Consider the following 62,644-nt stretch of genomic DNA (forward strand, 5'->3'; position numbering starts at 1 on the left):
TTAAAATTTTATCGATAATGCTTGTCTCAGCTTTGTATTCCTTCCTTATTTCACTATTCGAACATCTATCATACATCGTTTAGTCGCACATTCTTCTGAGAGATCGCATTTCGACTGCATTCAGTCTACTTTCATCCTTCTTTTGCCAACTCCATGTTTCACTTCCATACATTAGAGTCTGCATTCAGTCTGCAAAAATCATTATTTTGCCAACTCCATGTTTCATTTCCATACTTTAGGGTTGGAACTGTTGTTTACTGCAAATTTAGATTTCGCTGATAGGTTTATAGTATATAGGAAAATAGCAGCAATGCCTAGGGTACTCAAGGTCGCATACACGCACCCAAATTATTCACTCCTACTGTGTACGAGTTCCCAGAGGTCATTTAGTAAGATTTTTATAATGATTAACATGTTTGATGGCATTGTTTCACGTTCTTCGATAGTTGGTGCATTCGTATGGCATACAAATTACTCGATTTCATTTGATCTTCATAGGGTATTGAACACGTAACGTCAGGAAATACGTGCGACCTCTGTCTCGATTGTTTTTGATTGTGTGTTTTTTTTTAATTTTATTTTTTAATTTATTATATATTTTCTTTTAAATTTACGTTAATTTGTTCGCCTCCGTAGTGTAATGGTCAGCACGCTCGGCTACCGTTCTGGAGGTCCCGGGTTTGATTCCCAAAGGGGGTAAAATAAATATAAGTGATTTTTTCACTGTCATATTTATTCAATATTACCCTGGACTGGTACCTGAAGCGGAAGGCTGATCACCCTTCCTTCATGTGTAAACGATCAAGATAACACTACGTTTATATGACGCAGTGCCCTATGCACCATTGGGGTGCGGATAAGGGTTTTTTTAAATGATATTATTATGTATAATTACTTTTTTTTTAATACAATTTCTATATATTTCTACTTTAAATAATCTTAACTAACTATCACGCCGCTTACCCGCAGGAGTAGGCAGAGACAATCGAACGCCACACCACTCTGTCTTTGACAAACATTCTACGCCTCTTCTACATTCATGCATCTCCTCATACATACATACCCGACGATTATTGCGACTCCTGACCCGGCCGCTTTCAAGTATTTGATATACCTGATTGTGCCATGTTTTCCTCGGTCTTCCTTCGCTTCTTTTTCCAACTACATTTGCCTCATAAATTTGTTTAACCGTTCATTTCTTCACTCATACGCTCCACATGTCCAAACCATCTCAACACACCCTTCTTAATTTTATCGATAGTGCTTATATGCCTTGCATTCATTCCTTATTTCATCATTCGAACATCTTTCAAACATCGTTTTGCCACACATTCGTCTGAGGGATCGCATTACGACTGCATTCAGTCTGCCGGGGAAGCGGCGTCATAGTTAGTTAGTTAGTTTTTTTTTGTAAATATTATTTAAAGAAAATCAATTCGCTCGTTATATGAGCGTATTTTTCATTGATTTATTATTAGATTAAAACCAATATTTTTAGCTTTTCCACTTTTTTATTTGACCAGCGACCGGGTTCCGTCGTTACCGACATCATCAGACTGGTGAGAGGTTATACAAATTGTTATGTTATATATAAAAGAAGGCAGGAGTTGATAACCATGATTTGATATAATTTTATGAGAAATATCAAATCATGGTTATCAACTCCTGCCTTCTTTTATATATAACATAACAATTTGTATAGCCTCTCACCAGTCTGATGATGTCGGTAACGACGAAACCCGGTCGCTGGTCAAATAAAAAAGTGGAAAAGCTAAAAATATTGGTTTTAATCTAATAATATATTAAAAATGCAATTCCATCACCAAGTGTCAGTGGATAATATAAATCTATATTCTTCATTGAGTATGTGAAGACAATTATCGCTGCGACTCCACGCTACTGATGTACTAATTAAACAGAGAAAGTTATCAAGGAAGTCTTTGTGACGTCATGTGTGATGACAGTAGGTAGGTACTGATTATTATCATACGCGCACAACATTTTCGTTGTGTCCAAATCCTTGTTTACTCAAATACTTGGAAGTTCTATATATACGAACCACTTTAGAAACATTGTTCTTGAATCAGTAGAACTTCACTAGAGACATCTGTTGGTGAGGTAAAAGGAAGCTATTTATTGAGCAGAAACTCTTTTTTTTAGTAGGTGAGGTCCGAATCCTGGATTATAATCACACACATGAGAAACGCCAGAAAATACCATTTTCATTTTTATTATTTTAGCTTATAATTTGACCAGTTAATTTAGTTACAACATTTTGAGTGTGTCCAAATACTTGTTCACAAATCTGGATAATCTCCATCTATCTGAAAATGATATTTTCTGGCGTTTCTCATGTGTGTGATTATAATCCAGGATTCGGATCTCACATACTTATATAAGAGTTTCTAATTCATAAAAAGCTTCTTTTCATCTCACCAATAGATGTCTCTAGTGAAGTTCTAGTGATGCAAGAACAGTGTTTTGAAATTGGTTCACATATATAGAACTTCCGAGAATTTGACTGATGTGGTTGAAGTAATGAATTGGTAAATGTTACACGTGTGTAAAGTGATCACTTATACCAGCTTTTGACGGTCGTCAGCCCCGTAAATGCCCTGACCTCCATATTCTTCTTCTACTAGTTCTTTGTCTAGTCAAGTTATAAAGATGTTTCACCAGTCAAGATGTAATTATATTTGTCCAGTCAAGTGATAATAATGTTTGTTTAGTCAAGTTATGACGATATTTGTTTAGTCTAGTTTTAATTATGTTTTTCTTTTTCTTCTGTGTTGAGATGTCAAAAAATAAATTAACTTTTCTGTTCACATTATTTTCCTTTCTTTTCTATTTTCATTATTTTTTTTGTTAGTAAATTTTCTTCTTCTAACCCTTATCCGCACCCGGTGGTGCATAGGGCACTGCATCGTATTGACGCAGTTTTATCTCGATCAATACTTAAAAATAATATAATCTGGGTTTGCGTTATATATATATATATATATATATATATATATATATATATATATATATATATATATATATGTATATATATTTAAAACGCAAACCCAGATTAAATTATATATATATATATATATATATATATATATATATATATATATATATATATATATATATATATATATATATATACTTATTTATATCTAATGCCTTTATGTACTCCCTAGAAGGTTCATCTAGTACTCACTGGGTACGGTACTATCGTGAGATCAGTCGAACAAGAACGTTTCAATACAGTATTGTGATGAATTACATATCATTTCTTTGCGTGCTAGTACGATGAAGTTCGTTATATAATTCTACTTGCACTTTATATGCAGTATATGCAATGCAATCCACTTTTTTGCACTCTCATCTTTTTATAATCAGTATAATTACTAAGCTAATTATGTATTCCTGTATATTGTTCAATTATTAGGTAACAAAAAAGATGTATGAATTTCAGCACACTCGAAGCGTCTCGAGGGAATATAGTGCATTCACAGATGTTGTAAATAAATTAAAAATAAATAATAATAAAACCCTTATCCGCACCCCAATGGTGCATAGGGCACTGCGTATTACACTAGTATTGGTCTGTATGTTCCCGATAGATACCTAAAACAGCGTCGGCAAAGATTGTTTCACATTCCTATACACAGGACCAACCTGCCGATGGTTATGCCTGTAGGAAGAGCTACCGCTATGTTGAACAATATCTCATTGGATATTGGTCTGTTCCATGTGTCTGAAGTAGTTTTCCGAAGCGGGATTCTTCTACACCTTAAGCAATAGTATTCTTGCATATTTTCGATTTTAATGTATCTTAATGTATAAAATAAAACCCTTATCCGCACCCCAATGATGCATTGGCACTGTGTCATATAAACGCAGTGTTATCTTGATCGTTTACACATGAAGGAATGGTGATCAGCCCTCAGCTTCAGGTACCAGTCCAGGGTAATATTGAATAAATATTACAGTGCAAAAATCACTAATATTTATTTGACCCCCTGGGAATCGAACCCGGGACCTCCAGAACGGTAGCCGAGCGTGCTGACCATTACACTACGGAGGCGGAAATTAGCTCGTTAAATTAATTAAATAAGCACTAAGTGTTTCAGCACAAACATGCGTTACGAGCCGAGGTTAAACATGCACTAGTGCATGTTGGTCTTCGGGTCGACCAAAAATCGCGTGTGCTAAACATTTTGTGTAGTTTTAAGTGTGTAAATGGTGCTATGGTGGTGAAGGGTGGTATTGTTTGCATGCTGTGGTAGTGATTGTCCTGACGAAGAGACGGGTACGTCTCGAAACCGGTAGACACAAAAATCTCGGTGAGTTGTTATATACCAATGTTATTAACATTTTTGTAAAAAAAATATTTAAAATGACTAACCACAAAGCAAATGCTTTAAATATTAATAATATTGATAATATAGAAATTTCTGTTTTATTTGAGTTTACCACCAATACTATAAAATAAAAGAAATACTAAAATCGGTCAATATATGAGAAAAGTATCCTTGATTTTGTACACACCCAATAAAAAGGACCGTTTTCGCAATAAAATTAACATACATATCGCTCACTCCTTTCAAGAACGTCATAAATCAAAAATCGTCAGTTTTCAGTTGTGCATGTTTTTGGAATGCCCAGAAAATGTACTATATCCCAGCAAAAGCGGCATATTTTTGACTTAATATTTACCCGCTTCAGGGCAGAAAGTATTGTTTTTGCATTTTTAAGAAAAGGCATTGTTCAATAATTTTTTTAAATATACCAAGTTTTTTTCAAATGGAGAAAAAACATTCAGGTTTTACCTTAAAAGGTCTGTTGCACAGTAAAAAGTTCAATAAGCGGCTTGATATTTATTTTTAATACATTGTATTATATTTTTCATTAAAAACGTTCTCCTGAAAACTCGAGTTTTTTGATTTATGACGTTCTTGAAAGGAGTGAGCGATATAAGAACCATTCTTAGAATAATCTGTTTATGTAAATAAGACCGGGAAAAACATTATTTGACAAGAATTTCCTTATGGAATTCAATCGTTTACTGGACAATATATTATGATGTTCAAAAAAAGTACTGTAACTCTTTGATAGTGTGTTTTAACAAGTATTTTTATTACATTTTGTATATAAATATTATAATTTATTAGCCAGTAAACCAAAGTTCAACGTATTTCTGAAAAATTAAGGAAAAATCGTTCGCTGAGTATAATTTTCCCAGTCAATTTTATATATTTTATTTGAAAACGAAACCATTTTGGAATACAAAGATCGATGTTCAAAATATATGTACTTCTTTATATATGTATATATTTAAATATAAATCGTCTTCTTGGGGTGGAATGCTCATCCACCAATGGTTAGAAAAAGTGAGATCTTTTTCATCTTCATTCTTTAGGACTAAGTCCTGTCACTCTCCGGTCCGCTCCTGGGAGGTGGAAGACCAGCTATCTCTCCAACGTTCAGGTGGTCTTCCTGGGGGTCTGATCCCGCCTGTGCTGCTGTCCGCAGCCACCCTCACCTCTCGATCCGAACTCGCTCTTCTCACATGATCTCTCCAGAAACGCCTTCTTTCTCTTCCCCATCGCACAACATCTTCAACCTCGCAGATTTTTCTTATATCTGAGTTTCTAACTCTGTCGCAAAGTGTTAGGCCTGCAATGGGTCGTAAAGTCTTCATTTCCGATGTCCTAAGAAGGATTTTGTTCTCGCGGTGTCGGCTCTTGTTTCCGTGCCGTATGTCAAGATCGGTCTGACGCAGGTCTTATAGATCCTCGCCTTACTCTCTTTCAACATGTATTTATTTCTCCATACAAAATTTTAAATAATCACTCAATAAAATCAATCAATCAATAAAAAATCACTGAGAGTGAGATGATCTTTAGAAAAAAAAATAAAACCCATTTGTTTGCTAAATCATTTCCACCATTATGTTTTCCCAAATTCATTCATAGTGAAGCGCCCTTGAGGTCATATTTTACAAAAATGAATCTTTTAAAATTATTTAAATTTATTAATATTATTATCCGAAATATATCGTCTTTGTAGACTGTTGCGGTCAGCTCTCCTCGTCCTCAGGTTGTAGGTCCTTCTGTCATGGACAACGTCACCTAGGCCATGCCTTCGTATCACGTTATCTTTCTGCAGCATCCATGAATTCCTTGGTCTTCCCCTACACTGATGTTTTTAGAGGAAGATCAATGACAATCGCCTGGTTCACCATATGTTCAGGTTCTCTGCATTCTATGTGTCCATATTATCACAATTGCCTTTTCTCTACCTTGATATTGATGCCTGTTACAGCCAGGCTTCCACGAATGCGTGAACTCTTTATCTTATTCTATTGTATTTAAACTTCATTTACAGAAAATAAATAAGTACATTGGCGGGCGTATTGCTAAAAAGCAGTATCTTCCAACCAGTGGCGTGCCTAGAGTTTACCAGTAAGGCAAGCCCATTATTTTTCACATTCGTGAATACATGATGTACCTATAATTTCTTCACCTCGTATCATTCCCAGTATAGTAAGCACCCAGAAAGTATTATAAATATAAACAATGTATTGTAATCATTATAAAAATATGCATACATGTAACTTTTGTAAGGTATAGCCATCACCTTTCAATAAAGAAAATGTTCACTGTAACAAAATATCTTTCTCAGATATCAATCATCACCATATAATGGCATGCATAGTGTTTAATAATCATGTAAGCGCGCGATAATTTAAAAATAGTCATACACTAATTATATAGTTTTAATCATTTGGTCTAGATTTAGTCGTTTTTATTTGAAGTTGTTAGGCAAGCCGGGCTTTTGGGCTTCTAGGGAAGTACCGCCACTGCTTCCAACTAACCAAAAACAGACTAGTGATATTATTGATCAAAACGTTTGATACCATATCAAATTACGAATTTGAATTTTCAAGAATTTGAGTAGTGAGTTTTCAATTATGGATAGAATTGGTGAATGTTACACGTGTGTAAAGTCATCCCTTAAACTTCCATATTCATCCATGTTGAGATGTCTAAGAATAATACATTTTATATTGATATATCATCCGTATTTTGAATAATCACTGGATTATCCGACACTGGTCTGATTGAATAAATAATAATACAATGCAAATTAAATTAGGTTTCAGCAAGAACTATTAGTGCAAAACAGTGATAAAGTGAATCTATTACTGACTAAAAAGTGGTGATAGTTGGTGAAAATAAAAATGGCTTCCAACGAGAGTGATGTTGATCTTGTGGACAATGGTGAGGTCTCCGAGGTGGCCGAGTGGTACAAAGGACGAGTGGCTCTCGTCACGGGAGCTACAGGCTTCCTGGGCAAGGTCTTGGTGGAGAGAATCCTGAGGGTCTGTCCAGCGCAGAAGCTGTATCTACTGCTGAGACCGAAGAAAGGAAGAGACGTGAAGGAGAGACTCGAAGAGTTCTTCAACTGCCAGGTATAATATTTAATTATTTACGAGTCATGGAGTATTTTTTCTCTCCCGTTTTTTTGTGAATGTGATTAGCAATTATGACAAGATGTCCCTAACAATGGGGATAGACAAAATGATGGATTTTGGAACTCGTAAACGAAGTAACTGAAGACCGCAAACCTAAGCTTTGAGCAATCGATAATGCAAAAAAGGAGTAGAAACATGTCTCCTTCTTTTTTGCATCATCAAGAATAGGAAAAAGACGTCTACAAGGAAAAGACGTGAGGGAGAGGATCGAAGAGTTCAGGTCTGTCAGGTATAATTTTTTATATTTCAACGGGTCATGGAGCATAATTTCTAGATTTTTTCTCTCCCATAAGACATTTTTTTGTGTGAATGTGATGAAAAACCATCCGAGATGTCTCTAACAATTAGGATAGACCAAATTATTGATTTTTGAACTCGTAAACGAACTTTCACTAATAGATGTCTCTAGTGAAATTCTAGTGATTCAAGAACAATGCCACGCGCAACGTTTCTAATGAATTTGAGAATCCGTAATGTACAAACATTGTCCAGAGTCAAGCCATCAAAGCGTAGTTCCTGGCGAATGGATTAGTTGGACCGTCTAGCTGTTCATGGAATTCGGAGCATGCGCCTCCAACACCACATTTTTTCTCCTTTCTGCTGCTTTTTGGTCCATGTTTCAGAAGCACAGAGACAAATGAAGTGGACCAAGCTCCTGACTAGCTTCATCTTGGTATTGTTACTCACACCCCGGTCTTTGCAGATTTTGTCTAGCTTAGACATGGCACTTTTGGCGATGGCGATACGACATCTGATCTCTCCTTCGCAAGATCCTTCATCGATGGTTTATTGATATTATTATCTATCAATATTAAAATTCAAATCGTTCCTTCCACAGGTCTTCGACGAAGTACGAGAGAAGTTTCCAGAGCGCTTTGGCCAAGTTTTCGCCATCCGCGGAGATGTTCTTCAAGACAACTTGGGCATTTCGGACGAAGACAGGAAGATCCTGGCAGAAAATTGCCGAATTGTGTTTCATTGTGCTGCAAACGTCAAGTATGTGCATTCATTAAAAGTACTTTTCTTCTTCTCTACTTTTTATTTTTGCAGTAATGTACAATAGTAAGTCTTGTGGCATGTTTTAAAGGGGAATCACCCTCCTGCGATGTGAATTTCTAGCTGTCAATCCATCTCTTTGGTGGTCTGCTCTGGAGTCCCTTGCCCAAATCTTTTATACTATTCATTCATTTCATTCAAACCCTTATCCGCATCCCAATGGTGCATAGGGCACTGCATCATATAAACGCAGTGTTTGCGTTAAACGCAATGCAACGAAGGAAAGGTGATCAGCCTTCCGCTTCCGGTACCAGTCCAAGGTAATATTGAATGAATATAAGAGTGAAAAAAATTACTTTTACTTTTTTGACCCCCCTGAGAATCGAACCCGGGACCTCCAGTACGGTAGCCGAGCGTGCTGACCATTACACTACGGAGGTGGAGAAGATATCTCTTGTCCAAATATTTTATAATTTATTTTTCATTATACACATACAAAAAAATAACAAATTCCAATCATGTGCCCTTACTGAGTTTTCTCGTGCCAAGGGCACATTTTACAATGCTTATTTAAAAAACTTAATTATTAATTTGATTTATTCAGTTATTGCAAATATTATTTTTTGACATCTCATCAAAGATGAAGAACAATATGGAAGTCTGGACATTTGCGGGGCTGACGACCACCATAGGCTGGTTTAAGTGATCACTTTACACACGTGTAACATTCACCAATTCTACCCATTATTGACAACCACACTACTCAAATTCTTGGAAGTTCTATATATATGAACCAATTTAGAAACCTTGTTCTTGAATCACTAGAACTTCACTAGAGAAATCTATTAGTGAGATGAAAAGAAGCATTTTAATGAGCAGAATCTCTTTTATTAGTATGTGAAGTCCGAATCCTGGATTATAATCACACACATGAGAAACGCCAGAAAACACCATTTTAATTTTTATTATTTAAGCTTATAATTTGACCAGATAATTTATTTACAACATTTTGAGTGTGTCCAAATGCTTTCGCTGAAAGCTAATCTAGCAGTGAACAATCGCTGTCATGTTATGTCGGATATGATATTATATATATATATATATATATATATATATATATATATATATATATATATATATATATATATATATATATATATATATATATATATATATATTTATATTTTTTACAGATTTGACCTGAAGCTAAAAGAAGCTGTTACTACCAACACCCTCGGAACAAAAAAAGTTTTACATTTGGGAAAAGAAATGAAGAATCTTGAGGTAAAACATAAACAATATTATAACGGCAGTACATAACGGCAGTACATACATTTTGTCCGCCTCCGTGGTGTAATGGTCAGCGTGTTTAGCTACCGCGCTGGAGGTCCCGGGTTCGATTCCCAGGGGGGGGTGAAAATAAATATAAGTGATTTAACACCGTAATATTTATTTAATATTACCCTGGACTGGTTCCTGAAGCGCAAGAGTGATCACCTCGCCTTCATGTAAGTAATGATCATGATAACACTGCGTCAATTTGATGCAGTGCCCTATGCACCATTAGGTGCGGATAAGGGTTATAATAATAATAACATAACGGAGTCCTGGTTCCGACCCTTATGTATGGAAGTGAAACATGGAGTTGGCAAAAGAAGGATGAATGTAGAGTCAATGCAGTCGAAATGCGATCTCTCAGAAGAATGTGCGACAAAACGATGTATGATAGATGTTCGAATAGTGAAATAAGGAAGGAATGGAAAGCCTGGACAAGCATTATCGAAACAGTTAAGAAAGGTGTGTTGAGATGGTTTGGGCATGTAGAGCGAATGAGTGAGGAAAGAACGGTAAAACAAATTTATGAGGCGAATTTAATTGGAAAAAGGAGCAGAGGAAGACCGGGAAAAACTTGTCACGATCAGGTATGCCGAATACTCGAAAGCGGTCAGGTTAGGAGTCGAAACAATCGGCGGGTATGTATTAAGAGATGCATGAACGTGGAAGAGGCGAAGAATGTTTTCAAATACAGTGGTGTGGCGTTCTATTCTCTTTGTCTACCCCTGCGGGAAAGCGGCGTGATGTTGAGTAAGTTTTTTTTTTAAAAATATTATCACGGTCCTGTTTAAAGTATTGTTGTGAATTCGGGAGGTAGAAGAATATCAGTAAAAGATTGCCATTTTTTGACTTTGGTTAATTCTATATTTTATATTTTGTCATTTGTTTATTTTAAATATGCTTCTTACCTTAAGTTTTTCTCATTTCACCCACTCCTTTCAAGAACGTTATAAATAAAATTAAAAAAACTTCATTTTTCAGGAGAACGTTTTTAAAGTTTAAAAATGTAACACAACTTATCAATAATAAATATCAAGCCACTTATTGAACTTTTTACTGTACAACAGATCTTTTAAGTAAAACTTGAATGTAATCTCTCCATTTGAAAAATATTTAGTATATTTAAAAAAATAATTCAACAATACCCTTTCTTCAAAATGCAAAAACAACACTTTCTGCCCTGTAGCGGGTAAATATTAAGTTAAAAATATGCCTCTTTTGCTGGGATATAGTACATTTTCTGGGCATTCCGAAAACATGTACAACTGAAAATTGACGATTTTTGATTTATCAATTTGACTCAAAGGAGTGAGCGATTTATTTATTTAAATATGCTTCTTATGCCTATTTATTAAACCTGTTTATTTTTTTAAATTTTGTCATGTATTACTTTTAGTTATTTAAAAAAATCTTTTTTGTAACTTTATTATTTGTGTTCCAGTCTTGTCAACCTTAATCCCATGTCCCAAAATGAGAAATGGAAATTACTCTTCGGGAATATTATATATATGACTTATGTATGTCATATGTTTTGAAAAAAAAAAGTTACTGAGTGTTTTCTAGGAGAGACTAATCTAGAATGCACTTGCCAGACAACATGGGTATGCAAACGATTACGGGATGCGTTAACACCACTGTATCACCAACATACCCACATCCCTTACAACTATCATATTTGTTCAATATCAATTATTTTTAAAGGCTTTCGTCCACGTGTCTACTGCCTTCTGTCACTGCGATAAGGATGTGTTGGAGGAGATCACCTACCCTTCCCCCCACGACCCTGACAAGATCATAGACTTGGTGAACTGGATGGACCAAGATCTGCAGGACCAAATCACCCCCAAGTAAGTCCTCTTATCATTCTTTCCCAATGGCCTAATAATGCCCGATTGAAAGGCCTGTGAATGCCCGGACTTTCATATTAACTTTTTTTTTAAAGATCACTCTCAAATTAGTTCTTATCGCATTATTCCCAATGGCCTAATTATCTCATGTTAAAAGACCTTTGAATGCTTACAATTCCATATTACCTTCTTATTGAAAGGTTGTTTACAAGTTAGTTCTCTTCTCATTCTTCCCGAATGGCCTAAAAATTCCCAATCGAAAGACCTGTAAATGTTTACAATTCCATATTAATTTCTTATTCAATGATCACTCACAACTAAGTTCTCTTCTCATTCTTCCCCAATGGCCTAATAATGCCCAATCCTGTGAATGACCATACTTATTGAAAGACAACTCACAAGTAAGTTCTCTTCTCATTCTTCCCCAATGGTCAAGTAATTCCCCATCGAAAGGCCTGTAAATGCCCAGACATTCATATTGAAAGATCACTCACAAGTAAGTTTTCTTCTCATTCATTCCCGACGACCAAATAATGTCCAATCGAAATACCAAGACTTCCATTTTCTCTATTATTAGAGAATACGGAATTACTATTATTCTAAAAATCTATTGACCTCACATACTAATGAAAGAGTTCCTGCTCAATAAAAAGCTTCTTTTCATCTCACCAATAGATGTCTAGTGAATTTCTAGTGATTCAAGAATAATGTTTCAAAACTGGTTAAAACAAATGTAGAACTTCCAAGAATTTGAGTAGTGTGGTTGTCAATAATGGGTAGAATTGGTGAACGTTACACGTGTGTAAAGTGATCACTTAAATCAGCCTATGACGGTCGTCAGCCCCGTAAATGCCCAGACTTTTATATTATTTTCATCTTTGATGAGATGTCAAAAAATAATATTTATCAACCTTTTTTTCAGGCTACTTGGAGGACTGCCGAATACGTACGCTTATAGCAAATGCCTGTCCGAACAATTGGTGACCAATAATGCTGGAAACTTCCCTACCGTCATTGCAAGACCATCGATCGGTAACTACAATTGGTTCTTCGTTGTTTAAAGTGTTTTTCGGTCTTCGTCTGCTCCCATTTCCAACAACATTGGAAAAAAGTAGCAGACAGTCAAATCGATAATTTTAATTCCAATATTGTAAGCATTCAGTTATTTCATCCACCCGCCTCCGTCGTCTAATGGTCAGTTCCCGGGTTCGATTCCCAGGGAGGTCAAATTAAAATAACGGATTTTTTCACTCTTACATTAATTAAATACTACCCTGGACTGGTACCTGAATCGGAGGTCTGATAACCTTTCTTCCATTTTTTTAACGATCAAGATAACACTGCGTCTATATAATGCAGAGCCCTATGCACCATTGTGGTACGGATAAGGGTTTAAAGAGATCTTTTATGCAATTATACATGTACAATAAATAAATAATAAAAAAATAAAGATATGTGTGTTGAAATTTTATTTTATTTATTGTTTCGGCATTAACTTTGTGATAAGACATGTTACAGTGATTAAAGAAAACACTTCGTTTTTTACCACTTGAGTTTTATTATAGACTACATGTTTCAGAAGTTAAACTTCCATCATTCAGGTCTGTATAGTAACTAAAATATAAAATATAAAATTGTTCTATAAATAAGGAGAGGGGAAAGTAAGGGGAAGGGGTTAGTCAAGGGACGGAGTTTTTATCTTGAAAATTTAGAAATCCAAAAAAACCTAAATTCTGATAATATTTTTTTAAATAATATATTGTTTGAAAAATTTTCACCTTTGCTTTCCATTTTTCCTTTGTTTTCAAACTCCGTCCCTTGACTAACGCCCTCCCCCTAACTTTCCCCTCTCCTTATTTATAGAACAATTTTATATTTTATATTTTAGTTACTATAAAGACCTGAATGATGGAAGTTTAACTTCTGAAACATGTAGTCTATAATAAAACTCAAGTGGTAAAAAACAAGTGTTTTCTTTAATCATATGTATGTTATATAAAATTCATGTTTTTTTAGTAATTGCGTCGTGGAAGACCCCAATGCCAGGATGGATAGAAAATTTAAATGGACCAACTGGTCTTCTTGTCGGAGCTGGCAAAGGTATATCTGATTTTATTATTTTAAAATTTATTATTAATATTATTTATTATATCAGACCTAACAAAAATAAAAGTTATTTTCTTCACTGTAATGTTGATTCAATATTACCCTGGACTGGTACCTGAAGCGGAGGGCTGATCACCTTTCCAACATGCGTAAACGATCAAGATAACACTGCGTTCATATGAAGCAGTGCCCTATGCACCATTTGGGTGCGGATAAGGGTTTTATATATTACATATTTTTATATGTACATATCTTAAGTAAAACTAAATAAATATTGCAACTACAGCTTTATTCTTTTGCCAGATTGTGGAATACACTATTTTAGATAAGAATGCAGATCTGAATGTGAAATATTGGTAAACGGAGAGATTTTGGAACAGGTAGATGATTTAGTGTATTTGAGTAGTATGTTTTCTAGTGATGGAAAGATTGATAAAGACATAGAAAGGAGAGTGAATGCTGGGAACAAAATGAATGGTGCACTGAAATCAGTTATAGCAAATAAAAACCTATCAGCGGAAGCTAAACTGGCAGTGCACAACGGAGTCCTGGTTCCAACTCTAATGTATGGAAGTGAAACATGGAGTTGGCAAAAGAAGGATGAAAGTAGACTGGATGCAGTCGAAATGTGATATCTCAGAAGAATGTGCGACAAAACGATGTATGATAGATGTACGAATAGTGAAATAAGGAAGGAATGCAGATATGAGATAAGCATTATCGATAAAATTAAGAAAGCTGTGTTGAGATGGTTTGGACATGTAGAACGAATGAGTGAGGAAAGAACGGTAAAACAAATTTATGAGGCGAATGTTAGCGGGAAAAGAAGCAGAGGAAGACCGAGAAAAACATGGCACGATCAGGTGTGCCAAATACTTAAGAGTGGTCAGTTTAGGAGTCGTAACAATCGGCGGGTATGTATGAGGAGATGCATGAACGTGGAAGAGGCGAAGAATGTTTGCAAGGACAGAGTGGTGTGGCGCTCTATTCTCTCTGCCTACACCTGCGGGGAAGCGGCGTGATGGTTAGTTAGTTAGTTAGTTAGTTCTATTTTATATGTTTTGTGGAACAAACTTAGAAAATGAAAAAAATTACACAAATACCCCTTGGCCTTTACACTATCGACTTATCAAAGTTCGTTTGACCAAAAGAGGTGTGTGTTAGGTTTTGTTTGATGTGTTTGGGATCTGTTCTATATACATTACCATAAAGTGTGCTTTGTGTGCTTTGCTGGGAGGTGCTTTCTTGTGTTATGTGAGAGTAATCCTTAAATGCTCATGTAAGGATTGTTTAAGCGTTTTGTTGACTGTCCTAGGTTGAAGCTTGTTGAATTTTATCTCTTTTCGAGTGTCCTTATATGTCTCTTGATTTCAGGAGTGATTCGAAGTATGCATTGTAATGAGAGCTACCACGCAGATATAATGCCAGTAGACATATGTGCTAACGCTCTCATAGCCTTAGCATGGAGACTAGGAAAAACTAAGTAAGTACCCATAATGAAGTTATTTTCAAACCATATCCGTACCCTATGTGGAGCATTTCTTCTTTTTCTTCTTTTTGTAGATCTTAGGGATCTGTTTGTGCTTCCGCATGTCGCTCTTGAGATGTTGACTCCCAGCTGTCTTTCCATCTTTTCGGAGGTCTGCCTGGGGGTCTGCGTCCTTCAGGGTTGTCTGGAAGGGCGATACGTGGAAGTCTGTCTTCTGACATTCTGTTTATATGTTCATTCCAGTATCGCCTTCGTTGTCCTCCCCACCTCACGATATCCTCCGTCTTACACATGCTCCGGATGTCGGTATGCCTTACTCGGTCTCGCAATGTGTTTCCGGTTATGGATCGGAAAGTCTTCATCTCGGAGGTTCGAAGTCTGGATTTTGTTCTGGAAGAATCTGCTCTTGCCTCAATGTGTGCAATTCGAAGTCCAAAAACTGTCTCCAGGCTTTTCTGTCGGCAGCCAGCTCCTTTGCATCCTCCCAAGTCACTGCCCTTTCCAATTTCATTTGTCTTAAAAGCCTGATTTACCATTCTTCCCTCACTCAATCGTTCCACATGCCCAAACCATCTCAACACACCTTCCTTTGTTTGATGGATAATGCTTTGCATATTTTATATATTTTTTTGACATCTCATCAAAGATGACGAAGAATATAGAAGTCTGAGTATTTGCGGGGCTGACGACTGTCATAGGCTAGTTTAGGTGATCACTTTACACACGTGTAACATTCACCAACTCTATCCATTATTGACAACCACACTACTCAAATTCTTGGAAGATCTATATATATATGAACCAATTTAGAAACCTTGTTCTTGAATCACTAGAGCTTCACTAGAGACATCTATCGGTGATGTGAAAATAAGCTTTTTACTGATCAGAAACTCTTTGAAAACTAACTCATATAACTCGATATAATCCTGATTTGTGAACAAGTATTTGAACGCACTCAAAATGTTGTAAAGTTTGCATTCTTTCCTCATATCACCGTTTGAATATCTATCATTTTGAATAATTTATTATAATTTTTATTGATATTGCTACTAAAAATAATACTCTAATTATTTTCAGGCCTAAAGAAGTCATGGTGTGCAACTTAACAGAGTCTGGAGTCAACCCTTTATCGTGGGGAGAAGCCTTAAACTATGGTAACATGCATTTAGTAATTGTTTATGTAATATTTCAAATATACAATATTTATAGCTCGACGTACGCTGACGTCGTTCGTACGTTATGTGATAAGATATTCATTTGTCTCGGGTGTATTAGTTTTTCTGAAATGTCAATCAACTTATATGAAAGGAGATGTCAGAAGTCTGAGTATCCCAGGGTTTACGACCTAGCATTTGGCTGGCTTAAGTGATCACTTAAAACATTCAAAATATAAAGAATGAACTGAACTTAAATCAGACTAATTAAAATCCACGACTATGATTGGTCATTAAATTCCTAAACATTTTGTTTTTTTTTTTACTGTAATGGCCTCAATAATTCCATTGTCAATTTGGCAGTCACTCTGTGGTTAAAATCTATCCGTTTTTAATTTAAGATTAACTTAGTAAATACCACAATTATTATATATTAAAAAATAGTATACACTAAATAAAACTTCGTACTATTTTTTGACATCTCATCAAAGATGAAGAAGAATATGGAAGTCTGGGCATTAACGGGGCTGACGACCGTCATAGGCTGGTTTAAGTGATTACTTTACACACGTGTTACATTCACCAATTCTACCCATTATTGACAACTACACTACTCAAATTCTTAGAAGTTCTTTATACTACTACTACTACTACTACCATCACGCCGTTTCCCCGCAGGGGTAGGCAGAGAGGATGGAACGCCACACTCTTCTGTCCTGACATACACTCCTCGCCTCCTTCACATCCATACATCTAGTCATACATGCCCTCCGATTACGCAGACTTTTGACACCGCCAGATTTTAGGTTCTGATTGATCTGATCGTGCCAAGTCTTTTTCGGTCGTCCACGTTCTGTTTTCCCTCTCACATTCGCCACATATATTTTCTTAGTCATTCTCTCGCTATCTATTCGCTCCACATGTCCATACCACCGCAAAGAGCTTTATATATGAACCAATTTAGAAACCTTGTTCTTGAATCACTAGAACTTCAATAGAGTCATCTATTGGTGAGATGAACATACTAATAAAAGAGTTTCTGCTCAATAAAAAGCTTCTTTTCATCTCACCAATAGATGTCTCCAGTGAAGTTCTAGTGATTCAAAAATAAAGTTTCAAATTTGGTTCATATATATAGAACTTCCAAGAATTTGAGTAGTGTAGTTATCAATCATGGGTAGAATTGGTGAATGTAACACGTGTGCAAAGTAATCACTTAAACCAGCTTATGACGGTCGTCAGCCCCGTAAATCCCCAGACTTCCATATTCTTCTTCATCTGTGATGAGATGTCAAAAATAATATGAAACTTTCTTATTACCAAATCGATAATTTTTATGTATGATTCTAGGACGGAAGCATATGTATGAGAATCCTTTCTCCGTGACTCTGTGGTATCCTGATGGGTCCATAAAAGCGAGCTGGTTGGTTCACGTACTGAGTGTGATATTTTTCCACTTAATCCCGGCCTATTTCCTGGACATGCTGCTCGTCCTACTAAGGAGGAAACCTTTGTAAGAGCCTTCCAGATTTACTATAACTAACTAACTAACCATCACGTCGCTGATAGTTCATAAGGAACTAACAGGAGAGGTAGTATCATAGGTACATGATAAAACTAGTGAAGTACATTTGTAACATAAACCAAGCTAGGACACAAAATGCCGAACCCTCTTCTAGTGGAACGGAAGGCCTGCTGAGGACAGTCAACAGTCCGCCTTCTCCTGAGGAGTGCAACGTGGTTTCCTCCCAGCAATGAGCAAATGCTGACAAGTTCCTGATTGGTCCACACCAGATTATCCCTCCTGTTCCCAACACAGACTCGAATAAAAACATATCAAATTAGCTAGAAGAAACAAAAATCCACTTAATGTTCTATAAACCTTGTACATAATAAGCAAAGTAAATAATAAATGCAATTCCCATCTAAAAAAACCATCACGTCGCTTCTCGCAGTGGTAGGCAGAGAGGGAAGAACGCCACATCACTCTGTCTGTGCAAATTTATTTGATTTTTCCACATTAATGCATCGCCTCATGTATACCCCCAATTATTTAGAATTTCAAAATGTTTAATATACCTGATCATGCAAGTTTTCCACGTTCTTCCTCTGCTCTTTTTTTCAGCTACATTCACCTCGTAAATTTGTTTTACCGTTCTCTCCTCACTTGTTCGTTCCACATGCCCAAATCACGATGTCTTTGCAAACATTCTACGCCTCTTCCACATTCATGCATCTCTGCATACACACTCGCCAATTATTCCTACTTTTGACCTGGTCACTTTCAAGTATTTGAAATACCTGATCATGCTAAGCTTTCCCCAGTCTTCTTCTACTCTTTCGAACTCCATTCGCCTCATAAATTTGTTTAACCTTTCTTCCCTCACTCATTCGTTCCACATGCCCAAATCATCTCAACACACCTTTCTTAATCTGATGGATAATGCTTATCTCAGCCTTGCACCCTTTCCTTATATCACCATTGAAACATCTACCATACATGGTTTTGCCGCACTGAGAGATTGCATTTCCAATGCATTCAGAATACTTTCATACTTCTTTGGCCAACTCTAAGCTTCAGACAGATCGGTGTGGCGTTCTATGCTTTCTGCTCATCTTTTTTTAATTTGGTGCGTAATGCTCATCTCAGACATGCATCCTTTCCTTATCCATTGGAACATCTACCATAAATGATTTTGCCGCACTGAGCGATGGCATTCCGACTGCAATCAGTCTTTGTACTTTCGTCCTTCTTTCGCCAACTCTGTGCTTCAGTCGGACAGATCGGTGTGACGTTCTATTGTCTTTGCCTACCTCTGCTGGAAGCAGCTAAACATAATAATAATAATAGAACCCTTACCCGCACCCAATGGTGCATAGGGCACTGCGTCATATAAACGCAGTGTTATCTTGATCGTTTACACATGAAGGAAAGGTGATCAGCTCTCCGATTCAGGTACCAGTCCAGAGATTGAATAAATGCTTCAGTGAAAAAATCACTTATATTTATTTTACCCCCCTTGGGAATGGAACCCGTGACCTCCAGAACGGTAGCTGAGCGTGCTGACCATTACACTACGGAGGCGGACTGAACGCGGGCTCAACATAAAGCAGCTAAAATATTTTATATTTGCAATGAATGACGAGGAAGCAAAATATATAGCCCATGACTAAATTTGTGTTTCATTTTTCAGCATGGTCAAAATCCAAAAGCGTATATCTGATGGCCTCGATCTATTGATGTATTATACCACCAAGAAATGGGTGTTCAATAATGGGAACTTCCAGTCCATCGAGTCCTGGCTGAGTCCAAAGGACTCGCAGCTGCTGTTCACGGACATGAAGCCCATCAGCTGGGACAGCTATATGCTCAGCTACATCCTGGGCGCCAGGAAATACTGCTGCAAGGATGGTCCGGACACCCTGCCGAAAGCGAGGAGCTTGTTGAAGAAGTGAGAATCTTATCCGTCTCTTCTATTGATCTTCTTCTTTTTCTTCCTTTTCTAGATCCTATGGATCTGTTTGTGCTTCCGCTTGTACCTCTTGGGATGTTGCCTCTTTTTAAAAGCTTTCTTTACTGATTTGTAGCTTTGTAGTTGTATCACACTAAAGTATCTTTAAAATATGAACTACCACAGATGTGGGCGTGGCTTAAGCCAATTCAAATAACAGCTGCATTTAAATGCGGCTGTTATTTGAATGTAAAAACATGCCTACCGCCAACGTTCGGCGGCAGATAGGCCAATGGGTTAATTACAGTGCGTGGTACTGTTTTTCATATCCTTTAGTGTCTAGCTCTTTTGTTTCGCCCTCATGTGCCCTCTTTGACAGCTCTTGAGCTTCTGAAATTCCAGTCTAGACTTGCCCATTCCCGTTATTTTCTATCTTTGCTTTACTAACTGTCTTATTTTGTCTTCTTTCTTTCAGACTGTACTTCTTGGACCAGTTATCGAGCTGGTGTTTCTACGGACTGCTCTTCTGGCTTATATGGATATATTCCGCTACGATCCTGAGCGTCGCGGAGTCAACTTTAAATTTGCCATCTCTCTTATTTGGAATGCAATCGTCAGAAAAAGTCTACACTTCGTAAAAAATAAAACCAACAATAATTTAATTCAACATTCGCGAGATGCTCAGACTTGTTGTATCTACAGATAATTGGCAAAGCATGGCATAGCAATTTTCACTCATAAATTACATGAAATTATAGTAACTTCAAACATAAAGAGTAAATCCACTCACGAGTAGGCACAGGCTATGAAACTTATAAAGTTGAAGCCTGAGTAGGGTCATGATAAACGGTTTTGCATAAGACGTAGCTAGATTTCAGAGTCACTTGTACGTTAAGAAATTGAAAAATAGCACTGGCATTGCACTGGTAAAGCTTGCTTGGTATATGGTATTTCATTCAGAGTAGGTATGTAGCTATGATTTTAGCCGAGTGAGATGTTTTTCCATCTGCATTTCGTTCAAACAAAGTTTATTTCAACGCCTTTTTATGAAGGAGGCTGCAGATAATTCTCAAATCTTCTTAGTAAGCATTTAACTGTAGTAAGGATTATGTTAAGGTATGTTTATTAAAAAAAAAATCATATTTTTAGTGTTAAAAAATATAAGTAGTTTAATATGTATATAAATTATATATATATATATATATATATATATATATATATATATATATATATATATATATATATATATATATATATATATATATATATATATATATATATATATATTGGGTTGATGCAAAAGTAATGACCGTTTTTTATGATCCCAGGTAAAAAAAATTTTTTTCATAAATTATGAACAGGATCTTCTTTTTTTATGATTCCATTGTATAGAAGATGATTTCCCTCTACTTTCTATTCAGTTTTGGCCTGGCCAGAGTACAGTAATAACCCCTTGTATTTTTTCAAAATGTCGTTCGATAAAGTGCATTTACGTCATTGTTTACTTTATGAATTCCGTAAAGACAATACCGCGAGTGTGGCAACCAAAAACATTTGTGAAGTGTACGGAGCAGATGTCATCAAAGTTCGACAGGTACGAAGATGGTTTGCAAAATTCCGATCAGGAGATTTTTCACTCATTGATAAACCACGTACCGGGCGGCCATTGAAGTCTGATGAAGACGAATTAAAAGTCATAATTGACACCAATCCACGCCTAACCATCAGAGAGATTGTGTCAATGATGGGAGTCAACCAAACAATCGCATTAAGACATTTGAAGCGTATGGAAATGGTTTCGCGGTACGACGTTTGGATACCTCATCAATTGTCGGCTGCCAATTTATTGGATCGTGTTTCAACGCGCGTTGCTTTGAGTGCGAGACAAAAACATGAACCTTTTTTGCATCGTTTGGTGACGGAAGATGAAAAATGGGTCGTGTACAACAACGTGACAAGAAAAAGAAATTGGACTATACCTGGACAAGCCCCATTAACAACTTCGAAGGCCGAAATCCATAAAAAAAAGTTACACTTTGTGTTTGGTGGAATAATAAGGGTATTGTGTAATTTGAACTCTTGGAACACGATAAGACAAGTACAGCAGAACGATATTGTCAGCATTTATCCAAATTGAACATGGTCCTTCAAAAGGATAGACCAGAATTGGTAAACAGAAAAGGGGCAGTGTTTCATCACGACAACGCGCGACCACATGTGGCTATGACGACCCAACACAAGCTAAATGAGTTAAATTGGGATGTTATCAAGCATCCACTGTATTCTCTAAATCTTGCTCTTTCTGAATTTTATTTATTTCGATCACTGCAAAAAAATTTAAATGATGAAAAAAATTATTCAATAGAGCAGGTAAAAACATCCCTTACTTCATTTTTCGCATCAAAATCCACGGAATTTTATACTACTGGTTTTATAAGTTGATAGAAAGATGGGAGAAGGTTATAAGAACTGATGGAAATTATATAATTTATTAAATAAATAATACACAAGAAAAAAAAAATTAAAAAAATATATGTAAAAAACGGTCAAAACTTTTGCATCAACCCAATATATATGTATAAATATATATATTTGTTTATAATTTTTATCTAGCAGAATCACTTATTAAAAATCATCTATATTTTCATTGGTACCCTGATATTTAAAAAAAATAAAAACATTTTGATATTTTTTTACCAGGCGTTTTGTATTTAAATTAAGGTTTCAAATTTTAAAGTATATTATAAAATATTTTATACTGATGACATTAATATGATTATATTGTTCAATAAAATATATCTTAAAAAATGTTAATTTTTTTATTTTATACACATATTTTTAAAAGAACAATATTAGTGGATGGTTTAAGAAGAGCAATCGAAACTATAAAAGGTATGATATGAGCATGCAGAAAGCTGTAAACTTATCCAATGCATTGGGTCATGTATGAGGCTAGCAGTACATGGACCGTTCACATCTTCGTTCAACATCTTAAAAGGTGTAAAACAGGGATGTGTAATGTCACCGAGGCTGTTTAATATACGTATATTCTACATGTAAATATCAAATTGTAAGAATGGAAAACTGCAAATATTTAAAATACGTAAATTGTAAACAGCCCTTGAGGTATGATAAATGTTTGAATGGTGATATAAGAAAAGAATACAAGGCTAAATTCATCGTATTAGAGTCGTGTGTAGAAATTAATTGATTTTACACGTTAATAGACTGAATAGGACACAGAAATTGGGAAATGTGCTGTACGGAGGATATAGTCGGATGGGGAAGACAGCGAAGACGATTCTGGAATACCCATGTCCATAGAATGCAAGATAAACTGGTCCGAATTGCTCAAGAGAACCTAGACTTAAGGAGACCACCTGGGAGACCTAAAAACTATGGCGCGACAGCTGCCAGTCCACGTCACAAGAGACAGATAATGGAACAGGCACATTCAAGAAGAAGAAAAAAAAGTGTTGAGAACAAAGGAAGACCGAGAAAAACTTGAGTCATGATCAAGTATTATATTTCAAACACTAGACAGTGGTCAGGTTAGGAGTTGAAATAATTGGCGGGTATGTATGAGGAGATGGATGAACGTTGAAGAGGCGAAGATAGTCTGCAGACAGACTGCTGTGGCGTTCTATTCTCTGGCTTCCCCTGCAGTGAAGTGACATGATAATTAGTTAGTTTTATCTATGATTATGACAGTACTTCTTCAAACGCTTATCCGCACCTCAATGGTGCATAGGGCACTGCATCATATAAATGCAGTGTTTTCTTGATCGTTAACACATGAAGGAAAGGTCATCAGCCCTCCGGTTCAGCTACTAGTCCATGGTAATATTGAAATAATATTACAGTGAATAAATCACTTATATGTATTTGACCCCCCCTGGGAATCGAACCCGGGACCTCCGGTACGGTAGGCGAGCTCGCTGACCATTACACTACCGAAGCGGACAGTACTTATTTAATTATATAATAATGTCACATTTTTAAAATAAGAATAAATAAAAAATGACGAATGGGCCAAGTCTGTTTGCTTTTACATGCCAAAATGGTATTTTCGAGAAACGCGAACATACTGTACAAAGCTTTCGTACTGTGTAGAAAGAAGAAATCGTACGAGAAAGAAAAATTGAACACAATCAAGCACCAAAATGAGGAAATTATACCCAACTGTACTGAAAAATTCAAGTTGTGTATCAAAAAAACGAGAGCGTACAAGAAATGGTCTGAAAGATGGAAGGCGACAGAGAAACCTCGAAGATTTTTCAAGTATTTTCTCAAAACCTTTGTCAATTTCGCCTTCGGTTTGTTTCTGACGTACGCTTTTTTCGTTGTTTTGGTATATCAGCTGTTTGCGTCGATTCATTTCGCGACAGTTTTCTGTTTTTTTCTGGGAATATTTCTTAGCCTAGGACTTGCTTTCAGCTCGTTTGTTCGGTGAGTGATTTGCTGATGGCTTATTATATTGGATTATAAGTTGGTACATACAGTATCGAACAGATTAATTGAAACAAAACTTTTTATGTTGTATTTTCGTAAAAAAAAACTAACTGACTAACTAACCATCATGCCACTTGTCCGCAGGGGTAGGCAGAGACAATAGAACATCACTCTCTCTTTGCAAACATTCTTCACCTCTTCCACGTCCATGCATCTCTTCATACATACATACCCGCCGATTGTTTCGACTCCTAACCTGACCGCTTTCAAGTATTTGGCATACCTGATCATGCCATGTTTTTCTCGTTCTTCCTTTGCTCCTTTTTCCAATTGCATTCGCCTCATACATTTGTTTGACCGTTCTTTCCTCAGTCATTTGTTCCACATGTCCAAACCATCTCAACACACCTTATTCGTAAAAAGTTTTGTAAAATCTTTAGTTATATCACAAATTGATATTGAATATGATCTCATTTGAGCCCAATCAAAGATTTTACTCTTCTTGGCATCTATTATATAAGGTTTTGGCACGCGGATGCCATTTTTTCGTCTCGAAACCATACCTGAATTATGGACAAAATGAGTTTTTCCACCGTAGTGCAATCAATTTTGGAGAGCCGATACTTACAGAAGCCGATAGATTTTCCATTAGGTTTATGTTTGGCAAAATTCTTGACCAGTCCAACGCGGTTCATTGTTTTTGTGTTTCAAAAAAATTTCATAATTTTTTTTGGATTTGTGGCAGGGGGCTAAATCCTGCTGAAATATTCCATTACCATTTGACCTTCGTTTTTGTATCTCTGGTAGTATCTTTTCCAGTAGAATTGGGTGATACTTCTCGCTATTCATCATCTCAGTCGCTGAAAGAAGCAGCCCTGGTCCATAATACAAGGAACACCCCCAAAATATTTTTTAGAGGGTGTTGTAAATACGAAAAAAATATTAATCTGTTCGACACTGTACATAATTAGCTAAAAAATCATGTCAAGGGTCAAATTGAACGTATGAAAAAGTCCTGCCTTAAGATTTTCCATTCGGTAAATATTTGATAACTGAAGCGAAGCATGGAGTTGGCAAAAGAAGGATGAAAGCAGACTGAATGCAGTCAAAATGCGATCCCTCAGACGAATGTGTGGCAAAACGATGTTTGATAGATGTTCGAATGATGAAATAAGGAAAGAATGTAAGGCTGAGATAAGCATAATCGATAAAATTAAGAAAGGTGTGTTGAGATGGTTTGGACATGTGGAGCGTATGAGTGAAGAAAGAACGGTTAAACAAATTTATGAGGCGAATGTAGTTGGAAAAAGAAGCAGAGGACGACCGAGGAAAACTTGCCACAATCAGGTATGTCAAATACTCGAAAGCGGCCGGATCAGGAGTCGTAATAATCGTCGGGTATGTATGAGGAGATGCATGAATGTAGAAGAGGCAAAGAATGTTTGCAAAGACAGAGTGGTGTGGCGTTCGATTCTCTCTGCCTACCCCTGCGGAGAAGCGACGTGATGGTTAGTTAGTTAGTTAGTTAGTATATGGTATATATCCTTTGACACCATCTTTGGTTCAAGTGAGTAAGTTTTTTTAATTTATTTATTTAGAAGAGACTTTTCTGAAATGTATGTAAGATCGTTTCCAGGAGACACCTGAAAACACGATTCAGAATTTTTATTTAACTTATATTTTACATTAAGTTCGAAAAACGTCAGACCTTTTCTACTTTCTCTTTAATGCGATATCAGTAAAAAAATCTTGATATAATTAACTAATAATTAGAGCTCAACCCATTTTGAACAAAGATTAGATACAGTTCGCACAATCCTGGTAACGTTCGGGTGTAACAGGCATTAATAATACGGTAGAGGAATATATTGTGAACCAGGCAATCGCCATGGATCTTCCTCGAAAGACATCTAGAGGAAGACCAAAGAATGCACAGATGCTGCAGAAAGATAACATCATTCCACGGCATGACCTAGACGACGTTGTCCATGATAGAAGAACCTACAGCCTGAGAACGAGGAGAGCAGACCTCAACAGTCTACAAAGACGAGTAGTTAGGATGGAGCCAGGATGAAGAGGAAGATTTGGACACACTCAATGTGAACTGATGCTTTTGTTCGCTTCTTGTAGCTGCCACACATTTCTCGTAGTTCCACAGTTTTTCTGCAAAAGAGGAAGACAAGCGCTGATTGGATACGCTTACATTTTAATTCTGACTGGACCGACCAGAAATACTCTCATCAATGTGGCTAATCTATCTGAGGCACTGCTTTGTGAAGGGGTAGGACTGTTTATTATTTAAAATACTATAAGGTTAGCTCAGTAGTCAGGCCAAAGAAAGATGAAAAAAAGGATGGAAGTAGACTGAATGCAGTCAGAATGCCATCTCTCAGTGCGGCAAGACCATGTTTGGTAGATGTTACAATGGTGATATAAGGAAAGGGTGCAAGGCTGAGATGAGCACTATCCAGCAAACTAAGGAAGGCGGCTTGGGATGGTTTGGGAAGGATGAGAGTAGACTGGATGCAGTCGGAATGCCATCTCTCAGTGCGGGAAGACCATGTAAGGTAGATGTTCCAATGGTGATATAAGGAAAGGGTGAAAGTCTGAGATGAGCACTATCCAGCAAACTAAGGAAGGCAGGTTGGGATGGTTTGGGAAGGATGAGAGTAGACTGGATGCAGTCGGGATGCCATCTCTCAGTGCAGCAAAACCATGTATGGTAGATGCTCCTATGGTGATATAAGGAAAGGGTGCAAGGCTGAGATGAGCACTATCCAGCAAACTAAGAAAGGTCTGTCGAGATGGTTGGGACATGTGGAACGAATGAGGGAAGAATAAAAGGTAAAACCAATTTATGATGCGAATGTTAAATTCAAGAGATTTGTTATGAAATTGGAACTTTTTTGCTGATATTCTAGGAACAACTTCACGATAATTATCTCAAAATAAAGCGTGCAATTGAAAAACCATTCATAGAGCTGAAACATTCCTTGCAAAGGATTGTCAAGATTATCCACAAAGAAGCGGATGTGTTTTTAAAGCCTTTTAAAAAAACTGAAAAAGCTGTGGAGAAAATTGGCAAGTACTTTCATTTAAACATAAATACTTCTTTATATTGATTTTGCCACACCACGCTGAAGGTTGGCAATCATCGTGTCAGTCTGCAGCCGCTCTGAGCAGCGCCCCAGTGCTGCAGCGGAGCCAGGATATACGCGGAGTTGCCGAGCCAGGATATACGCCTTCTTCCTACGCTGCGTTTACCTTCCACGCCGCCTTGTAATATAATACCTATTACTCGCTATTTCTCTCCCCTCATACAACGGCCCAAGTACTCCACGCTGAAGGTTGGCAATCATCGTGTCAGTCTGCAGCCGCTCTAAGCAGCGCCCCAGTGCTGCAGCGGAGCCAGGATATACGCGGAGTTGCCGAGCCAGGATATACGCCTTCTTCCTACGCTGCGTTTACCTTCCACGCCGCCTTGTAATATAATACCTATTACTCGCTATTTCTCTCCCCTCATACAACGGCCCAAGTACTCCACGCTGAAGGTTGGCAATCATCGTGTCAGTCTGCAGCCGCTCTGAGCAGCGCCCCAGTGCTGCAGCGGAGCCAGGATATACGCGGAGTTGCCGAGCCAGGATATACGCCTTCTTCCTACGCTGCGTTTACCTTCCACGCCGCCTTGTAATATACTACCTATTACTTCCGTGTTCCGTATTGTTCCGTGTCTGTCTGCTGTGCTGGTCGGGGCTGTGGGCGTCTGTGTACCGGCCAACGTCGAGTCGGAATCGGATCTAGCTGACTAATTTAACTAAACACTAATCCCTTTCACTGCCTACACTGGGGTACTTCTAGAAAATCTGGTGATGGACTTACAGTCTTGTATTTATTTAGATTGGCAGTGACAGGTATTTTGAAAGCTTTTATTGTGAATTCACAGTAAAATCAGGATACAATTTTATATTTTTTCACATTTTCAATATGTTTCTCAAATTAGTTTTAAAAAATTGCTTAGCAAGAGCAGATCTGTCAGGAAGCCTAGATGCTTCTGTATCAGATCTGGGCATGCGGTGGGACAGCTTTCAATACCTATTACTTCCTATTTCTCTCCTGTCTATCTACTCTAAAGTACTCAATTTCTTTTCTCTTCACAGTGTTTATAACTTATCTGTGTGTGTCTTGAAGCATCTTGGTTTTTAACTCTCTCATTCCATGAAATTTTGGGCATCTTTCTATAACACCACACTTGGGATGCTGCAGTCTCCCGGACTCGCTCTTGATGACATTTTTTTGCTCTTTCATTATCATTATTCATGTCCGTGTAAGCGCCCTTGAGAAAGCATTATATTTTTAAAAAAATGACCATATATAAATTTTCCAAAACTTTTATTATTATTAGTATTATAGAGATATAGTCTGCCTCCATGGTGTAATGGTTAGCACGCTCGGTTACCATTGTGTAATAGTCCGCCTCTATAGTGTAATGGTCAGCACGATCAGCTACCATTCTGGAGGTCCCGGGTTCAATTCCCAGGGGAGGGGGGGTCAAATAAATATAAGTGATTTTGTTCACTCCAATATTTATTCAATATCACCCTGGACTGGTACCTGAAGCGTAGGGCTGATCACCTTTCCTTCATGTGTTAACGATCAAGATAACACTGCGTTTATATGCAGTGCCCTATGCACCGTTGGGTATGGATAAGGGTTTGAAGAAGAATTATAGAGAAGCACTGCATCGTATTGACGCAGTGTTATATTGATCGCATTTTACATGAAGGCGAGGTGATTAGTCCTGCGCTTCGTATACTGGTCCACGGTAATATAGGAAAATCCTCTTCGTAAAATGAAGCAGGCCTGTGGAGACTAGATACTTAAACCAGCCTATGGCGGTCGTCAGCACCGCAAATGCTCATACTTCCATATTTTTCTTCATCTTTGATGAGATGTAAAAAAATTATATATTATTTATTAAATCAGACACTGGATTATTCAACATATGGATGATATATCAATATTAAAGGTATTATTCTTAGACATCTCAACATGGATGAATATGGAAGATTAAGGGAGAATTTAGATTAGCAGATCTGAATGTAAAATATTGGTAAATGGAGAGATTTTGGAACAGGTAGATGATTTCGTGTATTTGGGTAGTATGTTTTCTAGGGATGGAAAGATTGATAAAGACATAGAAAGGAGAGTGAATGCTGGGAACAAAGTGAATGGTGCACTGAAATCAGTTATAGCAAATAAAAACCTATCAGCGGAAGCTAAACTGGCAGTGCACAACGGAGTCCTGGTTCCGACTCTAATGTATGGAAGTGAAACATGGAGTTAGCAAAAGAAGGATGAAAGTAGACTGAATGCAGTCGAAATGCGATCTCTCAGAAGAATGTGCGACAAAACGATGTATGATAGATGTGCAAATAGTGAAATAAGGAAGGAATGCAAAGCTGAGATAAGCATTATTGATAAAATTAAGAAAGGTGTGTTGAGATGGTTTGGACATGTAGAACGAATGAGTGAGGAAAGAACGGTAAAACAAATTTATGAGGCGAATGTAATTGGGAAAAGAAGCAGAGGAAGACCGAGAAAAACATGGCACGATCAGGTATGCCAAATACTTGAAAGTGGTCAGGTTAGGAGTCGTAACAATCAATGAGGAGATGCATGAACGTGGAAGAGGCGAAGAATGTTTGCAAAGGACAGAGTGGTGTGGCGCTCTATTCTCTATGCCTACCCCTGCGGGGAAGCGGCGTGATGGTTAGTTAGTTTTAAGGGATAATTTTACACACGTGTAATATTCGCCAAATCTATCTATAATTGACAACCACACTTCTCAAATTCTTGGAAGTTCTATATATGTATGTATTTTTGCTATAATTTTTCACTAGAGACATCTATTGGTGAGATGAAGAAATTTTATTTTTACTGAGCAGAAACAAGAAATTCTAGTAACTTTTAAGAAATATTATTTCGAGAAATAAATACATATTTAGTAATAAATGAAACCCTGAAGAGGGCAACAGGTTGTTGCCGAAACTGGTTGGTTAATAAAAATGTGAGTGGATCAGAACACAAAGTATTTTTATTTCTCGAAATAATATATCAATATGATCCACAAAGTTAATGCTTTCAATATTCAACATAACTTTTAAGAAACGTCCGAGACATTACTATCTATCATTAGAATCCTAACTGTCCATCAAACCTCCTCCTTTCCTCGCCATAACACATCATTCTTCAGTAATTCCTTCTCTGTCCAAGCGGCCAGACTATGGAATGAATTACCTCTCCGCGTAAACAAATGCACCTTCTCTAATAACTTTTGAGAAACGTCTGAGACATTACTATCTATCATTAGAATCCTAACTGTCCATCAAACCTCCTCCTTTCCTCGCCATAACACATCATTCTTCAGTAATTCCTTCTCTGTCCGAGCGGCCAGACTATGGAATGAATCACCTCTCCGCGTAAACAAATGCACCTTCTCTAATAACTTTTGAGAAACGTCTGAGACATTACTATCTATCATTAGAATCCTAACTGTCCATCAAACCTCCTCCTTTCCTCGCCATAACACATCATCCTTCAGTAATTCCTTCTCTGTCCAAGCGGCCAGACTATGGAATGAATCACCTCTCCGCGTAAACAAATGCACCTTCTCTAATAACTTTTGAGAAACGTCTGAGACATTACTATCTATCATTAGAATCCTAACTGTCCATCAAACCTCCTCCTTTCCTCGCCATAACACATCATTCTTCAGTAATTCCTTCTCTGTCCGAGCGGCCAGACTATGGAATGAATCACCTCTCCGCGTAAACAAATGCACCTTCTCTAATAACTTTTGAGAAACGTCTGAGACATTACTATCTATCATTAGAATCCTAACTGTCCATCAAACCTCCTCCTTTCCTCGCCATAACACATCATCCTTCAGTAATTCCTTCTCTGTCCAAGCGGCCAGACTATGGAATGAATCACCTCTCCGCGTAAACAAATGCACCTTCTCTAATCACTTGCAAGAAACGTCTGAGACATTACTATCTATCATTAGAATCCTAACTGTCCATCAAACCTCCTCCCTCTACCTCCTTCCCTAAACTTCCTTCTTCCTTTGCCCTCCTTATTATCATCTTACATGCCCAGACTTCCATATTTCTCTTCATCTTTGATGAGATGCAAAAAATAATAATATCATTTCAGTCCACGCGTCTAGAGCAACGACCAAGTGGCTGTCGACAGTCGTGAATGTCTGTAATACAAGAGTCGGAACCCCCTTCGAACGCTGCAGACGGATGTTCGACACCGTGAACAGGAACTGCGAAGCCACCATGGGACCAAGGTTCTCCTTTGAATGCAGCGCCGAGTACGTGATACAAAATATCTGCTATTTCGCGAAGCCGATAGACTATATGTGCCAAGCGGTCCACTATATGGAGGAAGAGGTCGCAACAAAAATAAGAAAAGGTGATCTCTTATACATCTTCTGACCAATATATGCACCCAATGGCGCATAGGGCACTGTATCACACAGAACAGTAGATCTTAACCAATATTATTTGAGTAGTTCTTAAACAATATTATTTTGTCTGCCTCCATAGTGTAATGGTCAGCACGCTCAGCTACCGTTCTGGAGGTCCCGGGTTCGATTCCCAGGGGGGGTCAAATGAATGTAAGTGATTTTTTCACTCTAATATTTATTCAATATCACCCTGGACTGGTACCTGAAGCGGAGGGCTGATCACCTTTCCTTCGCGTGTTGACGATCAAGATAACACTGTGTTTGTATAATGCCGTGCCCTATGCACCATTGGGGTGCGGATAAGGGTTTGAATTGAATATTAATTTAAATATGCTTCTTACCTTATTTTTTGTGTAAACAATTCAAAACAATTCGGTGAACGCTGAAGACTGTATTTAAATTGCTCTTACATACATAAAAAAGTCCCAGTTTTAAAGTAATTGTATAAAAAATAAAGCAACATATTTTCTCCAAAAACTGAAAAGGAAACCTGAAAACCTGAATTTTGGTTTGATCTGATTTCAGAATTTTATTTTGTTTGTCTATTACGTACCTACTATTTTCATGTAATTATTTTCCCGATGTTATATTTTTAACTTAATATTTACCCGTTACGGGGCAGAAAGTGTTGTTTTTGCATTTTTAAGAAAAGGAATTGTTTAATTATTTTTTTAGACATACATAATATTTTTCAAATGGAGAAAAAACATTCAGGTTTTACCTAAAAAGATCTTTTGCACAGTAAAAAGTTCAATAAGTGGCTTGATTTTACTATTAATACATTTTAACATATTTTTAAACTTAAAAAACGATCTCCTGAAAAATCAAGTTTTTTTATTATTTATACATGACGTTGTTGAAAGGAGTGAGCGTCATGTAACATTCACCGGTTCGGACACACTTAAAATGTTGTAAATAATTTAACTGGTCAAATTCAACGATAAAAAAATTAAATCATGTTTACAAGCGTTTCTCAAGTATGTGAATATAATCCAGGATTCGGGCCTCACATACAAATGGAAACAGTCTATTATTTTTTGACATCTCATCAAAGATGAAGAAGAATATGGAAGTCTGGGCATTTACGGGGCTTACGACCGTCATAGGCTGGTTTGAGTGATCACTTTACACACGTGTAACATTCACCAATTCTACCCATTATTGACAACCACACTACTCAAATTCTTGGAAGTTCTATATATATGAACCAATTTAGAAACCTTCTTTACATCTCACCAATAGATGTCTCTAGTGAAGTTCTAGTGATTCATGAACAAGGTTTCTAAATTGGTTCATATATATAGAACTTCCAAGAATTTGAGTAGTGTGGTTGTCAATAATGGGTAGAATTGGTGAATGTTACACGTGTGTAAAGTGATCACTCAAACCAGCCTATGACGGTCGTAAGCCCCGTAAATGCCCAGACTTCCATATTCTTCTTCATCTTTGATGAGATGTCAAAAAATAATATGAAAATAACTCCTGTAATTGGAGATAATCCAGATTTTGTGAACAAGTATTTGGACACACTCAAAATGTTGGAAACAGTCTATGTTTAATAAAAGGTTTCCTCATTCCAACATACATTTAACATTCACGAGAGCTCATTCCAGAACTTGCACATGCTGTGTTACGAGTTCGATCAATATATCTTTAATATATTCGATATATAATCTTCCGTGAATTTCAGGACTTCGTGATTTGGCAACGAAAATAGACCTGGCCTTCTACGCGGACGTGGAGTTCCATCACCATTTCCATATGAAGACCAACAGCTCCAAAAAAGCTGAAGATGTACTCAAAGAAGTGAAAGCGGATCTCAAACGAAAGTTTTCCTTTTTGGAGTTTTTGATTTCTACTTTCTGCACAATATCCTCGATCTTCATACTGATTTTGATTTTCTCGTAAATAATTATTAATTTTTTTATTATTTAAAAACGCTTTGTGTATAATATCGTGGGTGTACTGGCAAAAAGCTTTAACACGGAAATATGTAATTTTGACTCAATAATGCAGTATTATAAAGTTTTCAACGTTCTTTAAACTGGCAAAATACACAAAGTAATTTTTAATGAAAATATTTATGTGGTACAAGTAAATTCCACTTTTTGTTTAAAATCGGGTACAACATTTTGAGTGTGTCCAAATACTTGTTCACAAATCTGGATTATCTCCAATTATAGGAGTTATTTTCATATATAATTGTTGACATATCATCAAAGATGAAGAAGAATTTGAGAGTCTGGGCATTTACGGGGCTGTCGACCGTCACAGGCTGAATTAATGTATCACTTTACACACGTGTAACATTCTCCAATTCTACCCATTATTGACAACCACGCTACTCAAATTCTTGGAAGGAAATCAGCGAGCAGCTAGAGAGAATGAAACACAACGTTCAAATTTATCCATTATAACATGGAGAAGAAATGCTGAGAAAGTACAGACTTTAAGGTGGATAACAATATATTAAATAAATCTATGCTTTCAAAAGCATTGGCTAACATGTGAAGCTGCGGAATCGGAGAGAACATGGCATAGTTTGCATTATGTACAAATACTGCGAATACAGATTTTTGCCTAGTACCTCTTTGACGCACGCTAAGCTTTATTTGATTTAGGAGATCAGGGCTGTCCAAAAAATCATCTCGGAGGGTTTCTCCTTCCCGCTACATGTCCAGCACCTTAAGTGCTGAACTCTTAAAAAATCAATAATGCAATTCAAAAAAATGTAACAATTGCATTAGTAATCATTTAAAAAAGTGTTAATTTACAGCATTATAATAAAAAATACCAGTTGTTTTGGCACGTATCACTCAATTTTGGGTGCTTTGCCAAAAAAAACCTATACGGACCAAATTATCTCCGCCATGCGCTGTAGCGGGTACGCCGAGTTGTTGAGATGGCTGGAGACTAACCATAGAAGAGACTACCCACGAAGAAGAACTGAAATAATTGGTTTTTGTTATTGATTTTTCAGGATTTTGAGGTATCGTCACAATTTCCTAACAAAGGATTACTTTGATAATTGTTACATCAATTCCCAGTTCAGAGATATTGATATCCATAGAGCTAATATGCACATGACTACAGTATTACCATTGAAGACCGAGGAGATGAGAAATTACGTGCCTGTAAGATCAGAATCATATTTTTATATCAATTCATCTCCTGCATTTGTTAACCTAAATCGTACATTTATTCTTATTGACACTCCACGCTGAAGGTTGGCAATCATCGTGGCAATTCTACTTTGTATTTACCCGCTCTAAGTAGGGACTCAGTGCTATAGATAAGCCACTCTCTCGAGTTGCCGAGCCAGGATATACGCCTTCTTCCTATGCTGCGTTTACCTTCCACGCCACCTTGTAATATAATACCTATTACTCGCTATTTCTCTCCCCTCATACAACGGCCCGAGTACTCCGCGCTGAAGGTTGGCAATCATCGTGTCAGTCTGCAGCCGCTCTGAGCAGCGCCCCAGTGCTGCAGCGGAGCCAGGATATACGCGGAGTTGCCGAGCCAGGATTGCCGAGCCTACTTCCTACGCTGCGTTTACCTTCCACGCCGCCTTGTAATATAATACCAAATACTCGCTATTTCTCTCCCGTCTAGCTATTCTGAAATACTATAGTTTTCTTTTCTTTAATGTGTCTATAAATTTTCTATAAGCATTGTCTTAAAGCATATTCATTTAAAACATTTGTAATACTCCAATCTTCTCTATGGTAACTTGGGTGGGTCCACAGTTGGCTTTGGAGCCATAGAGAATCACTGAAGAGATGAAGCATCTTACATTTCTCATAAGCAAATTTATGTTGAAGTCGCTATTACTGTTACTAAAGAGGTCTCACATTTTGAAGAAGTACCTAGTTACTATATTATTTTGAGAAATAAAAATACTTTGTTTTTTGATCCACTCACATTTTTATTAACAACCAACTAGTTTCGGGAACAACCTGTTGCTCTCTTCAGGGTTTAATTTATGACTGTAGAGGTGAACAGGTTGTTGCCGAAAATAGTTGGTTGTTAATAAAAATGTAAGTGGATAAAAAAAAAAAGTATTTTTATTTCTCTAAATAATATATCAATATGATCTACAAAGTTAATGCTTTCAATCTTCAAAACATACCTAGTTTCTCATTATTTTTATTCTGGCTTTGATCCTTTGGATATAGTCCAGTTGATTGTTAAACTAAGAACTAACTTTTATATTGAGTTATCTCTCTTCTATTTCTAGATTGGCTCAATTTGGCTATTGGCTAGAGAAAAGTTTCGATTGTACAGGACGAGCAGTTTTCTCTTTGTGACGACTCTAAAACTAGCTGTTTATATTCTGGTCGACTATTGTCTGTTCTGGCTGATGAGAAAGTTGAACCATTTTCAACTGTTGAGTACTCCTCTTCCATGTATGTAAACGAATTCGTTTTATTATACTATTAGGGGCTTATTCTAAGCTCTTTATGAGTGAGAGCTCTAAATGAGATCTTGAGGAGATTTTTTTTACATTTGGAAAGCACTAAAAAATAATATTCCTTAAATTAACAACCAAATAAATTTTACTTATAGTCCATTATTTGATTCAACATCGGTTAAGCAAAATTCGTCAAAATCTGATTCAAACCCCGCCCACTCCTTTCAACCTACGAGTATATAAGCTGGTTTTATTAAAACGTTTAATCCTAGTGCATCTTTAACCTCGGCTCGTAACGCATGTTTGTGCGTGTAACGCACTTTGAGTGCATGTTGGTCTTCTAGTCGACCAAAAATCGCACGTGCAATCACGTTTTGTGTTGTTTTAAGTGTGTAAATGGTGCTATGGTGGTGAAGGCCGGTATTGTTTGCATGCCGTGGTAGTGATTGTCCTGACGAAGAGACGGGTACGTCTAGAAAATGGTAGACTTGAAAAATCTCGGAGGGTGGTTATATACTAATATTATTAATATTTTTGTAAAAAAATAAATAAGTAAAAATGACTAACCACAAAGTAAATGCTTTAAATATTAATACAACATACCTAGAAACCTTCCATATAACCTTGCCCAGACTTCCATATTCTTCTTCATCTTTGATGAGATGTCAAAAAATAATATGAAAATAACTCCTGTAATTGGAGATAATCCAGATTTTGTGAACAAGTATTTGGACACACTCAAAATGTTGTAAATAAATTATCTGGTCAAATTATAAGCTTATCTCATCTCTCAAGTGTGTGATTAAATGCCAGGATTTGGACCTAACATACTAATATAATAGTTTCAGCTTAATAAAAAGCTTCTTTACATCTCACCAATAGATGTCTCTAGTGAAGTTCTAGTGATTCAAGAACAAGGTTTCTAAATTATTTCATTTATATATAGAACTTCCAAGAATTTGAGTAGTGTGGTTGTCAATTATGGGTAGAATTGGTGAATGTTACACGTGTGTAAAGTGATCATTAAACCAGCCTATGACGGTCGTCAGCCCCGTAAATGCCCAGACTTCCATATTCTTCTTCATCTTTGATGAGATGTCAAAAAATAATATGAAAATAACTCCTGTAATTGGAGATAATCCAGATTTTGTGAACAAGTATTTGGACACACTCAAAATGTTGTTAATGTATTTTAATGTATACGATTTAAATTTTTTATAGTTTGTAATGTATATATTAATTTAAAAAAATAAATTGAATTGAAAAATTGAACTTGACATGTAAGTTACATATTTATGTTTCAGTGTGGTCTGCCGGAACGCAAAGCTTGTATGTGACGGGTTCCGGGTTCGTTTCCCTAATTTTCGACAAAGTGTCTGGATATGTGAACTCAGAGAAATTTATGGAAGACACCATCAACACTACATCTTGTATCTTTCGGCCGTCACAGCCGAATTATGTTATATATGGACACATAGGTATTTGATTTTAAATAAATATATGTATTTTTATCGTCTTATTCTTCATTACTGAGGGTTGTGACCCTTGCGGAAGCAATGACTCTTTTCCAGCTATCCCTTGACTGCGCTGCACGTAGCGCTCCAACTACCTTAACTCCTTTGGTCCATCGTGTGGGGATCTTCCTCTCCCTCTCTTCCCCTCCAGGCTACCGATCGCAAACCAGTCGTTCCAGGCTAAGAACTGAAGAATCCGTCTTTTACAGACTCTGGCCAGAGTCAAGCCATGTATGAGTATATATATATATATATATATATATATATATATATATATATATATATATATATATATATATATATATATATATATATATATATATATATATATACATTGCCGCCTCCGTAGTGTAATGGTCAGCACGCTCGGCTACCGTTCTGGAGGTCCCGGGTTCGATTCCCAGGGGGGGTAAAATAAATATAAGTGATTTTTTCACTGTAATATTTATTATATATTTCCCTGGACTGGTACCTGAAGCGGAGGGCTGATCACCTTTCCTCCATGTGTTAACAATCGAGATAACACTGCGTTTATATGATGCAGTGCCCTATGCATCATTGGGTGCGGATAAGGGTTTGAAAAAAAAAGAAACCCAGTCATTCACTTAGAGCTACCTAGAGATTTATTTATAATTAATGTATTAGCTAGTTATTAATGACCACCTTCCACATAACACTGACCATCACGCTGCTTCCCTCAGGGGTAGGCAGAGAGGATAGAATGCAACACCAATCTGTTAATCACTGGCAGCGCTGTTTTCCAGGTCTACTTGTGGCGTTCTGTTGGATATCTATTCTGGTGGAACCATATGTGCTCAGACTCAGAAATCATGTGATGTCTGTCTACTTTCCAGACAGGGCTAGGCAGAGAGCCGCTTGGCTGATGAGAAGCATACTTAAACAAAGACGTAAGACAACATAGCCTACTTTAGTCAACTTATGCTTAAAAATGTAAGTATTTTTTATACTCACTTAAAAAAACTTGGAAAACAATGTATGATAGATTTTCGAATGATGATAACAAAAAGTCTTAAATATAAAATAATAATAAAATAACAAATAGCACTGGTAAACACACGTCTCCTTCACACACCATCAGCGAGCAGCAAGAGAGAGTGAAACACAACGTTTACATTTATCCATTATAACATGGAGAAGAAATGCTGAGAAAGTACACACTTCAAGGTTGATAGCAATATATTTAATAAATCTATACTTTCAAAAGCATTGGCTAACATGTGAAGCCGCGGAATGGGAGAGAACATGGCATAGTTTGCATTATGTACAAATACTGCGAATACAGATTTTTGCCTAGTACCTCTTCGACGCACGCTAAGCTTTGAGTTCAGAGAAATATGGCATACATATTTCTGTGGCGTTCTTTGTCTCTGCCTACCCCTTAATTTAGTTTTATATTTTTCTGTTTTGCAGAAACATTAGCAAAGGAAGCGAGACGTCGCCTTCGCAGGTTATTCGTCAAGGACTCCAGGCCGCAGGAGGAGCTGGCTCTTCGGGATGTGATCACTAAACTCATTCCGTATGTTTGTATTGTTCTTCTTCTTAGTGCTTTATCTTCTTTTTCTTCTTCTTTATAAGCCCTATGTCCTCCACTACTCGGCTGTCCAAACTCAAAACACAGTAAGGGACATTTTTTGTGTAGCACGTTTTTTTTTGCATTTTTGGACTGCGTAGATTCTACTAAGTCAAAATGTCTCAAATGATTCTAAAATCTAAAATGATTCTAAAATGTCTCTTACTATGTTTTATTTTGGACAGCTGTGGTGGATATAGGCCTCTTCCCCTTTTTTCCATTTCCTCCGGTTGGTTGCTGCTTACAGCCTGTTTCTACCCCCCACAGTGACTATGTCGTCGGAACATCTCTTTTGGGGTCTTCCGACACCTCTTTTGTTCTCCCAAGGTCTCCATCCTAGAATTTTTGGGGTCCATCTTGCGATGTATATTACATATAAAGCATATTTTTTTAGAGGTTCAGAGGCACAAATTAAAATTTCCTGAAATAAATTGATGGTGGCTTTTTGTTGAAAACGCAGCTCTGTCACATCAATGCCATTCAACTGAGGTGCAAAGAAGTCAGTAATCATGGTTCTGTAGCGCTTTTCATTGACCGTAACATTTTGGCCGGCATCGTCTTTAAAAATATATGGGCCAATGATTCCACCTGCCCATAGAGCACACCAAACAGTGACTTTTAATGGATGTAAGGGCATCTCAACAAAGGCTTCTGGGTTTTCTCTACTCCGAATTTGGCAATTCTGCTTATAAACATAGTCATTTAACCAAAAATGTGCTTCATCGGTGAACAAAATTTTGCGTTGAAAAAGGGGATCAAGCTGAATATTGTTTTCGGCCCATTCACCGAACCTGCGACTCGCATAATGGTCTTTCAGTCTATTCATGGTGAAATAGCAAAAGGTACTGACTATAAATCAACTGTCAACTATCAAATTGACAGTCTGTAGAAACAATATTCCCTGTTTGAAAAACTAAAACCTCTAAATAAATTCTATATATATAACGTGGATGAGGTCAACATTCTTTGCTGCGGTAGAGTGGTGTGGCGTTCTAATATATATTTCCAACTGTGGAGAATCAACGTGATGGTTAGCTAGCACAGTGTTCCGCAAAGTGTGTGTCGCGGCATACTGGTGCACCGTTTATACTGGGGAACTTCTAGAAAATTTGGTGATGGACTTACAGCCTTGTATTATTTAGATTGGCAGTGACAGGGATATTGAAAGCTTTTAAATGTAAATTCACAGTAAAATCGGGATACAATTTTATGTTGTCTCACATTTTCAATGAATTTCGCAACTTAGTTAAAAAAAAAATTGCGTAGCAAGAGCAGATCTGTCAGGAAGCCTAGATGCTTTTGTATCACATCTGGGCATGCGGTGGGACAGCTTTCAATATGGTGTACCGTTTCGATTAGTTGGTGTTCCACGTAAAAAAATCTAGTTTTGTGAAGGTTACACTTACAACTTACAAATTTTGATTGCCTGTGCTCAGTTAATCAGGCTCAATGTTTTGATAGTAAATTAATATAAATGAGCTTTATTTTTTTCTATGGTGTACCTTTGAAACTTCTTAATTTGGCAGGTGTACCTTGAACAGAAAACTCTGTATTATCAGACCCCCAAAAAGGCTGAAAGATAGAGCTGGCAGTCAATATCCCAAGAGCAAGAGCTGATGACACAGACAGATCCCCATGATCTATATCTTCTATATAGAAAACGAAGAAGAAAAACATTTACGAAATTCTATGATTTATTTTTAATTTAAAAAATTTGACTTCCTACCCATTAATCGATTTCTATGTATGTTGAAGATGGCGATGGGCAAGACGCTTACTGGACTCTCAAGAATTGCCGAGGTGCTCCTTGTGTGGCGAGAGGAAAGATTTGATCAGGTAGTTTATGTTTTTTTTTGACATCTCAACAAAGATGAAGAAGAGTATGGAAGTCTGGGCATTTACGGGGCTTACGACCGTCATAGGCTGGTTAAATTGATCACATTATTAAACATTCACCAATTCTACCCATGATTGACAACCATACTATTCAAATTTTTAGAAGCTCTACAATATATATATATATATATATATATATATATATATATATATATATATATATATATATATATATATATATATATATATATATATATATATATATATATATATATATATATGACTGGGCACAATTTGATTAATATTTTTGATGTACCAACATATGCTTCTCTTTCTGTGTGTGTGTCATGTTAGGTCTCCTTGACGTCGACTATCACTTGAAAGAATTGTCCTTGTCAGCACATGCCCCAGATAGGGCACCTGCCGGACCTTGATATCAGTCAGCAACTGTCTCCCTGCTTTTGCTCTTTGGAGCACATTTGCGTTGCTGACCATATGGATCCATGGAATGCGTAGCATATAGGTAAATTTGATTGTGTGACAGAGCTTTGGGCATACGCACATACTGAAAAACCTTTTTATTTTCTTCTTCTTTTTGTTAGTGTGGCCTTGTAGGCCTTATGGCCTGTTTCTTGGATGTATATATGATCCGATTTCGAAACATTGTACAAAAATCACTAGAATTATTAATAGAGAAATCTATTGGTGAGATGAAGAAGCTTTTTTATTTAGCAACTCTTGAAACGCCTGAAAAAATGGTTGTATATTTTATCTTATCTTTTAGGTGCCCAAATTATCAATGCGCTGGTTTATTCTGCGGAGTGTGCTGGAAATACTTAGAACACATATGTTCTATCTGTAACGCATCAGCGGATAATGGAAATGATAGTGATGAAAGCGAAGAAATGTAAGTAAAAATTAATTTGGTATCAAGTTTACACCTTCCAATAGATGTCTCTAGTAAAATGAATTCTAGTGATCCAAGAACTGTTTCGAAATAACATAGATATATATATATATATATATATATATATATATATATATATATATATATATATATATATATATATATATATATATATATATATATATATATATATATATATATATATATATATATATATATATATATATATATATATATATATATATATATATATATATATATATATATATATATATATATATATATATATATATATATATATATATATATATATATATATATATATATATATATATATATATATATATATATATATATATATATATATATATATATATATATATATATATATATATATATATATATATATATATATATATATATATATATATATATATATATATATATATATATATATATATATATATATATATATATATATATATATATATATATATATATATATATATATATATATATATAAATAAATATATAGACATATATATATGTCCAAATACTTGTACACAAATCTGGATTATCTGGAATCATTTTCACTTAAGTATATATAATATTTCATCTCACCAAAAGATGTCTATAGTGAAGTTCTAGTGATTCAAGAACAATGTTTCAAAATTGGTTCATATATATAGAACTTGAGTAGTGTGGTTGTCAATAATGGGTTGAATTGGTGTATGATACACGTGTGTAAAGCGATCACTTAAACCGAGCTATGACGGTCGTAAGCCCCGTAAATGCCCAGACTTCCATATTCTTCTTCATCCATGTTGAGATGTCTAAAAATAATGTATTTACTTGTATTCAAAAGTTTTGAGGTGTTTTGTCGTATTTCAGAGACTCTTCAGAGGACGAATCGAATCTCAACAAAGCTTCAGGTGGCAAGGACTATCAAGGATAATGGCAAGTTTATATATATATATATATATATATATATATATATATATATATATATATATATATATATATATATATATATATATATATATTTTTTTTTTTTTTTAAAGAAAATAAATTTAAAATATATTCTTTTTAATAGATTTATATTATCCACTGACACTTCGTGATGGAATTGCATTTTTAATTTATTATTAGATTAAAACCAATATTTTTAGCTTTTCCACTTTTTTATTTGACCAGCGACCGGGTTTCGTCGTTACCGACATCATCAGACTGGTCCATCGACATCATCAGACCAGTCTGATGATGTCGGTAACGACGAAACCCGGTCGCTGGTCAAATAAAAAAGTGGAAAAGCTAAAAATATTGGTTTTAATCTAATAATAAATTAATATATTCTTTAATTGATCCGACAGTTTGTGGTAAAATCGATCCATTTTTAATTTTTATTGTACTTATAGAAGAAATAGTGGTATTCACAAAGTAAAACACTGATTTAAAATTAAAATATATTTATCATATTTTGAGTTTGTCCAGATTTTTGTTCACAAATCTGGGTTTGTCCATTTAGGAGTTATTTTTTAGGCATTTAAAATAAATTATTTATTTATTTATTTTTCAAAACATATTACATACATAAGTCATACATATAATATTCCTGATGAGTAATTTGTATTTCTCATTTTGGGACATGGGATTAAGGTTAACAAGACTGGAACACAAATAAAAAAGTTACAATTTTTTTTTTAAATAACCAAAACTAACTCATGGCATATTAAATATATATATATATATGTATATATATATATATATATATATATATATATATATATATATATATATATATATATATATATATATATATATATATATATATATATATATATATATATATATATATATATATATATATATATATATATATATATATATATATATATATATATATATATATATATATATATATATATATATATATATTTATACATATATATTAGTCCTTTATATATCTAGTCCGCCTCCGTAGTGTAATGGACAGCACGCTCGGCTACCGTTCTGGAGGTCTCGGGTTCGATTCCCAAGGGGGGTAAAATAAATACAAGTGATTTTTTCACTGTAATATTTATTCAATATTACCATGGACTGGTATCTGGAGCGGAGGGCTGATCACCTTTCCTTCATGTGTAAACGATCAAGATAACACTGCGTTTATACGATACAGTGCCCTATGCACCATTGGGATGCAGATAAGGGTTTTATTTTATTATTAATACATGGCAAAATATGAAAACAATAAACAGGTATAATAAATAGGCACAAGAAGCATATTTAAAGGAAATAAATGTGAAAAACTTAATAGAAGAAGCATATTTAAAATGAACGAATGAAAAAATATAAAAAAAACATAAGGTAAAAGCAAAATAAGAAAATATGACTAAACACTACATATATATCTTTCCATAATATTGACGAAGTCTTAGTTAGCTAGCTTATGACAGGTTATAATCAATGTAAATGCCCAGACTTCCATATCGTAGTCTCACAGGAGAAAGTGACCAACTAACAAAACGTAAAATGTTCAGCAGGGCCATTTAAGTCACTTTTGCTTGGCAACAAAAAAAACATCAATGCAGTTAGTCATTTTCAACAGGTCAATATTTTATTCTTCCTAGTTTAAAATCCTTTGGGATTTTTTCAGGGCAATATTAAGCTAGTAAGATATCAAATAGTCAATGATAACGTTTTTGTAAAACAATGCACTGTCAATGCACTTGTCACTTTCTCCTGTATGACTACGATATGTTCGTATAAGAACTATATATTTTTTGACATCTCATCAAAGATGAAGAAGAATATGAAAGTCTGGGCACTTACGGGGCTGACGACCGTCATAGGCTCATCATCAATGCAGTTAGTCATTTTTACCAAGTCAATATATTATACGTCCAAGTTTAAAATCCTTTGGAATTTTTTCAGGGTAATATTAAGCAAGTAAGATATCAAATAGTCAATGATCACGTTTTTGTAAAAAATGCACTTGGTCACTTTCTCCTGTATGACTTCGATATTCTTCTTCATCTGAATTGAAATGTCGGAAATGTAAGAAGTTTCATCCCATAAATAATCTGCAATAATTAATTAATTTGGAATAATTTATGCCATAGCAACCTGGCATTAAAAGACTACCAGTTGCTAATTTAGTTACATTTTTACTATAGAGACCTCTGTGTTTGATTGACGAAAGACATTATTTTAAAAATGTTGCAAGGATGGTGTATATTTATTTTTAAGTAAAATCCGGTAAATATTGTTTTAGTTGTAAAAATAAACGATAGATGGCAATGTACATTACAGATATTTGAATCTTGAAACCAGTTTAGAAATTTCCTTACATAATGGATAAATATCACGATGTGTGATTATTGGCTAATAAATTAATATGAAAAATCACAAGACTATCGGTAGCATTCTTATTGAAATCTGTAGGGAACTAAGGGAGATATGAAGGTTTAAATTTTACATATTTAAAAAAAAAGAAAAACGTGCGTTCGCATACGTCATCAAATTTCCGTCATCGAACGTTTTATGACGTCATATGGTTTATTGTCTATGGTTAATAGAGCTGTAATAGAAGTAGTGTGGATTGTTTGTTTACCACTACACTATCATTTGTGTTATACAATTATGAGGGGGGGGTGGGAGGGTGGACCATAGACATCAACAAATAGAGCCACCAATAATTTAGCAACGTTACCAATATTATAATAACTTCATCGTTTATGTTTATTTTCTGTGACGTCATTCATTACCAACTTACGAAAATAACGTTTTTTTTCGAAGGTGATTTTTTTCAAAAGAAAATGATGAATGAAAATATTAATTTTATCGGCTGTTATAAACACTTCACGAGTCTAATACAATCCTTTATATGTTTAGTATGTTAAATTAGATATTCCTCCCGTCTGACTCAGATCCATTCAGTATTAGTTTTTTCAATTTAATTAAATTTATACAAAAAATTAAAATATACATTACATACAAATATTTAAAGCGTAAACATTAAAAACATAAATTAAAAAGTAAGCAAGAAGATTCTTGGTAAAGATGTAGAAGAATCCCGCTTCGGAATGCTCCTTCAGACACATGAAACAGATCAATATCCAGTATGATATTGTTATACATAGCGGTAGCTCTTCCTACAGGCATAACCATCGGCAGGTTGGTCCTGTGTATAGGAATGTGAAACAATCTATGCCGACGCTGTCTTAGGTAACTATCGGGAACATACAGACCGATGCTCCGGATAGTTTCAGGATTATCCATCATACCGCGCAACAATCGATATTTGAAAACATTTTATTAAAGTATAATACTACCTCCGTGTGTAATGGTCAGCACGCTCAGAGACCGTTATGGAGGTCCCGGGTTCGATTCCCAGGGGTGGTCTGATTAATATAAGTGATTTTTTCACTCTAATATTTATTAAATTTCATTGTGGACTGGTGTCTAAACCAGAGGCCTGATCACATTTCCTTCGTGTGTTAACGATCAAGATAACTCTGCGTTTATATGATGCAGTGCCCTATGCACCATTTGCTGTGGATTGTTTATATTATACAGTGCACTATGCACCATTTGCTGCGAATGAGGGTTTAAGGAAGATATATTGATCGAACTCGTAACAAAGCATGTGCTGGTTAACAACAGCCATCTATGTTGGAACGAGGAAAGCTTTTATTAAGCGGAGACTCTTTCCACTTGTATGTTAGGTCCGAATACTGGATTATATTCACATACTTAAGAAACGCTTGTAAATATGATTCAATTTTTATCGTATAATTTCAGCAGTTTATTTATTTACAACATTTTGAGTGTGTTACCGAATCGGTGAATGTTACATGTCGCTCACTCCTTTCAACAACGTCATATATTTATAAAAAAAACTTGATTTTTCAGGAGGTCGTTCTTAAAGTTTAAAAATATAAAAACATGTATTAAAAATAAATATCAAGTCACTTATTGAACTTTTTACTGTGCAACAGATCTATTTAGGTAAAACCTGAATGTTTGCCTCCATTTGAAAAATATTTAGTAAATTAAAAAAAAATTAAACAATACCTTTTCTTCAGAATGATAAAACAACACTTTCTGCCCTGTAGCGGGTAAATATTAAGTTTAAAATATCGCTCACTCCTTTCAAGAACGTCATAAATCAAAAATCTTCAATATTTTGCTGTGCATGTTTTCGGAATTCCCAGAAAATTTACTATATCCCAGCAAATGAGGCATATTTTTAACTTAATATTTACCCGCTACAGGGTAAAAAGTGTTGTTTTTGCATTTTGAAGAAATTGTATTGTTTAATTTTTTTTTATAAATAAACTAAATATTTTTCAAATGGAGGCAAACAATCAGGTTTTACCTAAAAAGATCTGTTGCACTGTAAAAAATTCAATAAGTGGCTTGATATTTATTTTTAATACATTATGTTATATTTTTAAACATTAAAAACGATCTCCAGAAAAATCAAGTTTTTTTGATTTATGACGTTCTTGAAAGGAGTGAGCGATATGTTACTTTTGTTGGGATAAAGTACGTTTTCCGGGTATTTTGAATACATGCACAGCTGAAAATTTTCGATTTTTGATATATGACGTTGTTGAAAGGAGGATCACTTGACCAAGCATTTTACGTTCGTAAATCTTCCATATTTTTCTTGTGTCTAGTGTTTTCGATGTCGAAAAATGTACTCGTAAATGTATATATCTTAAAATCAGTTACGAAATTTGCGAAGTATTTACTTAGTTGCTTCGTTTGAACATAGATGTTTCATGTCGATTGGAGACACTTATAATATTGACATATCAAGATGAGACTGCTCAATGGATTCAGTGTCTCTTCCCCTTCTTTGCTCCATGTCAACTTATCGTCTTTGTAGAGTGTTGGGGTCAGCTTTCCTCGTCCTCAGGCTGTAGGTCCTTCTGTCATGGACAACGTCACCTAGGCCATGCCTGCGAATTATGTTATCATTCTGCAGCATCCATGAATTTTTTGGTCTTCATCTAGCTGTCTTTCGAGGGAGATCCATGGCGATCGCCTGGTTCACAATATGATGAGGTTATCTGCGTCCTATGTGCCTATACAATCTCTAATTGCCTTTCCTCTACCTTACTATTGATATAGTCACCTAGGTCATGGCTTCGAATCATGCTTTCATTCTGCAGCATCCATGAATTCTTTGGTCTTCATCTAGATGTCTATCGAGGGAGATCCATGACGATCCCATGGTTCATAATTTCATTAGTTAGTAATACGATCAGGTTCTCTGTGTCCATACCATCCCAATTGCCTTTCCTCTACCTTACTACTGATTTTTTTTTAAATTTTACACTTGTATCCACTTTAATAAGTTTTATTAAAATTAAAACAAGTTTTAATTTTTACCAGAAGATGAAAACATCTGTAAGTTTTAGAAAATAGTCATATATATATATATATATATATATATATATATATATATATATATATATATATATATATATATATATATATATATATAAATACAAAACTTATTAAATTGGTATATTCAATTGTTTAATTAAATTAAATCAACATGTCATTCCACAAAGTTAATCTTGAATCAGTAAATAACATACTATTGATATAGTCACCTACGCCATGGCTTCGAATCATGTTATCTTTCTGCAGCATCCAAGAATTATTTGATCTTCCTCTAGATATCTTTCGAGGAAGATCCATGGCGATCGCCTGGTTCACAATATGATCAGGTTCTCTGCGTCCTATGTGCCCATACCATTCCAATTGCCTTTCCTCTACCTTACTATTGATGCCTGTTACAGCCAGGCTTTCAGGAATGCGTGAACTCTTTATTTTGTCTCTAAGGGACACTCCAGCTGACCACCTTAGCATGCGCATTTCAGCAGTTTCTATTATAGTTGCCTTGAGAAGGTAAATAACCCTGTGTTATATTAATATTCATACATTAAATTTGATTGATTTGCCTTTGTTCTTAGAACGATCAACGCGCGGTTCAGCACGCAACCCGAAACAGCTCAACTTGCATCGTAAGGCCATACGAGGGGGTTTCGAATCGTTTATAAAAATGGCATTTATTTATATTTATTTATTTATTGAACGGCTAAAGCCCTTAACATAATACATATATAATAGTAAATATAATAAAACCCTTATCCGCACCCCAATGGTGCATAGAGCACTGCGTCATATAAACGCAGTGTTATCTTGATCGTTTACACATGAAGGAAAGGTGATCAGCCCTCCGCTTCAGGTACCAGTCCAGGGTAATATTGAATAAATATGACAGTGAAAAAATCACTTTTATTTATTTTACCCCCCTCGGGAATCGAGCCCGGGACCTCCAGAACGGTAGCCGAGACCTCCAGAACGTAATACATATATACAGTATCTAATATAAAAAACACCAATGAATAAACTAATAGAGAAACAAAAAGTCTTAAACATAAAATAATAATAAAATAACACATAGTAAGCACTGGTCAATACACGTCTCCTTCGCACACTATCAGCGAGCAGCGAGAGAGAGTGAAACACAACGTTTACATTTATCCATTATAACATGGAGAAGAAATGCTGAGAAAGTACACACTTCAAAGAAAATATTATCAAATATTATTTGAACCCAATGGTGCGTAGGGTACTACATCGTATTGACGCAGTGTTATATTGTACGCATTTTACATGAAGGCGAGGCGATTAATCCTGCGCTTCGTATACTGGTCCAGGGTAATATATGAAAATGTTCTTCGTAGTATAAAGCAGGGCTGTGGAGTCTAGATACTTAAACCAGCCTATGACGGTCGTAAGCACTGTAAATGCCCAGACTTCTATATTCTTCTTCATCTATGTTGAGATGACAATTTTTTTTTACTGAGCAGAAATTAGTTTATTTATATGTGAGGTCCGAATCCTGGATTACATATAATCACATACATGAGAAACGCCAGAAAATATCACATTAATTTAATTAATTTAGCCTTTTTACTATTTGACACAGTTCAAACTTTACAACGTTTTGAGTGTGTCCAAATACTTGTTCACAAAATCTGGATTATCTCCAATTACAGGAGTTATTTTCATATTATTTTTTGACATCTCATAAAAGAATGAATCTTTGATAAGATGTCAAAAAAAATATAATTAGCATATTACTTTACGACATATTAACATATATGAAGAAAAATATGGAAGTCTGAGCATTTTTGGAACTTGTAAGGAATCATTTTAACCATTTTAAACCAGCCTATGACGGTCGTTAGCCCCGTTAATACCCAGACTTCCATATTTTTCTTCATCTATGTATGTTGAGAAGTCAAAAAATTATACAGTTAAACCTTTTCCTGCGTCTGAATTCTTCATTCCTGATTTTTCGTGTATGGGTCTCTTGGATGAATTTTTGAAACACCCTCGTTTATAAATATGTTTGATACACTGTAGCTGTTCAATAACAACGCAAATTATATACAACCTCTAGCTACTACGAGAAATTACCATATTTTTTAAATTCTTACAGTCAAAATGTAACGAAGACGTGATAAGTTACACGTAACTCACACAATATGTATCTAATATATATATATATATATATATATATATATATATATATATATATATATATATATATATATATATATATATATATATATATATATATATATATATATATATAATAATTGGCGGGTATGTAAGAGGAGATTCGCGAATGTAGAAGAGCCGAAAAATGTTTGAAACGACAGACCCACAGAGAAGCAGAATGATGAAGGATTGCAAAATTGCATGGCTTGGATAAGTTGTATTGATAAAATGAAGAAAGGTGTGTTGAGATGGTTTGGACATGTGGAACGAATGAGTGAGGAAAGAACAAGGAAAACTTGGATATATGACGATTCCCATACGGTAAAGTGGCGTGGCATATATGTGTCGCCTACTTTCAAAATCCGCCAGATCCATGTAAGTCGATTTTACAAAAAAGTGCAAAATTCTCCGGGTAATATTTATGCTTCAAATATTTGTCTATCATTACATAAAATATTATGAAATAGAGAATTTTCCCATTTTTTGGATTTTTTTCGGTATTAAAAAAAAACACACGAGACACAAACCGATTATGACGTCATCTTAATTTTTGACCTATCCCCGCTTTCTGATTGGCCGATTTGGGTCTTAGGATTTTAGGAGAAAGTGACCAACTACCAAAATGTAAAATGTTCAGGAGGGCCATTTAAGTCACTGTTGATTGGCAAGAAAATACAGGAGAAAGTGACCAAGTGCATTGTTTTACAAAAACGTGATCATTGACTATTTGATATCTTACTAGCTTAATATTGCCCTGAAAATATCCCAAAGGATTTTAAACTTGGAAGTATAATATATTGACTTGGTAAAAATGACTAACTGCATTGGTGTTTATTTTCTTGCCAATATATATATATATATATATATATATATATATATATATATATATATATATATATATATATATATATATATATATATATATATATATATATATATATATATATATATATATATATATATATATATAGTTGTGTAGCCACACGCTCATACTTTAATACTAGGATGAAAAATTCAATTTAAATATAAAGTTATAACTTTTTTTTTTCAGAATACTCTGTGGCGTCCACAAGCAAAGGATGATCATGTATCCTTCCGATCGTGGCCTATCCACTTCTTGTGAGAAAACACTTCCCATTCCTCAACAAAATACATCATTAAATTCCTTGATACTAAATCATTTACTTGCATACGTGGCACACGTTGCATAGACACGTCAAAAAGTAATTATATTAATAATTATAAAAAAAATATATTAAATTATAATCGTCATAATGTCATTTAATTTCAAATTCCTCGAAATACAATATGCAGTCTTTTTCTGACGTCAATACGAGATGAATAAATTGTAAAAATGCTTTGTTTTTTAACCTACAAACGACCCTTCGGATCGCTTAGGTGTATTCCTTTATAACTTATATGTACAGGGTCATCGAAAAATAATTCCAACTTTTAAATCATCTAAAACACCAAAATTCTTTAAGTAAATTAAGTAATTCTATATTATTTTTTTAAATCTCATCAAAGATGAAGAAGAATATGGAAGTCTGGGCATTTACGGGGCTTACGACCGTCATAGGCTGGTTTAAGTGATCACTTTACACACGTGTAACATTCACCAATTCTACCCATTATTGACAACCACACTACTCAAATTCTTGGAAGTTCTATATATATGAACCAATTTAGAAACCTTGTTCATGAATCACTAGAACTTCACTAGAGACATCTATTGGTGAGATGTAAAGAAGCTTTTTATTAAGCAGAAACTCTTATATTAGAATGTGAGATCCGAATCCTGGATTTAATCACACACATGAGAAACGCCAGAAAATACCATTTTCATTTTTATTATTAAGCTTATAATTTGACCAGATAATTTATTTACAACATTTTGAGTGCGTCCAAATATCCCAGACTTCCATATTCTTCTTCGTCTTTGATGAGATTTAAAAAAATAATATGAAAATAACTCCTGTAATTGGAGATAATCCAGATTTTGTGAACAAGTAATTCTATCATGAATGCTAGATGGTATATGTAAATTTTATTCAAGAGGTAGCATGACTTCTAGCCAAGGTTTTCACCATATAATTCAGGATTTGGACCTCACATACAAAATAAAGGGTTTCTGCTTAATAAAGAGCTTCTTTCACCTCACCATAGATGTCTCTAGTAAAATTCTTCTCAACATTTTGAGTGTGTCTAAATACTTGATCACTTATCTGGATTATCTTCAATTAAAGGAGTATTTTTATATTCTCAATATTATTAATATTTAAAGCATTTACTTTGTGGTTAGTCATTTTAACTTATTTATTTTTTTACAAAAATGTTAATAAAATTAGTATATAACCACTCACCGAGATTTTTACGTCTACCGGTTTCGAGACGTACCCGTCTCTTCGTCAGGACAGTCAGGACAGCAAGTATTTTTAATATTATTTTTTGACATCTCAACATAGATATGGAAGATTAAGGAAGTCAGGCAAACGAAAAGAGTTTACGCTCATTAAAAAAGCTTATTTATCTCACCATAGATGTCTCTAGTAAAATTCTAGTCAATTCAAGCAATATGTTTCCGATTTGAACAATAAACGAGTGTGTATGTATATATACGAAAAAGACTTGGCACGATCAGATCAATCAGAACCTAAAAGCTGGCGGTGTCAAAAGTCTGCGTAATCGGAGGGCATGTATGACTAGATGTATGGATGTGAAGGAGGCGAGGAGTGTATGTCAGGACAGAAGAGTGTGGCGTTCCATCCTCTCTGCCTACCCCTGCGGGGAAACGGCGTGATGGTAGTAGTAGTAGTAGTAGTAGTAGTATGTATATATAGAAGTTTCAAGAATTTGTGTAGTGGGGCTGTCAATCATTGATAGTTGGTAAATATTTCACGTGTGTAAGTAAAGTGATCACTTAAACCAGCATAAGATGGTCGTAAGCCCCATAAATGCCCAGACTTCCATATTTTTCTTCAAAAATTTAAAGACGTCAAAAAATATAATAATAATAATAAAACCCTTATCCGCACCCCAATGGTGCATAGGGCACTGCTTCATATAAACGCAGTGTTATCTTGATCGTTTACACATGAAGGAAAGGTGATCAGCCCTCCGCTTCAGGTACCAGTCCAGGGTAATATTGAATAAATATTACAGTGAAAAAATCACTTATATTTATTTGACCCCCCCTGGGAATCGAACCCGGACCTCCAGAACGGTAGCCGAGCGTGCTGACCATTACACTACGGAGGCGGACAAAAAAACATACTGAAATAATATACTTAAAAAATATCATTTTCTTTACATTTTAAGATCAAAATCATTGAATTACCTTTAAGAGTATTTTTTAAACGGTTGTTTAAAATGTTGGCATTATTTTTCGATGACCTGTATTTTACACACTACAGTGGATACTTGATTTAAAGGTCTTAAACATGTCTGAACCCGGCGATAATTTATCTGCACTTTGGCATATGCAAGGGTCCTGAAACCTTTTAGATATTTGTGAAGGTAAAACAAAACGAAGAGAGGGAAAGATTAACGATAATGGAAAAAGAAGAAGAAGTTAGAGTGAGACTCATCGAGGCCGGGGGTGAAATTACAGAGAAGATATTTTATATATTAAAAACATTGTTAACTTTGTGATATGGTATTAAAATACAATTTAGTAGACTCTTTAAAATCGGTATTCAATTTTGAAAGCAAAATCTGTGAATACAAAAAATATGACTATTTCTTAAAATCTACTGTTGCACGTTTTAATGCATTCTGTATTATTTTCCAACACAGGGAAAATGACGCGGAATGCATTGAAACACGTTTCACAATGAATTTTAAGAAATATGTAGTAGTAGTAGTAGCATATATATATGTTTATTTATATATATATATATATATATATATATATATATATATATATATATATATATATATATATATATATATATATATATATATATATATATATATATATATATATATATATATATATATATATATATATATATATACATATATATATATATATATATATATATATATATATATATATTTATATATATATATATTTTCTTCTTTTCCTATCACTGCCATCTCCTTTTCTCTTTATCCCATCCTTGTCTCATGTCTCTTCCTTTATATAGACCTCTCTTATGTATAGTTGTGAAGAACTATGATTGGTACTCATGATTTTATTTTTTGTATTCTGTATGTATCATATATTGTAACTGTTGTTCTTCCTTCCAATAAAATAAAATAAAATAAAAATAAAATAAAATATATATATATATATATATATATAGATCTGATCGTGCCAAGTCTTTTTCGGTCGTCCTCGTTCTGTTTTCCCTCTCACATAAGCCACATATATCTTCTTAGTCATTCTCTCGTTATCCATTCGCTTCGCATGTCCATACCACCGTAAAGAACTCTTCCTAATCTTTTCAATTATTCCTCGTTCAGCCTTACATTCCTTTCTTAAATCTTCGTTTTTAATTATGTCATACAATGATTTTCCATACATTCGTCTAAGGGGGCGCATTTCAACAGCGTTCACTCTGCTTTCATCCTTCCTTTGCAAGTTTGCAAGTTCCATGTTTCGCTTCCATACATTAGTGTCGGTACCAGCACGCCGTTGGAAACCGCCAGCTTGGCTTCCATGGACATATTTTTATTTGCAATTACTATGTTCGAAGCACCATTTATTCTATTCCCTGCATTCACTCTTCTCTCAATATCCTTATCCACTTTTCCATCCCTTGTGAACATGCTTCCTAGATATAAAAATTCTTGCACCTGTTCCAGGGATTCATTGTATACGATACAAGTACAAGTGAACAAATGTGTGCGTGTTTGTATATATATAGATTTACACATACGGGACCTACAGATGCATGAAAAAAGGAACAGGCTAGTCTCGAAAGAGATGTTCCGACGACATAGTCGCTGTGGGGGGTAGAAACTGGCTGCAAGCAGCACAGACTAGAGGAAATGGAAAAAAGGGGAAGAGGCCTATATCCAACAGCGGAGGACAGAAGGCTCATGAAGAAGAAAGAGAAGAAGAAGGTGGAGACCATGACACATGAAGAGAGAAAGAGGCCAGTCCCAAAAGAGATGGTCCGACGACAGAGTCGCTGTGGGAGGTAGAAACTGTCTGCAAGCAGCAACCGACAGAAGAGAATGGAAGGATGCAGAAGAGGCCTATATCAAGCAGTGGAGAACAAACAGCTAGAGAAGGTGGAAACCATAGGACATGAACAGAGGAATAGGCCAGCAATGGAAAAGATGAACCCAACCATAAATCAGAGTGCGATGATGTACTTAGGACACGTCATGAGAAATTAAAAATATCCTCTTCAACACCTAATCATACAAGGAAAGATTGAGAGGCGAAGAACTCAAGGACGCCCAAGGACACGATGGCTGAAAAACCTACTACAATGGTTTGGCAGAAGCACCAAATCTCTGTTCCGAGCTGCAGCATCAAAAGTGAAGATAGCCATAATGATCAGAAAGAAGAAGCCAAAGATGACCGATGACATTGTCCCCGTCGCGGGTAGCTAGTGGATCGAAAAACCACAAACGAGAGTAATCTGGGAGGAATTAGAAGATAGAAGATTAGAAGATCCAGCAGATAGAAGATTAGAAAATCCAGCAGTAGAGAGAAGGCTGACAATGAAGAAAATATATAGGTACATACATATACATAAAATGAGGACATTTAAAATTTTATTATCAATACATTTTAATTGAAAAAAAAAAGCAATCAAACAAATGTCTTGCAGGTGTTTTTTTGCCAACACATTCGCAAATGATCATTGACAAACACGTTTTCAAAAAAACTTGTTTAATTTATAAAAATTGTAGGTGAAGTTCAGATCCAATGATATTCGCAATATGTATATATATATATATATATTTATAAAAAACTAACTAACTAACTAACCATCACGCCGCTTCCCCGCAGGGGTAGGCAGAGAGAATCGAACGCCACACCACTCTGTCTTTGCAAACATTCTTTGCCTCTTCTACATTCATGCATCTCCTCATACATACCCGACGATTATTACGACTCCTGACCCGGCCGCTTTCAAGTATTTGACATACCATATATATATATATATATATATATATATATATATATATATATATATATATATATATATATATATATATATATATATATATATATATATATATATATATATATATATATATCCGCCTCCGTAGTGTAATGGTCAGCATGCTCGCCTACCGTTCTGGAGGTCCCGGGCTCGATTCCCAGGGGGGTTTAATAAATATAAGTGATTTTTTCACTCTAATATTTATTCAATATTACACTGGACTGGTACCTGAAGTGGAGGGCTGATCACCTTTCCTTCATGTGTAATCGATCGAGATAACATTGCCTTTATATGAAGCAGTGCCCTATGCACCATTGGGGTGCGGAAAGGGATTATTATATATATATTTATATATATATATATACATATGTATATATATATATATATATATATATATATATATATATATATATATATATATATATATATATATATATATATATATATATATATATATATATATATATATATATATATATATATATATATATATGTATGTATATATATATATAAATATAAATATATATATATATATATATATATATATATATATATATATATATATATATATATATACATATGTATATATATATATATATATATATATATATATATATATATATATATATATATATATATATATATATATATATATATATATATATATATATATATATGTATGTATATATATATATATAAATATATATATATATATATATATATATATATATATATATATATATATATATATATATATATATATATATATATATATATATATATATATATATATATATATATATATGTATGTTTATATAAGGAATGTAAGGCTAAACGAGGAATAATTGAAAAGATTAGGACGAGTTCTTTACGGCAGTATAGACATATGGAGCGAATGGATAGCGAGAATGGCTAAGAAAATATATATGGCGAATGTGAGAGGGAAAACAGAACGAGGACGACCGAAAAAGACTTGCCACGATCAGATCAATCAGAACCTAAAATCTGGCGGTGTCAAAAGTCTGCGTAATCGAAGGGCATGCATGACTAGATGTATGGATGTGAAGGAGGCGAGGAGTGTATTTCAGGACAGAAGAGTGTGGCGTTTCATCCTCTCTTCCTACCTCTGTGGAGAAACGGCATGATGGTAGTAGTATGTAATAGTACTGAGGAGTATTTGTACTGACATTTCTTGGTGCAACACCTTTTTCATATATTGTAATAAAACAAGTACTTTTATAGCATTTAAACTTTTTTCAAAATCCTCTCACTGTCAAGTGAAATATAAAAAACAAGTGTATAAAGTTACATTGTTGTTTTATTTTTAAATGAAATAAAAAAAAAAAAAAAAAAAATTATACTTTTTTTTTACAACATTTTGAGTGTGTCCAAATACTTGTTCACAAAATCTGGATTATCTCCAATTACAGGAGTTATTTTCATATTATTTTTTCACATCTCATCAAAGACGAATATGGATGAATATGGAAGAATATGGAAGAAATTATGAAACCTTCCTTCCATATTCTTCCATATTCATCCATATTCGTCTTTGATGAGATGTCAAAAAAAAAAAAAAAATTATATGAAAATAACTCCTGTAATTGGAGATAATCCAGATTTTGTGAACAAGTATTTGGACACACTCAAAATGTTGTAAATAAATTATCTGGTCAAATTATAAGCTTAATAATAAAAATGAAAATGGTATTTTCTGGCGTTTCTCATGTGTGTGATTATAATCCGGGATTCGGATCTCACATACTAATATAAGAGTTTCTGCTTAATGGGGGGCTTCTTTACATCTCACCAATGGATGTCTCTAGTGAAGTTTTAGTGATTCATAAACAAGGTTTCTAAATTGGTTCATATATATAGAACTTCCAAGAATTTGAGTAGTGTGGTTGTCAATAATGGGTGGAATTGGTGAATGTTACACGTGTGTAAAGTGATCACTTAAACCAGCCCATGACGGTCGTCAGCCCCGTAAATGCCCAGACTTCCATATTCTTCCTCATCTTTGATGAGATGTCAAAAAATAATATGAAAATTATACTTGTTTACGATTTAAGTATACACATCGTATAGTCATTTCGGTACAAGGCCAAACATTTAAAGGCGGCTGCAATAAAAATTGCCAACCAAATTTGTGGGGAGATTAGCGTCGAATGATCGAATCCTAGATCCGAATTAAGTAACGAATGGTCGTGAAGAAATCGTCTTATTAATTCGGTTTATGTATCAAATACCCCATTACTGGATGTGCAGTAATCGGTTTCATAATTCTGTCCTAATATCGACACCACTACGATTCGCCATATTATCGTTCTATCAAATTACGACAGGTTTTTAATATTCGCGGATTTTATTCAAATAAATTACCGTGTTTGCAAACGAATTTAAATGGCCATGTTGGCAATGCTGTATATTAATAGTAATAAACAAAAAATACAAAAAAACTCGAAACACCTTATAATGTCTTTATTTAAATTAATTAACTTTGATTATACCACTTTTTTATTAATACAATTTGACGTACCACCGGTTTCGATAATACATTGTCACCATCAGGGTTTATTTTAAATCAAAAACATTAAAATAATCGCACCAAAAAATTCCACACAAAAAAAGTGTGGAAGTTTTTGGTGAGAGTATTTTAATGATTTTAATGTTTTTGATTTAAAATAAACCCTGATGATGGCAAGGTATCGTCGAAACCGGTAGGTTAGATTGTATTAATAAAAAAAGTGGATAAAACAAAGTTAATTAATTTTATAAAGATATTATAAAATGGATCCGACGCCAGACACAGGTCTGTGACGTGGTAGAGCGAATTGCTTGGCTGAAGTGGAAATGGCCCGGTCACATAGCCAGAATGGCGATAGATGGAAGAAACGCGTTCTGGTGTGGAGACCGAGGAACCAGAGGCCTCAAGGACGTCCACCGATGAGATGGGTGGATGACATCAGGAAGTTTGCTGGAAGACAGTGGATAGGGACAGCGCAGGATCGGGAGAAGTGGAGGCGGAAGGGGGAGGCCTTTGTCCAGCAGTGGACCTCAACGGGCTGATATGATGATGATGATTATAAAATGTGCCACGCGGAAAACATTTAAGAAACCTAATAATACAAAATAATTGGTAATAATTGACTAGGCTTTATTGATGCTAATTTGATACTTCTAGAACAAAATCTCGACTTCGAATGTGAGATGAAAACTCTCCGATCTATAACCGGAAACACGTTGCGAGACCGCGTAAGGAACGCTGATATCCGGAGCATGTGTAAGACGGAAGATATCGTGAGGTGGGGATACTGGAATGACCATGTAAACAGAATGTCAGAAGACAGACTTCGCCTTTCAAGGAAACCTTGAAGGACGCAGACCCCCAGGCAGACCTCTAAAAGGATGGAGAGATAACTGGCAGTCAACATCTCAAGAGCGACAGGTCCTGAGGATCTATAAAAATAAAAAGAAGAAAAATATTATGCTTTATTTTAGCTTATTCTACAGTACGGGATTATTGGTTGGGGTGATCAGCAATGAAAACCGTACTCAATCACAGTATGAAGGCTGTCTGGAGATAGGATCTATACTCGGTGAAGACCAAATGCCACCTATACAATGCCTGCATTGCTCCTGTTCTCTTATACAGCTGTGAAACATGGCACTTTGAAAGTCCAGAGCAGCCGTATTTTTAGTATTTTAGGCGTGCGGTGGTTTGACATTGTGAGGAATCAAGAGATAAGGTTATTGCTGCCCAAAAATCAGTAATGAAAACAGTACTCCATATTCCGAGATGAACTCCCACAGAGGAAATATTCAACAAACTATACCTCTGGACAGTCAAACAACTATACGCTAAAACAATCCTTACACATGCATTCAAGGATCACCCTCACATAACACAAGAAAGCACCTCCCAGCAAAGCACAGAAATCACAATTAGCACACTTTATGGTAACGTGCATAAAACAGATCCCAAACACATCGAACAAAACCTAACACACACCTCTTTTGGTCAAACTAACTTTGATAAGTTGGTAGTGTAAAGGCAAAGGGGTAAAAATCTACAATCTACAAATCTACGACCAGAACGGTCATCATCAAACTATGTGAACTTTTTTTTAAATCTGTAGATAGTGTCAATAACTGGTAGGTGTCAACAATACGTCTGTTTACCCTTTGTTAAAATGCAGGATTTCGAAGATTATTTCTATTTGTTTCGATAATAGCGAAAATATTCAAATTGTTCGAAAATAAGGAAACATTTTTAAAAATGGCTAGATTTTTATAGGTCCTGTGGCATTTATTTTAATATCAATGAGAAGATAAATAAAATATAATTAAAATTTGGTAAGAATGTCCTTTGACATTTTCTAAAAAACGCGCCAAAAAAAACATCTGTATTGAATATGGAAGTGACGCATGGAGTTGGTAAAAGAAGGATGAGAGTAGACTGGAAGCAGTCGGGATGCCATCTCTCAGTGCGGCAAGACCATGTATGGTAGATGTTCCAATGGTGATATAAGGAAAGGGTGCAAGGCTGATATTACCACTATCCAGCAAACTAAGAAAGGTGTGTTAAGATGGTTTGGGCATGTGGAACGAATGAGCGAGGAAAAAACTACAAAACAAATTAATGAGGTAAATGCAGTTGGTGATAGGGGTAGAGAGAGACCAAGAAAAACTTTGCACCATCAGGTAAGTCAAGTACTTGAAAGCGGTCGTACCAAGAGTCGAAATAATCGGCGAGATGATGCGTGAATGTGGAAGAGGCTAAGAATGTTTGCAAAGACAGAGTAGTGTGAAATTTTATTCCCTCCGCCTACCCTTGCTGATGATGTGATGGTTAGTTTTATTTTAAATAAATATAAATTTATATATATATATATATATATATATATATATATATATATATATATATATATATATATATATATATATATATATATATATATATATATATATATATATATATATATATATATATATATATATATATATATATATATATATATATATATATATATATATATATATATATATATATATATATATATATATATATATATTTATATATTTATTTAGAAAGGAATGTAAGGCTGAACGAGGAATAATTGAAAAGATTAGAAAGAGCTCTTTGCGGTGGTATGGACATGTGGAGCGAATGGATAGCGAGAGAATGACTAAGAAAATATATGTGGCGAATGTGAGAGGGAAAACAGAACGTGGACGACCGAAAAAGACTTGGCACGATCAGATCAATCAGAACCTAAAAGCTGGCAGTGTCAAAAGTCTGCGTAATCGGAGGGCATGTATGACTAGATGTATGGATGTGAAGGAGGCTAGGAGTGTATGTCAGGACAGAAACGGCGTGATGGTAGTAGTAGTAGTAGTAGTTGTAGTATATTTATATATATATATATATATATATTTATATATATATATATATATATATATATATATATATATATATATATATATATATATATATATATATATATATATATATATATATATATATATATATATATATATATATATATAAATATATTTATATATGTATATATAGATATATATATATATATATATGTATATATATATATATATATATATATATATATATATATATATATATATATATATATATATATATATATATATATATATATATATATATATATATATATATATATATATACATATATAATAATTCCACTCCCACATAGGTTCACTCATTTCAACAACGTCAATTTATATAAAAAAAAC

At 35.0% G+C, this 62,644-nt stretch overlaps 2 protein-coding genes and 1 long non-coding RNA gene across 3 annotated transcripts; all 3 read left to right on the forward strand.

Moving 5' to 3' along the window:
• The first annotated feature begins 7,146 nt into the window (after positions 1-7,146).
• Positions 7,147-20,554, forward strand: LOC148300152 (putative fatty acyl-CoA reductase CG5065). Its single transcript, XM_088275172.1, has 11 exons — positions 7,147-7,465; positions 8,367-8,524; positions 9,718-9,808; positions 11,561-11,706; positions 12,629-12,738; positions 13,723-13,806; positions 15,187-15,295; positions 16,379-16,455; positions 17,806-17,968; positions 19,650-19,907; positions 20,383-20,554. Exons 1-11 carry the CDS (start codon positions 7,235-7,237, stop codon positions 20,543-20,545), a joined length of 1,590 nt encoding a protein of 529 aa, XP_088131298.1. The 5' UTR covers positions 7,147-7,234; the 3' UTR covers positions 20,546-20,554.
• A 3,436-nt stretch (positions 20,555-23,990) lies between these two features.
• LOC148300153 (uncharacterized) lies at positions 23,991-27,434 on the forward strand. The gene is made up of 3 exons (XR_015838971.1): positions 23,991-24,356; positions 26,490-26,640; positions 27,281-27,434. It is a non-coding gene; the product is annotated as an uncharacterized LOC148300153 (long non-coding RNA).
• A 4,146-nt stretch (positions 27,435-31,580) lies between these two features.
• Positions 31,581-41,029, forward strand: LOC148300154 (DC-STAMP domain-containing protein 2-like). Its single transcript, XM_088275179.1, has 8 exons — positions 31,581-31,838; positions 33,584-33,797; positions 34,874-35,027; positions 36,134-36,302; positions 37,612-37,785; positions 38,586-38,729; positions 39,253-39,358; positions 40,939-41,029. The coding sequence occupies exons 1-8, from the start codon at positions 31,667-31,669 to the stop codon at positions 41,027-41,029; spliced, it is 1,224 nt and encodes a 407-aa protein (XP_088131305.1). The 5' UTR covers positions 31,581-31,666.
• Positions 41,030-62,644: the final 21,615 nt, after the last annotated feature.

This window comes from Brachycentrus maculatus, unplaced genomic scaffold (genome assembly GCF_059751285.1).
Source record: "Brachycentrus maculatus isolate JH-2025_06_01 unplaced genomic scaffold, ASM5975128v1 h1tg000811l, whole genome shotgun sequence".
NCBI classification, from domain to species: domain Eukaryota; kingdom Metazoa; phylum Arthropoda; class Insecta; order Trichoptera; family Brachycentridae; genus Brachycentrus; species Brachycentrus maculatus.

What these genes read in the sequence shown, in the direction of transcription:
- LOC148300152 (XM_088275172.1), top strand. Translation starts at nt 7,235, where the DNA reads ATGGCTTCCAACGAGAGTGATGTTGATCTTGTGGACAATGGTGAGGTC. An exon ending in AAGAGTTCTTCAACTGCCAG is followed by an intron (nt 7,466 to 8,366) that starts GTATAATATTTA and finishes TTCCTTCCACAG; the next exon opens with GTCTTCGACGAAGTACGAGA. An exon ending in TGGAGACTAGGAAAAACTAA is followed by an intron (nt 15,296 to 16,378) that starts GTAAGTACCCAT and finishes AATTATTTTCAG; the next exon opens with GCCTAAAGAAGTCATGGTGT.
- LOC148300154 (XM_088275179.1), top strand. Translation starts at nt 31,667, where the DNA reads ATGTTCGACACCGTGAACAGGAACTGCGAAGCCACCATGGGACCAAGG. An exon ending in GTTGAGTACTCCTCTTCCAT is followed by an intron (nt 36,303 to 37,611) that starts GTATGTAAACGA and finishes TTTATGTTTCAG; the next exon opens with TGTGGTCTGCCGGAACGCAA. An exon ending in AAGCATACTTAAACAAAGAC is followed by an intron (nt 38,730 to 39,252) that starts GTAAGACAACAT and finishes TCTGTTTTGCAG; the next exon opens with AAACATTAGCAAAGGAAGCG.